At 41.9% G+C, this 70,367-nt stretch overlaps 1 protein-coding gene across 1 annotated transcript; it reads right to left on the bottom strand.

The window, feature by feature from the left end:
- Positions 1–10,064: 10,064 nt before the first annotated feature.
- Positions 10,065–56,618, bottom strand: LOC106887794 (heparan-sulfate 6-O-sulfotransferase 1-like). The gene is made up of 2 exons (XM_014941528.1): positions 55,978–56,618; positions 10,065–10,147 (listed from the first exon to the last, which is right to left on the bottom strand). The coding sequence occupies exons 1-2, from the start codon at positions 56,493–56,495 to the stop codon at positions 10,072–10,074; spliced, it is 594 nt and encodes a 197-aa protein (XP_014797014.1). The 5' UTR covers positions 56,496–56,618; the 3' UTR covers positions 10,065–10,071.
- Positions 56,619–70,367: the final 13,749 nt, after the last annotated feature.

Below are 70,367 nucleotides of genomic sequence, written 5' to 3'. Positions count from 1 at the left end.
TGATGATGATAATAATAATAATGATAATAAATCATTGCTCTGTGCTTGCTGGTGGGCAGACATAAGGAAACTCAAATACCTCTCTCCCAGCCAGCCCACCAGAGATGACTCGGTGTGAGCCCTGTGGGGCTGGCACCCCTTTCTGCTCCGGCTGCTGAGCACTCCCAGCAGGTCTGCAGGCTGCACTGGAAACGGACAATTTATACAAATAAATAGATGAAGTCCCACATGCATGCTCAACTGTTTCCACAAATTGAAACCTATTTGGGCAACTGCTCGAAGAACAACTAAGGATTAAACTAAAAACACTCCTTTAGTGCCAGGACTTTCACTCACATTCCCCCTACGACAGCTTAATTAACAGTGTAGTTACCAGGGCCAGGTCGTTATATTCTCTTCACAAGAATCACATCAGGACTGAGCTGTGTACAAGGCTGCTGGACACAGGATTTCCCAAGTAAATGGGGCTGCCAGAACTGTTTTAAAATTCTCCCCTCCTCCCCCATTAATCCTCTCTACAACTCCTTCTCCCCCTTTAAGTTTCACCATCTCAGTCATTCAGCAGCAGGCAGAAAGTGGCTCAGTAAATTATTCTCAGCTCAAAACACTGAGCTTTCAAATGTGAGCCCATTCTACACCAGTCCTCAACTCCCCTGGAGTTTATCAGAGGTCAGGGCAGCACCAACCAAAGCAGGAGAGTAAAAGGTTTAACCCCACCATTCCTGGCTAAGAATACTCTTTCCCTTCTTTCCTCCAGCCCCCAGCACTCGCCCTGAAAAAACCTCTGTATTTCAGGGGCAGAGATAATAGAATAATTAAAAGTTATAGTTAAGTCATCTCATACGCAAGCAAAGCAACAGAAAATATGTTAAGTGCATATAAGAGGAAGTTTTTACCTCTTTAGTGAGCTGCTTTTTTTCCCCCCCACTCTCAGTACGAGACAGCACAATAAATTATCTGTTGACTTTGCTTTTATTTCAGATTTTTTAAATAGCTCAACAAATCATTCACCAAACTCTGCTATGAAATGGCAAATTCATTTCTAGAGCAGAGAGTAGCAGGTGGTTGCGTTGACATGCGCACACTTCTGAGATATGCAAAGTTTACTTTTAAGATTTGAGGTTTCAGACCAAGGAAAAAAACAGGAAGCGGTTACCTACAGCTCGCTGAAGCCCGGGGGATGAGCAGCGATGAACTGCAAGGTGAAAAGTTTGAGTTTCTAAATGTAAATAGTCTCTCTTTGGAGCAAATTTGTATTTTCTGTAGTAAAGACATCACAATGAATGCGATGTGCAGCGCTTACGCTTGTGAGCATTTAGCTTTTAGAGGTCTAATTATAATTTATTTGTTGCCAACACTGTTTACAGCGTTATCTTGTCTTCACATGATTTAAGCAGACAGCAGAAGCAAGTGGAGAAACACAGATCCAAACCATGGTTTTGATTGCCACTAACTTCCTCCATAGCAGCGAACAAGCCATGCAGAGACATGAAGTGACATAATTTGGAAAGTCCATAGGGCTTGGGTCCCAGCTCACCATTTCTATAGCACCCACCAAGATCCCACCGCCACCTGTAAGTCCCCACCAGCCTAGGAAATAAACTCAAAAATTCAGCATGTAAATCGCTGCTTTACAATAAAGATCTTAAAATACTGCCACTCCTGAGCCAGCTCCATGAGTGCTGGGGAGCCCAAGGGAGGTGAGCACTGGAGGGCTCCTGGGCAACACGTTTTTCTCTCATGAAGGTTCTGCTCCCTGGCCAAGGCCACTCCAGGTGATTCCCAGTCCCTAACAGAGGTCTCCTCTTCTCCCCTTCTGTGGGTTCTATGAGATCACTCTTACTAAAGACAAACCTCATACTTAGCCTCATAAAAGTGTTTCTCAGACACATTTCCTCTCTTTTCCACGTACCAGACCTGCACCACTTTCCAAGGGTATCTCTTCCCAAAATTTTAAGTGTCCACAGACAGGCTAAGTCCAGCTCTTGCACAAAATATCCATCCATGTGGTGCCTCAGGTAAATCCTACCTGGACATCGGCCGGGTCATTTCATTCTGCATAGTTATTTATATCTGTGAGAGATAAAACTAATTTTCTCAGAAATCCACAATATAGCTTAAAAAGACCAAGGGTACCTCACTTTCTTATTTTTTTTATTCAAATGCAGTGGGGGGAATTGTAGGGGAAGCGTATCCCTCATTGTTGTGTTCCCTCTCTTAGCACGTATTAAGGGATGTGCATTAGCATTTCCCTGATAGCACCATACTGACTGCACTTCAACAAGGACAAAAATTCCCTCCAGAGACTTAGCCATTGAATTTTCATTCCAGTATCTCCATCACCGTTCTTCCAGCTAATGGCATCTACCGAACAGATCCAAACGTCAGATCACATGGTCATTTGCAAAGTTGGCTCGCGTCTCTTCAGGAAGAGAGATGAAGCTCAAAGATACTCTGTTTTGGCATGAGAATAAATAATAGACCTGAAATAATATGTCTAGGAGCAAAAGCTTATGTATCAGGGAAAAGAGAGTACAAAAGTACTTTTAACCCCATTGCTGCACCCTGTGTTCCATACTTCCTACAGGAAAATTAGACCGTTCTTCAAGGTACTGATGGTGATTTCTCTGCATTGGTGATTGGCACAACTATTCAAACCTAAGGGAAACCTATGGCAATATCCTGAATAAATAGGAAATAAAGGAAATAAATTATTTCCTAAAGATGGCAATTATATCAATTCTAGCCAGCAGGTGCTGCTCTGGCAATAGGAAGGGAAGTTAAGAGTTACAAAAGCTACACAAAAACAACTGAACCACATGAAGACAAAGAAACAGCATATGGATGCATAAAAAGCAACAATTAAAACTACAACTGCTACCTGAAGAAGAAAACCATAAATATTTCACCACTATTATTATTGATGCTGCACACCGTAGTCACATTCTCTGCTATATCGTTACATCTTCACTGGCTAATTAAACAAATAACATCCTATTAACAACAAGATGACTTCAAACCATTGTTATCCCTCCTCCTCCCACTCTCTGATATTTGACACTAAAATTGTTCCAAGGACATTAGAAATGTCAGGAACTAAATAATAAAATAGTTTCTTGCCCCACTCCAGTATAAAAAGCAGCCCAAACGTGCTGTAAGTAGAGGGGAAAGGAAGGAGAAAGACACAAAGTTTTGGGTTTTGTTTTTTTAATAAGAATTAACTGAAGAATTTTTTAGCTTTTGCCCCATCCCCTTATTCTGTAACGTCTCCTCTTTCTCAACCACTTCCAGTCCAGAGGGGAAGCATAAGGGGCTTTCTATTCATGGAATATTTATGGACCTGGAGACCTGGGGGCCTTGAAAAGAAGGAAGATTCATGCATAATACAAGGATGGGACTTGCTATATGAAAAGACGAATTTACCACGCTGGCAAACTGCACTATGAGGCAGAAAACCCATCAGAAACACAAAAAGATGGCTCACGAGTTGCAAATACTGGATAAGAAACAAATGTCAGAACAGGGAACCAGCATACACTGTAACAGAGCAATGACACTTCCTATTACAATTTATTAGCTGATAAATGATCGAGCTTATTAAATTTACCTTTTCCCACTAGCAGTTGATTGAAAAGTTCCATCCTCTCTTAATTACAAGTAGATTAGGAGAAACTAAAAAATAATCAGAAGTCATTTATACAATGGAAGAATCCTCAACTCTTCAATATTACATACTAAGCAGAAAAGATCAATCAGCAGGCACCGTTCGCTACCCCCGAGTAATGAATGATACAGGACCCAATCCACCAACAGCCAAAAAACCAAAAGAAATGTTTTCATGCCATCCTTTTTATCTTCCTGAGCTTTCAGTGGCCATTTGCTCATTCCCGTGGTCTTTCTCAAGGCATTCAAAGAGCCTCTTGCATAATTCCAGTCTTACCACGAAAAGGTATACAAGCAATGTTTTTTTTTAACCTAAGAAAATTATAAATTTCAAACAGAGCAGGGGGCATTTCAGATGACAGAAGCAGGAGTGTGTATTACAGACCAACTATAAAGCTGGGCTATAAAATAAAGAACACACATAAAGGTACGATGACTTCCTTTAGCAGTGACAGGTAGAGAAACAGGGAAGGAAAACCTACTCCTTCTCTACAAAAAACGAACAAGCTCCTTCAGATCCCCAACTCCTTTCATCCATTAATTGTCTGCGGAGGTCCAAAAGGAAGAGAGTCAAGATTTATAACCACAAAAATCCTCACGTGACCATAATATGTGCCTCTTTGCTGGATGAACGCAACCTGATGTCCTTCAATAACCATGACAGTATCACACAGCTTTTCCCAACTACATCCAGTGCCTTCACCTTGTCCATCAGCATTTTATGGGGAAAGTTTCTAGAAAACTTGTCTAAAGAAACAGCTGTGGTATTTCAGCTTTTCCAATTTGCGCAATTACCGTTTCCTAAGGAACTGCTACTGGACATACGGACTTTTTTTATTTTATTTTTTGAACTATAGGCAAACTTTTCCCCATAACACATTCAACCTCACTTTCCTGTGTCTTTCAGAGACCCCTCGGAAGCAGGCGAGGGCGTACAACAGGAGCTGACAAAGTAAAAGCTGAAACAGGACATGAAACAGCAGCCGAGGTGATAATTTTAAAAGAGATTCATGGCTGCAGATGCAACGGGGAACTGCAGGGTCCCCAGTGGTGGGCTCCTTCCTGCCTTCAGAGCCCTTGGAGAGCCCAGTTCTGTGGAAGCTCAGAGCAAAGACCGGGCCGTCCCCCTGTGGTTTGTGCCACGGGAGATGCAACAGCCTTGTGCAGAATTCCGTGTGGCTTTACTAGAGGGCAGGGAAGTACAAACAGAGTGAATCAAAACACTCTGTCACCAGGCCTGGGAAGAAGGAGCAGACACAGGGTGGGTTTTTTTCTGCTTTGTTCCTGCTTTTTCTTTTTTTTTTTTTCCCCCCAACTCCGAAGAAGCACTGAGAACATGAAGGCGACATCATCATTTCAACTTTCTCTGAGAAATAAAATTAGAGCGTGCCCTTCAATTCTCTTTGAAAAGCATCTGAGTTCAATAAACTCTTTTATCAGGATTAGAGGTGAGGCTGAAAGCAAATGGTCTCTTTTAGCTGATAAAAAAAAAAATGCATTCCATTTCTCAACCTCCCCACCCCCTGGGCCGAGAGTTTCATGCATATTTGACATGTTTTCCATCTAGACAGCAATACAGCATTTCTACCCACTTTTTTTTCTTTCAAGTGACTCAAGTGCACAATGTTTCTTCCTGAGAGCCAATTTATTTTTTAATTGTACCAGAGTACTCTGGGATTTTTATCTTGACTTCACATATTTTAATTAAAAAAAAAAAAAAGAAGGTATATATTATGGACAAAAGCTGTTTGTGGTAAACCAGAAAGTGCTTATGGGGTTTTTATTTACTATTTATGATTTTCGTTAGTATTACAGTAGAACCCAGAGGTTTTTAAGCAAGATTGGTCATTCTACCATGATAGGACATACACAGGAACAGAAAGACTGTTCCTGGCCCAAGGCACATACAATACTTATTAAAAAAAAGAAAAAACCCCACCAAACAAACAGAGGGGGAGAGAGAACATGCACTCCAGTGAGAAAACCATGGGAAGAGGGTGAAGTGGTTTACCCAGTGCCATGAGACAAGTCAGGAGAAAACAACAAGGAATAAGAAGGAACAAGAACAAAGAACATGCAACACTCTCAACTTACGCTGTGATTTCAAACAAGCCTAATCAAAGTCCTAGTGACAACTTTGGGGATGCCATAGAAATAGTTTCCCTCAACAAAGTTATAATGCAATACAGAAAACTTTTTAATACTTTTAATAAACCACAGATCAACTGTAGTAGATTTCTGCAGCATTTAATCATTTCGGTACTACTGAATTGTGTTTTTAAAAAGTCTTTAGAAAAATGCAGGCAACTTAGGCTCAAAAGAACTCCTTGACCTAAGGGAAATGAATGCTGATTTACAGAAGCTACACTACTAAGTACTCAGAAAGTATATTTATTGGTTATAAAAAACATCATATTTTTATTTTCCTTTAAAAAATTAGAATGTTTGTGCTGTGCTTGCAATGATTGCTTTTGGTGAGTAATGAAGTGCAAGGTTAAGTTACAACATGTATGTGGTAACGACAGCAAACACTGATCTAAGTGCAAAGAAAGCAACTGCAAGAAACGCTTAGAAAAGGGTAAAGAAGGCAGAAAAATGCTTGTTTAGACCATTTCCACTGTGATGTTTGTATTCAAAATGTCATCTTCTCTTCTGCTAGTCCATATTAAGTTTAAAAAAAAAGTTAAACAACTCTTTTAGTTTCAACGTAAGAATGTCATCGCTGTCTTTTGATATCTCCCCTAAATATAGCTATACTTTTCTATAATATTTTTTGCAGAAATTTAAAGAAACATAGTAAAAGTAACAACGAGAAAAATGCTTGTTTAGACCATTTCCACTGCAATGTTTGTATTCAAATTGTCATCTTCTCTTCTGCTAGACCATATTAAGTTTAAAAAAAAAAGTTAATCAACTCTTTTCGTTTCAATGTAAGAATGTCATCACTGTCTTTTGATATCTCCCCTAAATATATCTATACTTTTCTATAATATATTTTGCAGAAATTTAAAGAAACATATTAAAAGTAACAACATGTTATTTGTGACCCATTTAATCTTAACCAAGATCAGTGGTTCATGCGTGTGAATGGCTTGTAAGGTCTATGAAACCCCCAGGAACCTTCCTTTCCCCGGCAGCTGTTTGCATATCACTCAGTACTGATATGCAGTTATCAACCCCATCGCTACACTCTGGTCCTCCTCAGGTCACCATCATCCTTAGCTCAGTCTCCCCTGGACCAGAGCAATCTGAAAAATCTGAAAAGCACAAGTGCTGAAGTTCCTGTGAAAGCCAATGTCTCTCTTCCTCCTCTAAAGCAACTTTTTTTACCCTCTGTTGGGAGAGCAGCATTATAGCACTGCAAAAGTTAACGAAGAAAAAGCCGAGTGCTGCATTTTATCACAAATTCAAAGGTGGAAACTGGAATTACTAAATTTACCCTGCCCCTCCACCAGATTTCAGGAGAGAAACTCTGCCTGAAAATGGAATGCCTACTGAGAATGAAGTTTCCCCAAAGTCTCTCCAACGAAACAGTGACCTATGATCGAAGGAACTATATTTTTAAAGAGCGGAAGTTGGGAACCAGATGAGAACACTTGAGATTGTATCCCACAACCATGGCCAAATCTTGTATTTTCATACTAATACAGCCATGGAGCTCATGGGGCCACCAAATGGGACATTATGATGACACAACACAGGTGTTGATTCATTCTTTGTTTCTTTTTTACCCCCAGGTGACCGTGCAGGAGGTATATAAGCCACACATCCAGGCCAGCTGCAATAGGCTGTACCAAATTTCAAGACAGCTTCCTGCCAAAGCTTGGCTTCTGCTCACTGAGGCCCAGGAAGAAAACAGTTTGTACCCTGCAAACAGGCAAATGCAACGGAACAATTTTAGAAAGATGACAAATCGTGCACAGATATAAATGGAGCTGTTGTTCACACCAGTTCCACCTTTCTTGTTTTTCTCGCTTACATCTTTTATCCCTCTGCCCCATCTTTCTCCAAGAAGGATTTTGGATCCTGCTGTTAGTGACTTTTCAAGGGAACTGTAACAGATGCCGAGAGCAAGCAAATGGTATATTTCAACAACAGTCAGATGTGCTAATTGGTTGCTTCGGCTCTACATTTTCAAAGCATATGTAGAAGTCAATGCCATGGCTCCAGTTTACTGTTTGAATTAGTGGCCTTGTGTCTAAGAAAGCTGGTCTCCCTTTTCTACAGTTAATTTGTCTATGAGAGCCTAAGTGCTGTAGTCTGCTGTAAAATTTCTTTTTGCCTACCCATTTAGCACTGCTGCCCTTTCCCATTACACTCATCAGAAACCTGCTGTCACCAGCAAACAGCCTGACAGCCTCTCCCCCACCACAAGGTAACACAGAACCCTTTAAACGATTTGCCTTTTCACATCTTGCTGCCTTACACTGTCAAAGGTCTACCATGTCCATAACTAGGTTTGTATTAACGGATCTCAGAAATAACTACATTAAAGAAATAGTTAGCGGGAACAGGAGCAAGAATGTCACAGGAATAAAGGGATTCCTTGGGCATTGTGGGGCCTTTCACCAAATTAACAAAGGAATTCGAGCTAATATATTCCATGCTAAACTTGCCCCACAGTTTTACAAAACCTACACATTTATGTCAGTGGCATCTAATAATATTTTACACCTGTTGTACAATTATTTTAATACACATAAACTATGCATATGCCCTGTGTTCCATCACTAGCATAGCAGGAGCACTTAGTGTGTGCTTCTATTTGCAGAGGAATTCATTATGGGAAACGGAAGGCTTTTCTCTGCGAGGAAATCTGTCTTAATGGATGCAGGAGTGGGTTTCTCTCCCCTCTCCTCTTCTTTTGCTAGTACTCATTAAACGGATAATTTCCTTTTATAAACAATGGAGCCCATATAATACGCAGGCATATTTGGAGAGATGATTAATGAAATAATAGTTTCCTGGTTTCCCAGCCAGAGAGATGAAACCTAAAACCAGGGCTCCCAAGGGCCAACGCTTTCTGAGCTCCCCGGAGGAGAAGGATGGACCTACATCAGCACCCGGCCCCTCCTGCCCAACCTGCCCAGCTCCGCTCTCTGAGCCCCATCAGCAGCTTCACTGACCTTTTCTTTTAAACCCCCGTCAGCCAGAGGGATGATTTCATCAGAAGCTGCTTGTATGTGGTCTAGAGAACATAAATCTTTCCCATTTCACTGTTACAAGTATATTTGAAGACCTCCAAAGAGATCCAGAGAATATTCCCTCAGCAGTTTACCTCACTCATACTGTTTCTTATGGAAGCTTGCCATGGACAGACTTTTGTCAATGAGAATTCCTTAGAAATCCATCGTGGTTTCCAAAACATCAAGCTCCCAAAGAGCAAGCCAAGAATTTCAGCAAGCCTTGCAAGACCCAGCTTCTTGTACAGAGAAACAAGCAGGTGGGTGCTAAGACATTTGGCCAGGAAAAATGAAAGAACAACAGGCAACTTGGCCTTTTGGGAAGTAGTCATACAACATGGCTCATCACTGGGGTGACTCCCAGACTGAAAACATACACTGTCTTTGGGAATCTCTTACCAAGTTTCAATGCTCTTTCATTAGAGCTGAAAACATACACTGTCTTTGGGAATCTCTAAGTTTCAATGCTCTTTCATTAGAAAGGGCATTCAATGTTGTCAGAATCCATACCACGTTGTTCTACAAAACACATTTTGATTTAGTTTTCAAAATGAAGTAAGAATTGCACCATTCCAGCATTGAAAGATGCTCAGAAATCACCAAATCAGGTGAGACAAGTGCCCGAAGAAAACACATCACAAATAAAAGGGTACAGTATATGCAGTTTCTCTTTTACAAACTTGCTCTCTGCTGGGAAAGCTATCACAAAATACAGGACTCCTTCCAGCTTTTGTTTGTTTTTAACCAGGGATTATCCTCTCAAAACCCCCCAGCTATTACAAATTGCTAATTGTTACTGACTCAGACCACAGAGGGGCAGATTGCGCCCGACCCCCCAAAGGAGAAGGGGAGCTTTTCTCCCCGCCTTGGAGAGAGTCACGTACAGCTTGGGTGGTTTTAGCTCCATGATCTCTTTCTGCAGAGTGTTACCACTAATCCTTTTTATTCCACACATACATCCACTTTCCCACCAGGACACAGTTCAGATAATTGCAATCCAATCAGGGGTTTGATTTTTTGCTTCAAATCACTACCAAGTACAAGTGCTGGAGTTCGGCTCCTCGGAGAGGCGGAGGGAAGGGCTCAGCTCATTGTGTCCACCAAGAAGGGTGTGCTGAAGGGTCCTGGTGGCCAACTGCTCCCCTCTCAAGAGACATTACTGGCCAAAATCCTCAAGTGGAGGCTTAGATGCACACTCCAAACTCCTACCTCTACTCTGCCTTCTTCACTGCTCTTTTTTTGCATGCTGATTCCCACTTTGCTGTCCCAGGAGTAACCAAACCCATGAGGCTGGCTGGCGTCTGAAAGGGGAAGAGGAAGAAGATTCACTGAAAGGGGTGACAAAAAGTTGGTTGTCTTGAGGGTGCTCCTCAAGACAAAACTATCTTCTAGAGCCTTTGATAAGCAATGTGATGCTCCAGTGTTCCTGTCACTGGGGGCTTTTTTAACCTTTTTTCTCTTTTACTTCAAATGGAAACTGAGACATGTTTTAAAAACAGTATATCTCAGAATCAAGTAATTCCTGGCTGCGGTTGGGAATGATGAAATCTCCTGCCCTTAGCAGCAGACACCATAGTATCAAGGATCCAAATTCATTCCTGACTGAGTTCTTAGAAGGTATCTTCACTGGGCAATTCTACAGCCTGAAACGGCACTTAAGACAAGGTCTAACCTCATACTTATCCAATAAACTTTTGGGCAGAAGATTCTCAAGAAAATGACGATGGCTGATGTAAAACAGAAGATCTGTGAAAAGAAAAAGGAATTAATTGCCCTGATTTCTAGCTTTCAGAGTCTTTTGCATCACATTTTATTTGAATTTCTACCTCCACCCAAGTTTCTTTTAGTTATACATATATATATTTACACACACAAGTATATATATATTTGTCCAATAACATGTGAAATTTGGAAATATAATACTGAGCACTCAGAAGGGAGGTTGACAGTGTTTGGACAAAACAGCAAAACCTATTTTCCCAAAAGGTCTGTAACAGATTAAGCACTACTGGGGGAACGCCACGATCGAAGAAGTTGAGGACCATACCTTACACACCTATTTACACACACAAGTATATATATATTTGTCCAATAACATGTGAAATTTGGAAATATAATACTGAGCACTCAGAAGGGAGGTTGACAGTGTTTGGACAAAACAGCAAAACCTATTTTCCCAAAAGGTCTGTAACAGATTAAGCACTACTCGGGGAACACCACAATCTGAAGAAGTTGAGGACCATACCTTACACACGTAGAGTACATCTGGGCTCTCAAGGGGTTAAATCTCCTAGCAAAGTACCAAACTAACTATCAAAATTCAAGAGAAACTTAGACCCAGGAGTTCTTCCGAAAGTGTATAGCGTGAAAACTGTGATTTTAAAAACGGATAATGAGATAAAAAAGGAATTGTTAAATCAGGGTCATTCCTTCAGGGCAGTTTCTGGTTTCTGTTGTCCAGTCCTTCATCTTTCAATACAATTTAAATGTTTTGGCTGGCCGCTTAACAGACTCCGATGAACGACATTATCAGCTAAAGATCTTTCTCTCATTATGCACTTAGAGCTTAAGCCAGCAGAAACTGGGAACTTCAAGTAAGAAAAAGCATTTGTGAGCTCATTTAAGCCATCACTTACCCAGAAAACTCTTCCCTCCCCCAACAACCCCAACATCCCTAGCAGCTTTTGCTACTTATTTTCCATTTATCAATTATCTTTCTCCAGGCAAACCTACTGGGATCAGTTTATTTTCTCCCCCTTTTGAAGCAAGACACCGGCGATGGAATCGCTCTCATCTCACGCCTGACTGCACCACGTGGCTCAAACTCCGATCCCCGACCTGCACATGAGCCAATGTGCTTCATGTCTTGATGGTAAAAAGAAATAGAGATTTTAACCAAGTCAGCACCGTTTATAATTTCACTTCAATTTTAAAAGCTCACCACTCAAATCAAGGGCAGGGTTCTGTTATTGCAATGAAGGGGTTACAGAGAACACCAAAGCCTCAGTGGTCTAACGGCCCAGACCTTCAGGGCTCAAACAGCCAAAACAAGGTGGCAACAAAGGAAACTCCATTTCAAGACTCTGCTGAGTTTCTAAACCTCAGGTTTCTGGCACAAGTATCTTTCAATAAACCATTTCTGATGCTGCACGTATCACTGCATCAGAACTCCCAGGTCTTCCACTTTCTCTAAAAGTGACTTCTTCAGCTCTGGAAAAGAAGTGAAAAATTGACCAGAAAGGTAGTACTTTTCCTCTTTTAAATACACTCCTTGGGAATTATCCTTAAAAAATACACCTTGTCATTGATAGGAATAAGTAATTTGTTCACATATTACTATGAAAAAAGTAATTCCCTGGGTGAGAGGAGGTTAGGAGAGGCTGCATGTGTCCGTGTCTGTCCCATCCCAGCAGTGCACCAAAGTCAGCTAGAATTTCTGAAAATGAAAATTGCCCCCACGCTGGGGTGGGTGGGGATGTGCAGTACACAAAACAATCCACAGGCACAAATACATTTTTTTTTTCCTGTTTACTCCTATATATTTTGGAAAAAAAATTCCTTCCCCACAATAGGAATACTCTATTGGCTCATTAAGCTTACACATAAGAAAGGATGAGGTGCTGACATCTGACCCTGGTTAAACACAGTTCTCTAAGCTCTGTGTAGAAACAGAGCTGGGTGCTCATTACAGAACTCCAAGCACTTTCACTCCCTCATATGAGATCTACAGAGCCCACATGTTTGTTACAGTCAGATTTCTTTTTTGATGCAGAATTTTGGTGATATCTTTCACCTTGATTCGATTCCAAGAGCAGCCCTAGCAGAGGCAAGGAGGGAGAGTTTCCTGGATGGACCCACAGTGTGCAGCAATACGCAAGATTAACTCAAAGCCTTATTTTTAGAGTCTAATTCTTACAGAGAAACAATATCATCCACTATGTTTTTACTTTCCTTTCATGCTTCGCCGGCATTAACTCATTTGTTAATAATGTCCATCTGTGATGGTCCATTTTTAATATTCACATATTTCATGGCACATTACAGGCTTTTAGGGAGCTCTCTAAAATTCAGCTTCCTTACAGAGAAAAGTTTTAGCCGTACCCTGACATCACTTGAGCTCTGGCCACAAGGTGGGCTGCAGCAGGTGAAATTGTTGTGCCAAGGAAACTTTGTATAAGGGAATTTTTGGGTCTTGATGCTCCCAGAAGTAAAAATTCAAGAGAAACTTAGACCCAGGAGTTCTTCCGAAAGTGTATAGCGTGAAAACTGTGATTTTAAAAACGGATAATGAGATAAAAAAGGAATTGTTAAATCAGGGTCATTCCTTCAGGGCAGTTTCTGGTTTCTGTTGTCCAGTCCTTCATCTTTCAATACAATTTAAATGTTTTGGCTGGCCGCTTAACAGACTCCGATGAACGACATTATCAGCTAAAGATCTTTCCCTCATTATGCACTTAGAGCTTAAGCCAGCAGAAACTGGGAACTTCAAGTAAGAAAAAGCATTTGTGAGCTCATTTAAGCCATCACTTACCCAGAAAACTCTTCCCTCCCCCAACAACCCCAACATCCCTAGCAGCTTTTGCTACTTATTTTCCATTTATCAATTATCTTTCTCCAGGCAAACCTACTGGGATCAGTTTATTTTCTCCCCCTTTTGAAGCAAGACACCGGCGATGGAATCGCTCTCATCTCACGCCTGACTGCACCACGTGGCTCAAACCCCGATCCCCGACCTGCACATGAGCCATTGTGCTTCATGGCTTGATGGTAAAAAGAAATAGAGATTTTAACCAAGTCAGCACCGTTTATAATTTCACTTCAATTTTAAAAGCTCACCACTCAAATCAAGGGCAGGGTTCTGTTATTGCAATGAAGGGGTTACAGAGAACACCAAAGCCTCAGTGGTCTAACGGCCCAGACCTTCAGGGCTCAAACAGCCAAAACAAGGTGGCAACAAAGGAAACTCCATTTCAAGACTCTGCTGAGTTTCTAAACCTCAGGTTTCTGGCACAAGTATCTTTCAATAAACCATTTCTGATGCTGCAAGTATCACTGCATCAGAACTCCCAGGTCTTCCACTTTCTGTAAAAGTGACTTCTTCAGCTCTGGAAGTGAAAAATTGACCAGAAAGGTAGTACTTTTCCTCTTTTAAATACACTCCTTGGGAATTATCCTTAAAAAATACACCTTGTCATTGATAGGAATAAGTAATTTGTTCACATATTACTATGAAAAAAGTATTTCCCTGGGTGGGAGGAGGGTAGGAGAGGCTGCACGTGTCCATGTCTGTCCCCATCCCAGCAGTGCACTAAAGTCAGCTAAAATTTCTGAAAATGAAAATTGCCCCCACGCTGGGGTGGGTGGGGATGCTCAGTACACAAAACAATCCACAGGCACAAATACATTTTTTTTTTCCTGTTTACTCCTATATATTTTGGAAAAAAAATTCCTTCCCCACAATAGGAATACTCTATTGGCTCATTAAGCTTACACATAAGAAAGGATGAGGTGCTGACATCTGACCCTGGTTAAACACAGTTCTCTAAGCTCTGTGTAGAAACAGAGCTGGGTGCTCATTACAGAACTCCAAGCACTTTCACTCCCTCATATGAGATCTACAGAGCCCACATGTTTGTTACAGTCAGATTTCTTTTCTGATGCAGAATTTTGGTGATATCTTTCACCTTGATTCGATTCCAAGAGCAGCCCTAGCAGAGGCAAGGAGGGAGAGTTTCCTGGATGGACCCACAGTGTGCAGCAATACGCAAGATTAACTCAAAGCCTTATTTTTAGAGTCTAATTCTTACAGAGAAACAATATCATCCACTATGTTTTTACTTTCCTTTCATGCTTCGCCGGCATTAACTCATTTGTTAATAATGTCCATCTGTGATGGTCCATTTTTAATATTCACATATTTCATGGCACATTACAGGCTTTTAGGGAGCTCTCTAAAATTCAGCTTCCTTACAGAGAAAAGTTTTAGCCGTACCCTGACATCACTTGAGCTCTGGCCACAAGGTGGGCTGCAGCAGGTGAAATTGTTGTGCCAAGGAAACTTTGTATAAGGGAATTTTTGGGTCTTGATGCTCCCAGAAGTACATGCCTCAGCTCAACTACCGAAACAGATTATCTGATCAACAAGGAGGGAACAACAATAGAAAATCTATTAGCTGGTGGCTGCGGAGCATCCCAGGTCTATTAGCAATTGACTGATTAGCCTGTCGGGTGAGAGTCAGACTTTCTCAAATCTCATTTTCAATAAACTGTTAGAAGTCAATACAACACAGAATGAAAATTCAATTCACGGTAACGGGGAAAAGATAGCTAATTATTCTTTTACAGCACCATCGATCCTTCCGTGTCTCCCTTAACAAAGGATTAGGCATTATAATAGACTATTTATATATAGATTACCCAGAAAAATAATCTGGGAAATCATTAAAAAAAATAAAAATAAAAGCACCTAAAAAACAACTTTATATCCCCAAATTCAAACAACTTTAAATACTAAGCTGCAAACAAATGGCTCTCATGCTACAGAGTCTCTGTAGAAGACCAAAATTATTACAGTCAGCAGAAAAAATACCTTATTTCAAAATGGGGGGTTAACAAAATTTATCATCAACTTTGGAATATAATGATAATTATTATTTCAGTCCTTTATATATAAAATAAACCCAAGTATATAAAAACTACGCATACACAAGGAAGTAAGAATTCAGCAACTATGAGTGCCTGAGAAGAAATCTTCCAAATGAAACAGTAAGAAGGAAGTATTCACAGGGGTTTGGACCAGAAAGCAGAGCTGTAGATAAAAATCTGCCTACCCTGTGAACAAGCACCCTTCAGCACCAGTCTGAAGGTTAGAACTCCTTAAAATACACCACGGGTTCGGGCTGATGTTCATCAGCTCCTTTACATTAGCACACTGCTCGAAATAACCCCCCAGTTTTACCTGCTGTGCTAATGACAACCTTGTGTGCAGCAGCAGCAGCAGCCCCAGCTCGGGGCTCCGGGTACCTTGCAGATGAGGTGAACGACAGGATGGCCAGAGGGTGTATACATTTTAAATCACACAGGCAAATGAATAAGGCAAAAAGGGGCAGCGTTTCTAGGAATGACAGCCATCTGTCACAGCACAGGTAGAGCGAACAGGGGCTGGAAAGGTAACAAAAAATACATATTGACCAAGCCAAGAGATGCGAGGACGTGGCTGGGGCTCCCAGGCTCAGTTTAGCTAGGGGAAGGGTTGGTGTGCAGGTGAAAAAGGCAAAGAAAACTTTAAATGCTGTTGATTTTCCATGAAGATTGGTAATGGTAGCAAAGAGCACACCCAGGCAGATGCATGGTGTGTGTTCAGCTTGTGTGCGTGGTGGCACTTCTTATTCCTGCAGAGCCAAACGTTCCTGTGCATTGCACTAACTCCTGCTGTACTGGTTTTGGATGAGCAGCCGTGAGCTGTGCCAGTCGACCTGGGATATAACAACTCTACAGCAACTGAAAACACTGGGTACCAGATGAGAAAAAGCAAATCTAGATTTCGTCCATGCTTCAAGGCTATACGTTGGTCTTTCTCTCAGCTGTGTTGAGGTGGACATTTGCAGGACCTTGTGTCAAAGGGATGTGAATAAGAAAAAAATCAACTCTTTGGATATTATTTTAAGGTGTGGCCCCCAAACACTTGCATGAGCACAGCCAAGATAGTGGTGATATGGCATGGGGTAAAAACTACAAGAAGAAACTACATAAGTCAATTGGAGAGAATGCGTGTTGTGATGCTTGGTCTGCAGTTAAAGAAAACTGGAAAGTAGAGGTTATCAGTAACAGCGTAATTCTGACTGCAGAGACCTCAGCGTGAGCTGTAAAATCTATTCATGCTTGGAGATAAGATGCAGGTACCTTGTGCCAGGCAACAGGGGGTACCTACTAATAACTAAAAATAAGGTAGTACACGAAGGCAGCTCAGCTTTGGGCCCAGCAGCTGTGATCACAGTGGCTGCAGGAGAGATGTACCTGCAGCCTGTGTCATTACACCCCACCCCACTCACCTGGGGGGCTGTGGGCAGAAAGAGTAGAGAAAAGGAGGCAGAATATTGAATACCAGCACAGAACTTGCATATTTTGCAGCTTTTACCATCTCACCTTTGACACAGTAGGAACCGCTTATCATTGGCATGCTGTAAACTAACACACCCTGATATTAACTCATCAGAACTGAAAGCAATGTGAAACCATGTAATTAGACAGAAAAAGTAAGTGAATGAAGAGAAGAAACCCATATTGATTACAGGTAGTGCCACAGATTCAGTGAAATGGGCAATACATCTTTTTAAAAAATGATACCAGCATTAAACAAGAGGGGCACGGGGCCTGAAACCTCCCCAGCTTTTAAATGATGTCAGGCCTGGATGACTTTTTCCTGAAGCCACAGAATCACTGAGGGATCTTTAGAGATCTGGGGGTTTTTGAGGAAAAATCCAGTGGAAAGAAAATTAAAGTAACGTAAATACTTTTTTTCCTAAGCTGAAGGCAGACCACAGAGCTCCTTCTCCTCTCCCAACACTTTCAATCAACGGGATAAAAACAGGGCTGCGAGACAAAAGCCTTCCAAAAGAAATTCCCTGCCAAACAGAGTTTGCTTCCAGATTCCTCAAATCAGATTTTCTTCAGAAGAGGAATGGATTTCTAGAACCACAGCACAAATTTACAGGGTGAACATGAAAAAAGACCCAAAAAACCCCCATCAGTCCAAGTTTGGTACACCTTACCATGGTAACCTGTACAGGGTGAACATGAAAAAAGACCCAAAAACCCCCATCAGTCCAGGTTTGGTACACCTTACCATGGTAACCCCTATGTTTTCTTCTCAACAACTCAGTCTGAGAACTCAGTAGTCTACACGGTCAATGGTCACCCCTTGTCTAGGGGAAGGCCTGCAGATGTCCAGCCAAGGGTAGGGAAAGCACACGATGCTGTGTTACGGAGATGTAAAATGATACCAGCATTAAACAAGAAGGGCACGGGGCCTGAAACCTCCCCAGCTTTTAAATGATGTCAGGCCTGGATGACTTTTTCCTGAAGCCACAGAATCACTGAGGGATCTTTAGAGATCTGGGGGTTTTTGAGGAAAAATCCAGTGGAAAGAAAATTAAAGTAACGTAAATACTTTTTTTCCTAAGCTGAAGGCAGACCACAGAGCTCCTTCTCCTCTCCCAACACTTTCAATCAACGGGATAAAAACAGGGCTGCGAGACAAAAGCCTTCCAAAAGAAATTCCCTGCCAAACAGAGTTTGCTTCCAGATTCCTCAAATCAGATTTTCTTCAGAAGAGGAATGGATTTCTAGAACCACGGCACAGATTTACAGGGTGAACATGAAAAAAGACCCAAAAACCCCCATCAGTCCAGGTTTGGTACACCTTACCATGGTAACCCCTATGTTTTCTTCTCAACAACTCAGTCTGAGAACTCAGTAGTCTACACGGTCAATGGTCACCCCTTGTCTAGGGAAAGGCCTGCAGATGTCCAGCCAAGGGTGGGGAAAGCACACGATGCTGTGTTACAGAGATGCAGTCCTTCAACTGGGCAGGATTTCATTGCCTCATCTTCTGGCACCACTCTCTTGGTGAGGTTAGACAGGATGATACACATCCCTGTCTTACAGACTCAACTTCCTCTGTAGAGGGGGGAAATGGTCATGGAAAGAAGGAAATCTTGCAGACAGCAGCACTTCATAGTGAGACAGACACAGCTATAACCGAAACTAAATAAAAAGGTCAGTAAAGTACAGGGAGAAAGCTCTCGAGCCTGGGATCGCCCTTGCAAACACTGACAGGGAAGTTCAGTCACCAGAAGTTCCACCAATTAATCTGAAAACAGGAACACAGTATAAGAAGCAAATCTTTGTCTTTAAAACCCAAAAGGCCCAACCCAGTAGGTTGCCTGCAGCTGTACAAATCTAAACTTCCAAGACTAAGAATCTAAGCAAGAATCTGAAATTGCAGCACTAGGATTTCCTGCAGCAACCGGAGATAAGGAAGATCAGGAACAGGGTCATGGCAGTGTTTGCTGGCAATTGCCCCTCTCTCCCTTCCCCCCAAAAACCAGATTACATGGTGTTTAACCTAGCTGGATAGATTTTTAATTTTTTTTTTTTTTTTTAAGACAGCACTATTTGGATAGCAATCAAATAAGCTATCTAGTCCGAAATCAGCAACAATGACATTTCCCCTCCGTGAAATGCTACTTCTTCAGAACGTGCATACAGCGCTGGAAAAAAACCACAAGAACCACAACCAAACAAAAAAACCCCACCAAAACTAAAAAAAAAAAAAGAAAAAAGAAAAATAAACCAAGCCAATCCAACGCAACTTTTCTGCTTGTTCTGGCCAACACCTACTTAATGCTCTTTTCCACCACCTCCAGACACGCAATAAGCAGGGAGCAATTGCATTCCCACCTGCACAGGAGGAGCACGGGGAAGACAGGCTGAATTACTAAGCATCCAGCCACTTATAATGATGAGTAACACGAACCCTGGCTGCACCCAAAGGGCAAGGGAGAGCAGCTGCTGAAGCCAGGGGATAGCAATTCCTGCAGTAAAACAAGGGTGTGGAGCTGGGACTTAAAGCAATTAGTTTCCTCTCAGCTCTCCAAGAACCACCAACTCCCATTTCACAGCCCAGTATCCGTGTGTGGCAAACAGAGCTGTTTCCCTCTCTCTATTCTTCTCCAAAGAGCAGGAAGTTTTCAGATCTGAGGCAAAAGCAAGTCCCAGGGTGGCTCCATCCCACTGAAAAGGGAACTGCTCTGTGGGACCTAATGGTAAGCTCCTCCTGGGTGGAATGAGCTCTTCAACCAGCCGTGGCAGCTTGTGCCATCAGGTAGGTGCCTGTTCAAAGCCCTGCCATGACCCTTTCCCTCCTCTGGTGTCCCAATGGGGTGACAAAATGAAGCCAGAGTTGTGTTAACCCAATCCTAAGGACTGAAGGCTCGGGTTTGCACATGTAACTGCCAGACAAGAAATAAAAGTTAGCTCTGTAGGAGAATTACCACTGCTCTGCTCAAGTTTATTCTCAAGAGAAAGCAAATGCATCAAAATCTTTTGGAGTGAAGGACACATTTAAGACATTTTTCATCACTTTAAAACTGCTGTTTAAATTTAAAAGCTTTCTACTTAGAGCAAGGCATTAACAATTAAAAAAAGTCTTTTGTGTTCCTTTCTCAACACGTATTCTCATGTCTTCTATTTCAAGGGTGCTCATAATGACTTTTTGTTGGTTTTTAACAACAACAAAAAAAGACACAGACTGATTACTTTTGTTTTGGTGATTATTCACCAAACAGAAGAGACACGGACCGCATACACTTTGGCTCAGATACCGTAAAACTCGAACAGAATTAGCTCTACTTCATGCCTGCCAGCACGAGAGGCAAGCACAGATTTCAAATGCACTGGTTACTTCCCGATTCCTACCCCGCACAGGCAAGCCCCAGATAACTAATCCCATTAAAAACCAGTGAGCTTTGAGCACAAAGCAGCACAGGGAGGTTTCTCAGACTGGGACAGAACTGCACTAAGGTCCTTCTTCCCCCACCGCCCTGCAAAGCCTGGGAATGTGTGCAGACGACTTGCCTTGCCAAGCTGGGACACCCACAAAGCTTATCTAGAGAGAAATTAAACTATACCATACCAAACCCACACACCTCTCATTTTACGCTTCGGAAACGCTAATTTTCAGATGTTTGCTGTATTTGTTTTGAAGTAATTATTTTCTAAAGGGAGGCTTCTTCCCTCATGGAAGAATTTTCCAACAATCTGTTATTTTTTACCGATCACTGCATGTTTTCAGAGTCCACTGGCATTGTTTACTTCCCCTAAAATTATTACCAGGCCCACAGATATGATATCTGGGTGGTTTTGGAATATGCTTTTCCACATTTTTGTGGGTTGTTTTTCAATCCCTTGGCTCTGAATGCTCTTTTCACTGTCACAAATCAAGCTGATCACAGCATCTCCTGTTGCCAGCAAGAGGACAACCCAGTTCTCTTTGTAATCAATGGGAGCTTTGCCACCAATGGCAATGCAAGTGGGATCACGCACTCAACCTCTGTAACAAAAGTAAATAAACATTTTCATTTTCATGTCTGAATCAGTAACGCTGGAATGAGAAATAGCTTTTTTTCCTCCTTCTAATAATATGGAAAAAAAAATCCAAGTATAATTGGAATTCAGTTGCTGCCTGAAGGAAGGAAAACAAAACCCAATGAAGCTTTTTATTTCATTTGCTGTTTGCAGAAAGGATGATTCATCCATTTGCGTCTCCTTACTGCATTTAGGAATGGTGCCCAGCCCTGTTAGAACATCCATGAAATTCCTCTATTTATTGCAGACATTATTGCCCTAGACCTTACCCACGTAACACAGAAGTCTCCTCCACACTTCCCAGGCCACACACTGCCTTGTTCCAGTTTGGTATTTACTTCCCTAATACCAAATCTCACTGTTGATTTTTGATTGCTTTTTTTTCCTCCTTCTAATAATATGGAAAAAAAAATCCAAGTATAATTGGAATTCAGTTGCTGCCTGAAGGAAGGAAAACAAAACCCAATGAAGCTTTTTATTTCATTTGCTGTTTGCAGAAAGGATGATTCATCCATTTGCGTCTCCTTACTGCATTTAGGAATGGTGCCCAGCCCTGTTAGAACATCCATGAAATTCCTCTATTTATTGCAGACATTATTGCCCTAGACCTTACCCACGTAACACAGAAGTCTCCTCCACACTTCCCAGGCCACACGCTGCCTTGTTCCAGTTTGGTATTTAGTTCCCTAAATACCAAATCTCACTGTCGAGTTTTGATTGTAGAATCACAGAATCATCTATGTTGGAAGGGACCTCTAAGATCACCTAGTCCAACCATTTTATCAGTCTCAGCATCACCCTGGGTAGGGGACCTTTAAGATCACCTAGTCCAACCATTTTATCGGTCTCAGCATCACCCTAGGTACAAGAGGTGTCTTTGATAAGAAATCCAGAGCTTAATGCTGATGTTAAGGGCAAAGGAAATGGCTTAGTATGGTTAATCTGTCTTTCCCTTCATCAGCACCTCCACAGCTCTCGTTTGCAACAGACCTCTGTCCTTCTAGTTGGTGGAGGCTAAATGCACTAATTTTGTACTGAAATAGAAGCTGGGATAATTTATTCCCACTCAGGTAAGATCCTAACTCCAGGATATCAAGTGCAAACACTGCTTTGCTAACTTGTAATATTTGTTTGTGTCAAAGAAGAAATGCAGCTGCAAGCAGTACCCTCTCGCTATTTTATTTCTATTAGCACACAACAGTCAAAAGCAGTAGTTACACAGTATTTTGTTAGATAACAATAAAAACTTCTTTAAAAAAAAAAAAAAAAAAAGAGAGGAGACAGCCTTGGATCCCATGCACTGCAGTATTACTACTTCCTAGTAACATACAGAAGACTCAGTGAGCATTGCTGCTCACCCTTGGTGATCTCTGAGATGACTAAGGGATCAGCAGGGACACCTCCCACCAGACCAGGTTGCTCAAAGCCCCATCCAGCCTGGCCTTGAACCCCTCCGGGGATGGGGCAGCCACAGCTTCTCTGGGCAACCTGTGCCAGTATCTCACCACCCTCATAGTAAAGAATTTCATCTTAGTGTCTAATCTAAATCTCCCCTCTTTCAGTTTAAAACCTGACCCAACCTTTGCTACAGGAACGCTTGCTGGTGCAGTTTCCAGCTCTAAGTCTTCAGCTCAGCAGTAAGAAAGAGTACCTTTGGTTAAAGATAGGATACCTCCATCAGTTTACACAAACTGAGAAAATAGCTGGTTTTCTTTTTTTCTTTCTTATCCTTTTTCTCTTTTGAAGCATCAGCCGTTCTGCTGCAAATACAAACAGCCGGTGAAAGAGAAAGCAGAGAACCAACTGATCTGTAAAATCACCCTGTTTAAACCCAACTTGTGAAGACACTCAGCTGTTTCAGAAAGGCAGACTCCTCTCTTCACATTAATAACAGACAGGACAATCTGTGATCAAGCAAATGGATGGGGTAGGAATGAAGGGCATGAATCCTTTGTGCCTTCGATCCTATTTAGTATCTGATGAGGCTGACTATGCGTTTTCCCACTGCCACCCAATCGTCACCTCTAGCAGCACTGGACCTTTCCCTATATCCAAGAGAGGGGAAGGATTTGGGTTAGAATGCAAGATCATACAAACTTTGCTTCTTTCCAGATATTCTGTAAGCCATAAGAAGAATGAACAGCAGTAATACGGTCAATAGACTTTTATGGATCATGGTTTCAAAGATCACCACCACAGATTTTTCTCACCTTGAGACACCCTTCACCGGGTGCTTAGCGAGACACCTCACCAACAAATGCAACTGCATTATAAGACCAAAAGGATACGCTCAAAATAAACCAGCCACATCTGTTAATAATACCGTGCAGACGCTGTGTTCAAGTCACAAGTACCATTGCTCCTTCTTGCAGCCACTTGAGGTGTGTTTGAGGTCACGATTCCTTTCAGAACAGACAGTTACTGATCATAAGGGCTGGCTGTTTCATAACTGAAACATCCGCTTGTTGAACTATTTCTTATAATTTAAGTGGCAAGGAGCCAGTTGGGATTTTTCTGAACCAATGCCGGTCTCTTCTATAAACTCGAGTCTCTCTGCGAAGCACTGATAAAAAACAGGAAGCAACTTCTAGAACTTTGCCTTCAGCCTATTATTTTTCACTTCCAAGAGAAAGCCATTTCCAGTCCAGCGAGGAAGATTCATTGCAGAACTACAGCAGCAAGTGAACCACCAAAACATGTTAATTCAGTGCTCGCAGGTAGATACCCAACCAGGGGGAAAAACTGGTAACAAGAAAAAGCCAAGATGACAAAACACAGAACATTTCAATACTGCGTCCCATCACCATTCTTTTTCACGACAAAAAAATAAATAACCCCAAACAAAAAGGTCAGTGGGGTAATCAGATGCCGAAAAGTTCCTGCATAAGCAAAATAACAGACTGCTCCATCATTTGAAGTACTGCAATGAATAAAGAAATCAAAGATGGACCCCCTGTCATTTACTCCCACTTGTACAGCTTCTGTTACGTGCATTCACTCTCACAGAGACACACAGCTAAAGTACTGTATTTTTAGATGCTGTCATACCCAAGGCAAACAAAGACCTTAAGGGCTTTTATGAGTTGACATCAACTGTAATGTCATTCCCAGTGCAAGCATTTAATGCTTATTCCTAAAACAGGCATGGCAAAAATATTGTTTCTTCCCCAAAAAGCATTATTCCATCCATCCACGCCAACATATATCTACTAACACCCATCCTTCAACTAAATAACCTGTTGACTGACTGGGAACATATTGTTTCCACTGCTCTGCACCAAACACCAGGTGCACGTGGGCTCATTTATCTCACAGACATTCAAGGCTGATTACTGACCACACCAACGATTAAAGCCACTTATTTCTAAGCACCATATCCATCTAAAATAGGCACAGAAATCCATTGTTTCGTCCAGTTACAGAGAACAGTCCCTTTCTCTTTCGGAAGCTGCCTTGCTAACAGGGAACAGAAATGGAACAAGCTATATATAGCTCTCCAAGTGCACAGTATGGCGCAATTGTGCTGGACTCTAATTTCTCATCAACAAGTTTTTAATAGTCAGCTGGCACAGGAGAGCTTGATTTTCTTCATGAAGTCTTCATTTCTTCCTGTCCCTGTGAATATATAACAATCCTCCGGTGATACTGTGTTAAGAACCCACACATGGCACGTTGATTTAATAACTGTGTCTTTGGGATATGAGATGGCATGTCATATTCAATCTACCACAGAATCCACTCCAGTCAGGTGGAAACAGTCATTGATGGGAGTGTTGATATGTAAAACGATTGCACTATTTCACTGCGTCTCCTTTGACTGCTTTATTGAACTCCAGGTATCCACCAGCCAGCCTGGACTTCAATTATCTATACTGAAAAGAATGGCTACCCATCAATTAAAAAAAAACAACAAAGGGGCAAAGAAAAAGCAGGAATCCTACAGTGCATGCATAGGATTTGCATTTATTATATAGACAGGACTTCAGGTTTTATTTTTACTTCTTCCCCCCTCTTCATTTTCCTTCCTCACTGTTTCAAAGCACCACTATCATGGTTTAACCCCATCCAGCATGAACCATGCAGCTACTTGCTCACTCCCCCAGGATGCAACAGGGCAGAGAATCAGAAAACCTCCTGGGTTGAGACAAAGGCAGTTCAACAGGTAGAGCAAAAGCCACACACACAAGCAAAGAGAAATAAGGAACATTCACTGCTTCCCATCGGCTATCCCCAGGAAAGCCGGGCTCCCTCAAGCACAACAGTTTCTTGGGAAGACAAATGAACATGCCCCCCTCCTTCCTCTTGCCCCAGCTTTATACACTGCACGTGATGTCGTATGGCGTGGAATATCCCTTTGGTCAGTTGGGGTCTGCTGTCCCACCTGTGTCTCCTCCCAACTCCTTGTGCACCCCCAGCCTGCCTGCCGGTGGGGCGGTGTGAGGAGCAGAAAAAGCCTTGACCGCTCAGTAACAAACTAAACCCACCCGTGTGCTATCAACAGTGTTTCTTACCCCAAATCCAAAACGTGGCACTACACCAGCTGCTGGCAAAACACTTCACTCCATCCCAGCTGAAACCACAGCATCAGTATTTGATGGAGGCTGTTCATTGCACATACCTGTGTCCAGAAGATGAGCAGTAACAAGGGCCAGTTCAGAAAAGCTGCCGTGTCCCCTTGCAGGATAAGACCCTGCACGAGCAATTCCCCAACCTCAGCTCTGAATTCAATTCTTTTTGCAGTGTCAAGAGTTTCTTCATATTTTTCAAAGTCTCACGTTCAAGATACTACAGAAACGTTTGGAGAGCATTCGCCCTTAGAGGTGAATGGTCTCCATTACCCTCTTGCTGCCATCACCAAGATTTACAAAGAAATAAGCATTTTGAAAGTTTAGCCACAAAGAGGAAGCAAGATGGTGTCATCTCCTCGAAGGCCCTTGCCTCTCCACCACACTCCCTTTTCCTCATTTCTGTCAACTTTGTCCAGGATTTCTCTCTGCGTAACACACCTAACATTAAACTGTGACAGGTGGAGCAGAATACGCCGTGCAACATTATTATAATGCTGCTGACAAGACCAAAATTAAAACCAGACTATAAATATATCATATGCCAAATGAAGTATAGCAACTACATTGGTCCAGTATAAAACAGTACCTCCTCCAAAGGCTGAACTTCAACTGATCATTCAAGTCTTTCAGCCCAGCAAGCAACCCTAGCTAGATCAATTCCCCCTTGTTGGGAATGGGAAATTAGAGGGCTAATAATTAAATTTTTCTAACACACAGACTGGCAACTGGTCAAGAAATATATGTATGTTCAGGGTAATTTTATCAAATTAGTTTTACTTCACCATTTCCTCTTTCCCTACTCATGTAATTACAAACATCACACACTTGACATTAAAACTTTCTTCTAGAGTAAATTCAAAGCAAAACCAACTCAACCACTGAAAATTCCATACATCACTATAAAAACCTCAACCCCTCCGAAACTATTTTTACAAACACTATTTTTATCATCTGGATGGGTTTACCACCCCCAGCCCAGTTTGGCATAACTCTACTCTTACAGAGCAGAACCTACCTACATTTGCCATTTTCAAGTAAAATCTCTGTTAAACTCTGTTTCAGCAGAGTTGTCTTTCCAGCGTCAGGGTCAATACAAACTTACAGAGCTCAGCTTTAAACTCCTTCCAAGAAAAGACTGAAATCAAGCTGCATAAAAATTAAATGAAAACATTAGCCAGTAAGACCCTACATGAGTATTTAAGAGGTGTCCCTGCCTCGTACCTCCCATCTCTTTTGACTTGAACAAAGAGTTTAGCTGAGGGGATGAAACCTATGTTCTCTGCTCCTTTCTATTTCTCTTTTGTTCTCATCTCCTACGTATGCAGTGAGAGACGGAAAATCTCTCATATGGAATTGATAATGAACCTACTGGAATTCAAATATTTACCACAGGGGAATCTGTCATGCAGCACTTTTTCCTGCAAGCAATCAAATATTCCCAGCACAGATAACATTTTCACATATAAATAAGGTCACATATCACTCCCGCTTCAACTTGGAAAGTATCAAACTTCCAGCTGTAGCTGCTACGGAAAAAATACACTCAGAGTGCACCAAAACCCACCCAAACCTTCAGACTTTCATACTAAAGTTTTAACGTAGAGACACTATTCACATGCCTGTGCAGTAATATCTGCAGATTTAAAATCTCCTTCAGTACTGCTGTAAATCACGTAAGATACTGCCACCTATAAGCACCGAGGCTGCAAAGCCAATTTCTATTAGTTCTGGTTCTGACCAAGCCATTCCATGGAAATATTCCAATTGTTTGTACTGCTTAAATGATCTCAGTCAGACACCTAAATGCGTTTGTTGTTCACCCCATTTCAGCATAAGGTGTCATGCTACGCCAACACACTTGGGTCCTTACAGAGGGAAATGGCATATCACTGACTGTTTCTTTCAGCATGGAACAAGCAATAGTGGAAAGTGCAAACCAATTTAATTTAACAGAGGGGATTCACATCATGGCACGCAGTTGTCCATTAACAGAACAAACCCCTGTCCCCCCCTCCCTTTCTCCAGTTGGCAATTGCAGCAAATCTTCCATGAAAATACATTTCCTGTAATGTTCTGGTCATGGTCGGCAAGAGCTGCAACCCATTTCCATAAAGCCACCATGTGGAAAATTGCCTTGGCTGTTAAAATGGACTAATGCAAAGGAATTTTTTTTCTTTCTCTTTTTCCTTTTTTTTTTTATGTTGAAGGCATCAATCCTTTCTAAAAAACCTCAGTTTCCAGGATATTAACAGGTCACCTATCTGCAATAAGGCAGAGCTCTCAAACTAGAAAGCCAGCAAATCAAAGAGCTTTAAGGAAAATAAGGAAAAAAAACCTGCTTCATCCAAGTATCCCTTCCAGACTGTTAACCCAGCAAACCTAATGAGAAGAGAAGACTGAAGGAACTTGGAACAGCACCTCTGCTCTCACCAGAGTATTAATCCTCGTGCCACAACTGCTAATCCACCAACTCCCCCAGCATTAGTTTGCTCTCTCCAAAACCCCTCGAACTTCGGGGTGTCACAAGACTAGAAGCAGACAAATGGGAATACCTGATCTGGAGAAATTCCTAAGTAGATTTTGCAGAAAACTGTGGGATGAGACACAGGTAGAGCAGGCACCTCTTTTTGGAAAGGGGAGACTCTCAATGTGCACGACTCCAGTGGCACTGGGTGATTGCAAACCAGTTTCTAAACTGGGAAATGTAAAGTTGGAGGCAGAGCCCTGCACGGACACCTGGTTCTGTTTCACATGCGACATAACCAAATTACCTACCTGCAAAAAATGAATCTCTTGCCTACAACAGTTTTGCACGTCAAAAGCATAACAAATGAAGTGCTATCATTACAAAAAAGCTCACCAAGCGTATGCAGAAAAGCTTAAAGTACAGGACAGCAGTGTGTTCTGGTACCATCTGCACAACTGGGAAGAGAGACAGAGAATCTTTGAGGAAAATATTCAGGAAGCTCTAAATAATGGAAGTGAAAACCCGCAATCTCTGGGCATGCCTTGCTTGGGTACTTCTCAAAATCAGGCCAAAGGTCTCTCAAGTTGTACACTATATTATAGATATCTTAAAAATAACAACACTTTAAGATATAAGGCTTCTGTCAGAAGCTCAAAGCTTCGCAAAACTAAAATAGAACAGAAAATAGGTCCTAGAAATCTTTAATGCCCAGGTGCATTCACAGCAGTAGGTCAATTTTGGATTACTCTACCAGAAGGAAAGGTAAAGTTCATTGTAAGCCTTAAGAAAGGGTCACCAAAGCAAAAGGCAGAAAGATTTTTAAGGAAATTAAATATCTATGATGAAAATAACTGATACAGCACAGAAAAACAAAAGTTTGTGAGCACACAGGTTTTTTGTGATATGTTCCTTGAGTACTGAATTCTCATGGCTGTGGTTCCAGGCTCAAAGCTGTGTCTGAGGCAACAGATGGAGAAATACAACACCGAGCTTTCCAATTTTGTCCTTGCTTGCCCAAGTAAGAAATGAAGCAGTATCTCAACTGTGTCTACATGAACAACAACAAAAAAAAGCTACTTTATGATGTGCTGTCTCTTCAAATTTCATCTGTTTCTTTTCTGGAAAAAGAACTCTATCATATTATAACCCCTTTTCATTCTTGAGAGGCAACAAAGGAAGGAAACAGAGGAGGAAAGAAAGGGGAGCAAAAGAGCGTGCATGTATATGGTACGTGGGATCAGAAGGGTGTAAGTGCTTTGTCACTGTAGGTGGTTAAGAGACACATACATATTTCAGAGAATACAAAATGCAGTTAGAAGAGTGCATGAGAGAATCTACATAATGCTGATTTCCTTCTGTATAATCTTGTTTTCTCTCCATCATACTTACTATGCAAAAATTTAGCATGTGCAGGGTCAGTGAGCAGCTAAAGCATCTTTAAAGACAAGTCTAACCTTTCCTACTCATCTGTGCTTCCTGTAGCCCCCCTGTTAGCCCTCTCCCTGATTTATGATTCCCACATTGCCTCTGTGATTAAAAGCATGACGGTTTGTTTGCATTTCTACTTAGCCTGATTATTTTTTGCCCTTCCTCCAATTTCAGGCACAACCCCGCAGATGACAGGTCTAAGGGTCCAATACTCATTTCAAAAAAGATATGTACCATGAAGAGGAAGCTGCCCTGCAGTAAGAGGTCTCCTACTCATCTCACTCCCTTCGTTTCCACCGTAGTGCAGAGCTGAGAGAATAAGCACCCTGTAACTGGCTGAGGGTTTCAGCACCAACCACTGGGTTTTACCGTAACTACAAGTAAGCTAGATTCAATTTCTGCTCTGTCTAGACTTGGAAATCTAAAGTCTCCAGGAATAACAGTTAAACTAAAATCAGAAGAGATGTTTAGATTCAGGTTCCTATAAACTGCAACCTGAAAGAAGTGATGGGTTTTGCCTGCCTGACAAAGCTGTTAGGCAATTCTAAAAAGAGGGCCTCCCAGTCGTGTGGGGCAGAGAAGTCACTCGCTGCTCAGGCAGTTACCTAATACCACAGTGGTAGAAGAGAAGAAACTACAGTTTCATGGATATGAAGTCATATAGTATTTCCAAAGGAGAGGAGCCACAGTAACAGTAAAGGTGCAGTTACCTAATACCACAGTGGTAGAAGAGGAGAAACTACAGTTTAATGGATATGAGGTCATATGGTATTTGCAAAGGAGAGGAGCCACAGTAACAACAGGCAGGTTCAGCCTGAAAAACAATATTCATATTATTTAAGAGACATCTTGCTAAGAGATTCACGTGCATCCCTACAAGCAACACAATGCATTTACTGCTGTGAAGAAACAAAGCAGGAGCGAGATGTCATGACCAAGAGCAGCACCTCAGTTCACTATGGCATGTGTTTCTTCCCTCATTTCTATTTTGGCCTAAGGAGGAACCTGACTCTTCCTCTGGAAAAATCAGCCCACTGCTCAGTCAGCATCTGTTCTCTCCTGGGGTTAGGTGGGTCCAGCAGAGCCGTCGAGATTTTTGGTTGAAAGGGATGCTTCAGCTGTGGAACTTACAACTTTTAATGTTCTGTAAAGAAAGCCTCAGCTCTGAAGGCATCAATAGACTCTGGCCTGGCATTTCAAGCATTTCTACAGATGGTTTGTGCTACATCCTGCAAATCTGTGACTACAAGATTCTTGTCTCTCACTTACCTTCCAGTGCTCATAAATAAGCAAAAAACAGTCATGGAAGCAGGTTAAAGCTGTATTAGGTTACAGCAGTTGAAGAATTTAAGTCAAAAGCCACTTGCCTCCATGGTTACATGCATACACTGTCTACAAGTTTTTACTGGCAAACCTGCTGAACTTTTCTTCAAAACCAAAGCATTTTGCAAGAAAGTCTCTGAAATAATACATTACATTGTTAATGAAATTGGCTTTTTAAAAATAAGCTATAAAATTTGGCACACCATATTCAGTTTCACTGCAACATACTCATGCAACCCAAAACCTAGCCAGGACTTGAGACATGCACAGGAAGAGAGCAGAAGAGCAGGTTGGACAGCAGAGATTACAGTTTCTTCCACAGATGCTCGAAGTTCCTATTACATTTAGGAAAATACTTCTTGTGCAGAAAATGTTAAGCCAAATGGCTGCTTAAACTCCTGTCTTTTCTGCCCACCCCTCCCCAAAATAATAAGATGAACCCCACTTCCTTTTAGCCAGGCTAAAAGAACATGGTAAACTTGCTACTGGCTGGTTGCTATTTTGTTATGATCTTCTTTGTAGCTCTGTGAGTGCACCACCAGAGAACATCAGTGCCTCCACGCAAGATGCTGATAGATGCAGGTCACCCCAAAGCAAAGGGCATCCCCCAGACAGGTAGCTGGTGGATCCAGAATGAGTATATGCAGTGTATGGTCACGTATACTCATGTATGTCCAGTGCCAACATTTGTTATAAGTATTTCCAATGCTATACAGACACTTCTGTATACAAAGTGCAGCCATTTTTGGACAGTCAAAAAGCAATTACCCTGACTGAAAAATGAATATAAACCAGACTGAGTCTCGGCAAACTTTTGTGATGTTGAATAACACAGTAAAAATGCATAACTTCTTGTTCAGACATGCCTACCAGCTCGTGTCTACAAACTGGCTTAATAGCATCTGCTGAAGGTAACAAGAAAAACAACACGTCGATGGGGTTTTGTTAATAGTTTGGCAAAACCAACAAAGTTACATTCTCTGTCATAATCTCTGGAATCACAGAAGTCTTCCTTTCTTTAGAAAAGTGGCTTTCTGTATTAATAATTTTGCAAAGAGGTGTCTACTTACTAAGAAGTCTCAGCTATTTTTTATGGTGCTTTCTCAACCCATCACCCCACTCATTTTCACTTTTCGTTCGTTCCTTCCCCCTCCCCAACCAAGACGATGAAGACACTACAAAGAATTTTCTTTCACATGTTGTTTGTTCAAAACCCAAATTAAGAACAATCCTTTGCTATCAGCATGGCCTGCCAAAACAACGAGACATCTCCTCCCATACCCACTGTTTTGCTCTCTTACTGGATTATTACTGGGTGGCACATCAAATGGTAGAAAAACACCACAGTTAGTGTCTGCCAAGTTCCATGCTATTATTCCCCTTGCATTAAAATAATATGATGAACTTTAGCTTGTACTGCACTAGTAATTTTTTTTCAGTCACAGAATTCCCACGTATTTACAGTTCATGGCATTTCATGAACCTGTGAAATCTTCTGTGTTCCTTTCTGAAGGGAAATACAGTAATTTCAGCAGAAATAGGAATTTCATTATGTTTGACTGACAAGCTCAGGCCACGCAGCTGACTTAACATGCACAAGGCATGCTTCCTTTTCTTTTGATTTATGAGTCTCCACTATAGTTATTTTTTCTGTAGAAACAGAAGCAGAGTGTATTTCTATAGTTATATTTCTATTTTTCCCCACTGGTTTTAATCTGAAAGCTTCATATAGACCATCTGTTCTTGCGAAAGTAACTGGAAGTTACTGTGGATGTGCTGCAGGAACAGACCTCACGGCAGTCTAATACCACTACCCAAAAACCAGCCCTTCACTGGCAGGATTTTTGACAAACACCAACACCTTTGAAAAGGTACAATTGCAATAACGCTATTTTCTAGATTGACCTGCCACTAAATCGTGCCATCTCTTACCTTTCATTTAAGAATAACTGCCAGAAAGAGAAAGTTATGATGTCTTTTTCAATGGTCAGTAAGTTATTTCAACTACGTTTTTTTTTTTTTGTTACATGATTTAATTTTAGACCTCCTATCTCATTACAGAATCCACACCTAATACAGAGCAAAACAAGGCTCTATCCCTCACTTATTTATAACCCCAAACATCTGGTCATTTCCTTCTGTTCACTGACCTTACATGCAATGATTTAGAAGTCCATTAAAAAAGAAAAACCTTTTAAAATATAGCAAATTTAACTATATGAAACACACAACAGTGGAGCAGTAACGTCTGAGAGTGTGGCCCTTGGACACACAATTGCTAATGGAACCCAAATAAAACTCAGACATGGTATTTTCAACATATTACTGAAAACATACTTGCAAGAATTGTTAAATGCGTCCGATTTTTCATATACCAACCTGAAAATCCTCAAAGCAGTAACTGCTCGTGTTTCATGGATGTAAAAAACACGTTTTTGTCAGGGTGAGGAAACATAATGGCAGTTGTAAAGGGTTTACTATACAATATTGAACTAGCTTATTAAGATAATAAGTAGTTTTTCCTATTACTGTTCAATTAAAACAAACAAAATGAATCACTGAGGCTTTCCTTCCTAACGCAGCTGTATGGATACTCACATTTTGCAGGTTTTTTTTAGGTAGTGAATCAGTGGGAAATAAAGAACACCTACCTTCAATGCTTCCTTTTCCTTTCTCCACTGTTCCTCCCTAAGTCGCTTAGAAATACCCATGGATAAGAGTGCTATGACTATACATACACACATTTACTTTATCCATTTCTTTAAAATGCTTTGCTTTGGGCAACTTCTCTTCAGTACAATGAGTCCACCAGTGACCACTGGTCCAGAGGGGAAGTCAGAGAGAAGCAGCTGCCATGACAGACGAAGATAAGCCTAATTCTGGTTAAGAGCTGCAAGGTGTCCACTTCCAATTGTTCCATTTTCTCTGCCAGTCTTTTTCTCTTGACCTCCTCCCATTTCTTACTCCAACATATTCCACATTTAGTTCTTGAAACTCTTCTTTCAAAAGGACAGCATTCGTAGTTCACAGTCTCCACTCAACTGCCTTACACTGACCATTGCTGAATTGTATCAACCCATAAAATAGATCATTAAAGGATAATTCAGCAGTACCAAGGGCAAAGATTTCCCTTGGACATACAGGGCCAAGATCACAGAATTGTGCAGAAGTGAAGTTTCATTTGAAAGAACCTTAACTTTTCTCCCTCCTGGCAGCTAATGCATCTGTTGGGCCAGCAAACTTAAGCAAAATAACAACAACAAAAAAGTTGCCTTTACAAATCTGCCAGTGACTCAGCTACAGCTCTACACTTTGTACATAGATAGTGAAATCAGTGCCCTAATTAAAAATAGAAAATAATGCCTACCTCTTCTCCCCATCTTCCCCACAGCAGTCTGGGAACTCAAACGAAAAAGCTAGAAAGCACCTTTCTCCTTGATCTTTCAGCTGCAGAAAATTCAAATGTCTTATGAACAAAGGCCTGTAGGGAAGATGTGACAGGCAAATAAGAATCACCTGAGAGTTATTAATCCTCTCCTTTCACAGAAGAGCTCCCAATCTTTCCTATTAGTGTTACTCAATACTTAGAGAGCACCTGTCAAAAAGCTCAAGGGTTAAACCAGGGCTTTATTGGAACAAGGGAGACACTGGTTGTGTTCCTTTCTGAGTATTCTACATAGAAATAAGTGGTATTTTACACTTTCATGTGTAAAATTTATTGACCAAACACAGGCCAGACAATAAGAAGTGGCAACTTCAGATAGCAAAAAGGAAAAGGAAATTAAAGCAAGGAAAAGGAAAACAAAAAAGTGACCTGTGTATCCAGGATTTTCAATTATTAAGGGCTTGGCCCTGGTGAGATATTCAGGAGTCTTCCAAGGCAGGAAAAAACATGAGCTTACTGTGATTTGGGTGGCATAAATCCAAGCCTATTCTCAGTAGTAATTCTACCTAAAAACATATCACCAAGTTAAACTGCATATTTATGAAATTGTATGAATAATAAGGAAAATATAGTAAAAATACAAATGAAATTATTCCTTGCAACTCACTACTAATTTATCTGTTTCTGAACTGCAAATACTCCACAGAAAAGTAAGTATGGGAGAAGTTTAGGAGAATTTTAACCCACTGTTTCAAATTACTAACTTGAAAAAAGTGTCCACTAAGCAATAGTCTGTCCTATGCCTCTTTTCAAGAAATTGCCATTGCAAAATGGTACTTCTTAGCTTACCAATTAATTTTTCTACATTAGATTTGTGTACTTTTTAAGAAACCAAGATGAAATACATTAATTTTTAATACTGTATCCACGCACAGCTTAAAAAAGATAACGTAGGCCCACTTTATCTCTTTAAAGATCTGTCTGAGCCTCTGTCACTACTATTCTCTGCAATATCCTATTTGTTGTATCACACAACAGAAAGATTATTTTGACCTCATTTAACAATCTATAAACGGTCATCAATTCTTGGAGACATCAGTTCCACTTCTGATAGACAGGAACAAAATGCCATTGCTCGCAACACCCCAAGTGAATACTCAAAGCCTCCAGGAGCCTTCCCTCACCACTTCTGAAAGCAGACAAAGGGAGCTCTGCAGCACACAGCTCCAGACGGGGACCCAGCATGCAGTCTCAGTACACTTTGAGAGCAACAGTTCTTGACTCAGACTTTCAAAATGAGGTAGGAAATACACAATTACTTTCAGTTTGCTCACCATCACCTTGCTTTGACAGATGGAGAAAGGAAGCACAGAATTTTTAATACACTGAGGCAAAGGTGGTGTTTAAAAGGGAGCCGCTGACTATTCAAAAGGTTGTCACTGACATAGGCTTGGAAAATACCAGCCCCTAGACAAACAGACAGCAGCTTCTGCCTACAAGTAGTATGAAAAACTCCCCACTAGACCATAGAGAAGGTGACAACATCCATAGGAGAAGATTTAATTCCATCTTAAGGATGGAGCTTACCACTCTCAGCTGAATGCCACCAAAGCACTCACAGTTTGGATCAGCTCTTACACACTCTGTTCAGGACTTGGAATTAGGCTTCCTGCTTCTGTTCTCTCCAGGAGGGGACCTGTAGATGTTTTAGCTCATTTATAGTCTGCATATATTCACTCATTTGGTTATCGAAGTATTAGCCAAGGGTGATATGATAATTTTGTTCCACTGACAACAAATGACTAGATTACATTTAAAACAAGCCATGGCTGCAGGCACCAAATGCTGCTGCTTCTGTTGGGAAAGCTTTTCCTTCTGCCCCCTCCTTGCTTGTTTCAGGACCTTTGGTCTTTTGCAAGTGAAGAGAGAACAACCATAACACACTAGGAAAGATGAAGAAAGCTGCTCATTTCCCATTTAAACACCACTTTATATATGTTTTATATATATATGCATAGCATATAATGTGCCTATTTTGCTTTTTATGACTTAGAAATAAAAATAAATGCAGTGGATTTTTACTGTGTACTTGCACTGATCATTGGATGTCATAGAATATTTTGTTAGGCACAGCTTTGGAAAAAAATCAATAACTAGGCAGGTGCCAGCTGTGCAGCTCCGTGGTGCCAGCCAGTCACGCTCCTTCTTGCCTCCTAAACCAGAGGGGCAGAAAAGGATGGCTCCAGAATTGAACTCCATGAAACTTGCACTGGGACAACTGGAATTTAGCGTGATCAAGTCTTAGAAAAATTAACTCCTTTTATATCAACCCCTATTGTTTCCTTATTTACAGCAAGATTACATACATCACTGGCTTCAGCTAAAACATACCCAGTTTGGGCCAGTTAAAGCTGAAATTGAATCAAACCCACTCTAGAAACACTAGTGTCTCAAGGAAGTCCAAGCAGACGAACCCCTGCCAATGGTTTGCAATCCTCATAAACACGCTGCACTAAATCACATTACAACACTTACTAAAGCAGCAGCTCTTCAGCTACCAATGCACCAATGGACAGGCCTGCATGAAATCAAAGTTATTTCCAAAACAAATACCAAAATACAGGTATTAAAATAGTGAGAAAAAGGCAGGAGTAACATTACCCTTCCTGGTGATGGAGTTCCCATTCTGGGATGACAATGTGATATTTGTTTGTGCCTCCTGAAAGGCAAAGGATGGGGCAGAAAGGGGCATTCTATTGCCTTGCATATGGTACGGGGTTACTTGGTGCTTGTGAGGTGTCTCAGGGGTCTGATCTCCACTGAGGACACCGTGTACTCACCATACAGATGCTGCCCACAGAGCGGAACATCATGTGTTCCTGTTCTTCCTTGAAATGGGAAACCAACCAACCCAAGGAAACCACAGGCCGGTTCATTATTCATGAGCGTTGCAAACAACTTTCTAGTTCCTCTTTCCTTGTTGCAAAAATCAAAGCCTTTTCAGCAAAGGAAGAAGCCTGCATGCCTACTAGAGAGTTGAGACAGAAGAAGTGGTCATCAAGCACCTCTGTCATCATCCCAGGTTCCTGTGCACTATTATCATTTTACTTGGAGACCGTATCACTGGGCTGTTTCCCAAAAAGATCCAGACTGCTATCACTGGGCTGTTTCCCAAAAAGATCCAGATCCAAACACAGTTTGTTTGTGATTTGGACACGGAGAGTCTGCCCCTCCTTTACCTGGATAAGGAGGAGTCATTCAAAGTCAGGGAAAATAAATTCATTCCCAAACCTCAGAAATGGTGCTGGGCTGCAGAAGCTAACACTAACTTTGCCCCTTTGTGCAGCGTTTACTTCCTCTACAATCAACCCCCAAAACCCACTCTCAAGAGTTTTCTAGAATTGCTACAATCGTGTAGTTTTCCTTCTAAGGAGAGCCAAAAACAGAGAGGCAATACCAACCCCCTTCCACTTCAGTTATTTGTCTCCAGTTTCCAACAGATGGTTGCTTCCTTCATTGACCAGCTTCTCTGTGGATTCCCAGTTAGCTATAGACAACCAGGTGTTCAGTGAGGGATACAGAGAAGATAATAGGGCACTTCCCTTCTAAATCCCTTAAATATGCACCGCAGATGATGGACACTATAAAGCAGAGAGGAGGAGGAGGGGAAGAATCCCCCACACTTAAGATTATGCCACCTGAAGAACATTCCTCTATTGAGTTGTTAATTGCTGGTCCTTGGTGTGGTTCTGGTCCAGGCCAGTCAATGATGTCCCAAACAAATTTTGGGCATAGCTCAGGGATTGGCAAGGGCCTGTGACACTGTAAACGGGCAGTTTGCACACAGCCACTCTATTCAGAAGGGTGGCAAGAGTTGAATGTTACAGACTTGGGCTGTTTCATGTCAATTTACTATAGAGCAAAAAGAAAGATCCCAAAACTTCTCACATTCCCTGTTAGATATTTATCCTTAATAGTCTCACCAAGTCTCTGTCTTTTGACTGATCTACAGTTTAGGTCAGCTCTGAAGACCTTAACTCATACCTAATGGGGAAAGCAGCACAGGGATCACGTCTGCTCTCCAGTGATGTCCTGCAGGAGTCTTGTAGAATGACCCCTTTTTGAGGGTGAAGTTACAACGAGTAGCAAGAGAAAGGTTAGAAAGTAGAAGAGTAGCACTGAAAAAATGAAACCGTGTAATAGAGATAAGGAGAGAAACAACCTTCAAGAGAAGACAGGGAGCAACAACTCTTGTTTCTCAACTGGCAGGTTACCTGTAGAAAAGCTATCAAGGCATCTAGATACCTGGGAAGGAATTACATGTCTGATTTCTGTTGAGCCAGGTAGGTTTATTTGTAGTGTTTATATGTAAGGTTCAAATGGCACTTACTCAAACTAAATCCCAGGTCTGCATTTCTTGTTAACAGCCCAGCAATAACACAGGTAAATGTTTATAACTGAGGAGCAGTCAGTCTTAGGCTCAAATTTATGAGATTCCTGCCAATTTAATTTGAGGTACCTTTGAAGCAGTTTGTGCCCTTGGGTTCTGAAAGGAGAACTGACACTGGGAGAGAGTTAGGCAGAAGAAGGTGAATGTTACCCCAGGACTGGTGACGCCTCCTGTTATGGACTTTGAACTGTTTGTAGACGAGAGCACACAGAAAAGCTTCGGATCATTACGTGCATATCTATACAGATAAATGGACTCATACAGCAGACACTACAATTAATATTGCAAATGCTTAATTTCAGCCCAGTCCAGTCCACTCCCCAGAGCACACAAATCCCTGTGGAAAAGGCAGTGTGCCACATGCCAAAGTAGACTGTGCTGGAGTCGAAAGTGTTGCTTTGTGTCCACCTCCGTGCTCCCATTCAGCAAATACTGACTGTTCTCTTGAAATGTCAGGGTGTGGGGCAAGAGGCACCAGTCAGCAAAACATATAGATACGCTGTCACCGCTTGACGGAAGCTCGAGCACCTTTCCAGAGTCCCTTGCCAACATAATTAAATTGTGCCATTATAGATTCTTTGGACGAGGTTTCTAATAAAGCATTTCCTGCCTCATTTCCTGCCAAAATTTAGAAATGCAAGTCAACATTCTGCAGTAATACCTACGTGCTTTGGGGCATTCTTTTTCTATTTTTTTGCAGTAATGCTGCTGCTCAAGTCAAGGCAAGTGTTTAGTGCTGGGATGACATAAACATAACTCCAACATCTGTTCTCTGAAGGAAAATGAAACAAAAGAATAAACCACACTCTTTTACTCCACCCCTTGAAATTCCTCAATTAAAGAAAAAAACAAAACAGGAATCTTTCTTGCTACACAGAGCATTACTACCTCCTCCTTTACTAAAAAAAACCAAAACAACCCGATGAACAGAAAATCAAACTCCTAAAGCCTGAAGGACACCTTTGTTGTTTCTTGCTGAGGATTGATTGCACAGGTAAATAAGGATCAGAGCTGCTGAAGCCAATCATGCTAAACTTTATGCTTATCTACCATAAAATGACAGGGCTAAAAAGCTTAGAAATTTGCCAGCGGTCTGCTCACGTACAGCAATTCTCATAAGGATCAACCAGCGACAAGAAGGTTTTTCCTGAAAGTCACTGCTCCAAATCTGCTTTTTCAGAACCTCAGGTGTGTGCATGGTGCCTGTCAAAGCTTCCCACAATCTAAACCTCCCACATCTCTCTGCTCATGGAGGCAGAAAGGTGGATGTGGACTAGTCAAACCCAGGAAATAACCTGTCTGAGACTGCACCCTACAAATTAACTGAATAACAGTGCACCCTCACTGAAGCCCTGCAAAATTAAGCCAGAAAAAGCCTGAAGGCAAATGGAGATTCTTGGCCAGTGAACTAAGGTACCTCCTTCCAGCGTCCTCTTGCTGCCTGCCTTTTCTACCAGGATGCAATCGGATGCAGCACATAAACCCAAGTAGTGTTGCCACACAAGGCCAGACAAAGACTAATTGCACCAGCTCCTCTGTCTTGCTGCCAGTGAAACCAACTGCTCCGAGCTACAAGTTTGCACGAAGAGCCTGACCCTTTTTTCTGTCAGAGACATGAGTCCTTTTTTGTCCACTCCAGATTAGATCGATATTACAACAGCGCTCTTCAGCGGGACACCTGATCTCCCGACAGCTGGATGGGCCACCACCACGGGAGCTCTGAGGAGAGAGCTGGAAACCAAGTCCTTTAGTGAACCTCTCCTGAGACCGTGAACCACAACTGTGATCCGTGCTTGAATTTCATTACTAAATTGTTGAAAGTAAACCCAGACTTTTCTCATAAGTGGCTAAGAATCCTGTGACAGGTTCACTTAGTTCTGTGGCTTCCAGCCAAATAAACCAATTCCTTCTCTCTCAGGTTGAGAGTTAGCTCAGTGCCTGCAGTTACAATTCTTTTTTTCCTGATATAGAGGAAAAGAGATGAAGAGGGAAAGGGGGGGTGGCACCAAATGGTTACAAGAAAAAAAAAATCTTAAAAAAAAAATTGCAAAAGGATGTTTTCTCTAGTGTGTGAGAAAGAGTTAATGCACAGAGGCTCTGTGCAACATTTGTACCCGACCTCCTGACACTGCGATGGCACGGTTCCTACCGCTGGTACAGGCTGCTGCAGCGAGCAAAAGATACAGCAAATACTTTTGACTCAAGACTATGGCAGAAATGTTCATTAAACTTCTCCTCCGAGACAGGCAACCACTCACACCGCTCAGCTCCCCCATTTAATTCAATCTTACATGCTCAACTAAGACTATAGAAGAAACAGGGGTCTATTTAGTGCCTCACAGATAGTTGTGTTTGTACAGAGGAACATCTGTCAGTTAAAAGCAGCATTGAAAGTACCTACCAGATGGATATGAGCTTTTAGCACATTAAGCATGTTCTGCATTGATCTAGTGACCTGGGGGCAAAAGCCACCAGATATCTCCTTACGACCTCAAGGCACTGGTCCCACCTCTATCTCTAACCAAGCAAAGCACTTACAAGAACCATTCTCTTGCTTATACTCCTCCTCCTCCTCCTGTGGCACCATCAGCCGTGTGCTGAACAGAATGAAGAATGAGTTTCTCAGAACTTGCCTGTAGCTTTCCCATACAGGCTTGGAGGTGTGATTTAAAAGCACAGCTTAGAAGCATGTGAACTTTTATAGAGTTTAAAGGGAGCTTAAACAACTAGGCCTTTGTTTCAACTTGCATCATCAAGCAGCACAGAAAAAAAAAGTTTATTTGACATGTAGTGTAGTTCTAGCTTTAGCCATTAGTCATGATTAAACTAGTTATAAATAGGAAGGGGGAAAAAAAGGCCAATAACCAGAATGAATTGGTATAACCAGCTCCTACTCTGAGTTCCCTCACCACTATAAACACTTGCTTAATTATTTTCTGGAGCATGAGGCCTGTATTCTTAATTGCAGAAATCAGAGTTCCTACTCACACCCAGTAACTGGATTTGTTTGAAGGGAGAACTGTTCGTGCTTTATCCTGTGGGAAGTTGTTAACGCCCAGTCATTTCCCCCTCGTATTCTCTCCTCACTGACCCCAGAGAGACCATTTCACATAAAAGAGAGTTTTTCTTTTTGAGACAGGGATATTACAACAGTATGCATTATACAGTAAAACTTGAAGTATCCAAGAACTTAATAGCTGACACCTTTGGAATTCACTAGCTCTGGTTCCAATCTATATTAGGGTGGATTTTTTTTCACACAGATTTCAAAATTATTTTCAGAATAATTCAAGATGTCATGGTTCATACAGATATAGCATCCTGCTTGAGTTTAATGCATCTATTTTAACTTGGCTTGGTTTAAACATTCACAAACATCCCAACACAAACACATTCCCATGAAAAGGAGGAGTAAAGAGCCATATAAATTCCTTGGTATGTAAGTAATTCTATTGACTTCCATAAGAGAAAGCTGTTCTCCGAGCCTTTCTGCACTAGGCAAGAGTCTCTAAATCTCGCTTACCCACAATAGTATAGTTGACAAATATAACTGCCTTTTCTGCTCTCATGAGCAGTTATTTCCAGATTTGGGATTGGCCAGGCTTCAATCCAGAAAACAGGCTTTTCATGACAATCCCCAAATAACTTCAGAAGTCAGGAAATGTCCTAGTTAGGAAAGGGGTGGATTCATCCTGCCTGAAGTATTTGGCAGACCAAGCATCCCACATCTCTCAAATGTTCAGAGAATCCATCCTTCAATTTCCACAAGATTTCCAGCTGGGTGTTACACTGGCAACCAGTGCTTTATCATGGCCAACCTCTATCCACACAGCACGCAGGAGAAACTATTGATCATCCAGCAAGTTTTACAAATTGCCGTTGCACCCTTCCTATTATGATTTATATTGTCATCATAGTCCGACTACACCTCAAGTGTCAAGTCCTCCCCCTCCAACACTAGCTAGAGCCTAAGGAAGAAAATACCCACATCAAGAAGGCCTTTCGTGAGAAGGTCTCAGGGGGAAGTTATTTCCAAATGGAAGCAGTCATCCTGGGGAAAGTCTGCAAGAAGATTTACTTCTGCATTTGTTTCAGGATATTTAGAAAACTGATTTAGAAGATCTTTGCTTATAGTGTCTGATTGAATGGCAGAATATCTTCTCACAATCACCTCGTTACACAGCCCAATCCAGGCTCACTCCTTCAGCAGACCCTGAGACAGGGAAGACGGTAACTGCGCGACCCTCCTTGTGCTGGGGCACAACCTACCCGTGTGAGCAGCACATACTGTAATCCTAGATTTGGCATCCCATATCCCATGGCAAGCAGTTTAACCTTTGCCTCTGTTTCTGCATTTGTAAAAAGAACACATAATATCCCAGCTCAGCGTGGCACAGGGATTAACAGTTATACTGCAGAGGAATTTGAAGAAACGGTGTGTACACACACATACACATCCCCTGTACATGCCCTTCAAGAACAACAGCCCTCACAAACCTTTGCCAGGTAATGGCTTTGTCATCTGTGGTTTCAAGGCTGGGAAACTAACAGGATAAAACATTTCTCCATTTTTGTGCAGGCAACCTATTTCAAAAGAGCTCCAAGGTGATAAATGCAACAGTAAATACAATAAAAAACAACTATTCTTAAAATACTTCAGGTCAGATGGCAAGTAGCCCTTTCTCTGGATATGAAAATTAGGCAAAGTTCTCTGCTGCCTTTTAGAGATGATGTCTGGGCTATTCACAAATACAAACTGACAGCCAGCTACAGCAATAATCTTCCTTTTTTATGCACCAAAAGAGTTTGCTGCTGGTGCTGCTTCCTTCACTTGCTGCTGCCCTGGGCGAGCCACAAAGGAGAACCTTTCTAAATGGCTTTGGTGACAGGGGGTGGGGAACAACGCACGGTTCCCCCAGGTGTCATGAGAGAAGCAACCCCTGCACTTGAGAGCTGAAATGTTTGGGAGGGATATAAAACCTGTGCTGAACAGGTACAAAACCCAGCCCCCCCCCGCAGGCATGTATTACCTTACTGTTCAGTGGCATGAAAGCTGGCTGTGCAAACAGTGTGCACAACCCAGTCCCAGCTTTGGCAAACAGACACAAAAACTTGTCCGAGCAAGCTCAGGACAGACAGCCGGGGTAAGAACAGTTTCTACCAGCTTCCCTGAAGTACCTAACGACGTGGGCAACAACCCAGCTTCTGTAATACACAGCTTCCACACCCCTGGCCGGGCCATTTGCTGGGATGGAAATGGGATGGACAATTTCCTACCGCTTTCCAGTTGATGAAACCCTATTAGAGTAAACAAAACTGTTTTCATCAACCAATTTCCAAAGATTCAGACAAAACAAGTGTATTTCTCCTGCTGACAACTGCCATTATAAGCACCGTGGAAACATTTTAGCTAACTACAAAAATATTTCTTCCCAGGACCTGCTGTCACGGGCAGGCTAACACCCAGATAAGAACCACTGGCATAAGCAAAATCCTGATTTTTGAGGCCTCCCTTGGGCTTTGATTAGGCTTTCAGGGAAAGACACCTTTCCTTAATGCATCGCTCCATCACAGAAGGTGCTGGGAGCAGTGTGTCACAGCATGGAGAACCTTCAGACCTGCTGAAGGCAAATCCACGACCTTCTCAGTTGTCTCAAGGCAGCTAACGCACTGAGGAAAAAGTTAACAAGTTACACAGAACTTGCCAAATTATTCTTCCAAGGAGCTGCCTAAATCATATTATAAAAATATATTCTTAACAGTTGCCAGTTAAAGATCTAAATGTTTTAGAATGCCTTTAAAATTTATTAAGCTAGTTGTCTCATACTATATTTATTCACACTCGACTTTTCAAGTTATTTTTCTTGCATGTCATAGTCCAATATTATCCCTTTAAACAGTTACACACAGCTTCAGAGTCAAATCCTACAGAAGTGGAAAGAAGGGCAAGAAACTCCAACCGTGTCTTCACTAAGATCAAAGACTTTATGGTTATTAAACAAAAAGCTTATCTGGTAACTAACAAACCATCTAACACCTAAAAATCCCAGTCAACACAAGGTATGGGGGGTTTCTTCTTTTGTCTTCATCCTCAGCTAGTGACTGATTATCTCATTTTTTTTCTATCCCCAACCTCAGATGCTCCATTTACAACCAGAACTTAAGTACAACTGCTCCTGCCATTGAACAACCCCCTGCTACTCCCTTTTTGGTGACAGTCACATCAGTCCTCATGATGCATGACCAAACCCGAGTTCATACTAATAGAACTGTGGCAGCTGTGCTTCAGTTCCTTCTTGACATACCCAAGTCACAACTAAGAGGCCACCTATAGTTGGCCCTCTCCTATTAGAAACAGTCAACAACAGGGTTATTTTTTAAAATGATGTATCTTTTGGTGATTTTTAATAAGTTGAATATTTGGAGCTGGCATTTTCTTTAAAAAAAAGGAAAAAAACTCATCTGCTTGGAGCCTGACTGACTTCTGAACACTCGGGGCTGAAAATTGGTAACCGGCTATTAAAGTGTAACTGCTGAAAATAGTAATTGGCTAATTTTGAGTTTCTGTAATACATGTGTTTGCTACGTATGACTGGTTGCATAAATAGGTGTTGGCTTCATCCAATTTAGTAAAAGTCACAAAAACAACCCTTTTTGAGTACTGTTAAGAGGCTCATCCTAAGACGGTAATACCTCACTCAAAAGATTTGAGTGTATTGACTGTATTAAATTTGACTGTTGAGACGAACGGTTGTTTCTGATGTTGGCAGAGTCATGTCTTGCACGCCTAAAGCTTTCTGACCTATTAAAAAAAGGGGCTCTGCAAGGATCAGAACAAAAAGAAAACCTAAATAAAAATCTCAAGACACAACCAGCATCTCAAAATAGTTGAATGGGCTGGGTTTTCTTCCCAATTCTGGAATACGCGGGGTTCACAGTGCTGGAGTACCACCATCTTCTTCATCAGAAGAAGTCTCTTGAATTAAACATGGAAAACATGGGACGTGCAGGTCTATGAGCTCTCAGTTATGAACAACCACCAAGGAACTTCACATTTCAACACAGGAAGCTTCTCCCTATCTAAGGAAATTGGGCATATTAGAGAGTGTGACAGAATTTGCCTGATGGAAGTGGGGACCACTGGCTGATTCAGAGCTCAAGTCCTACTTCTCGTAACTTAGGAGAGTGAGAAGAGTTAGGCAGGAACAGATCTCTAAATTGACAGAGGAAAATTTATCCAGTTTAGGAAGATAGTATTGAAGTAACCAAGGCACAAGAAGATGCCAGCCTGGAGGAAAGCGTTAGTTCAGAGGACAGAAAATAAATGCTGTTCAGATCTTGTGAAGAAATAACACACTGCTTAGACAAAGCCTGCCTGCAAACTATAAAAGAGTGAGCAGGATTAAATGCTGTGCTCAAATAACGGCTTGAATGAAGAAGGGTAATATTCAGTCATTAGCCTTTAGCATAATATTACATTTCAAAATCAAAGCTACCAGTAGCAATAGTAGGAATTCTGATACATGTAACACAATATGGCTGTTAAAAATGCAGGATCTCACTACAATAGTGTTGAAATTAATGGTGAAGTCTTTGGCCTGGTCTAAGGCTCTACTGGAGTCAGGTGATGTACACACTGGAAAGATGCCGTCATTTTTAAACATACGGAAATGTGGTCAAATAAATCAAAAGAATACTTCAGGACAAAGAAAGGCTCAAGCTGATTTATTTTGGATGTGTTGCCAATAATACCACCAACCGCAACAGTATAATCAGTGATGGAAACTCCACTCAGATCCTTGGAACGAGAAATTCCAGTTTTGTTCCCCTAGAAAAGATGCTGAGGCATTTCCTTATCTGAAAGGGCTCCTGTGCATATGTACCGGCTTTTCTGTACAGTATACAATGGATGAAGTATTTCCCTTAACGAGGTTTTTCATCTAAATGACTCCTACTGTACTTGCTTCAGCAGACAGGATAAATCTGTTCAATCTTCCTCCTTGCAGAACTACCCAAGCCACATCTGTCTTTTCTCTTTCAAAGACCTAAAAAAAGGTACGGGTGGCAAGAAAGAGACGAGAAAGAGGCAAAGAACAGAAGAAGGTAATCCAGTCTTTTATGATTTAAGGCATGGTTGAAGGGATGGTTGACTGATTATGATTATACTCTGAGATTCTTGTGCTCCTTGTACTTTCCCCCATCTCCTCTAGGAAAGCAAAACCTGTCAGGAAAGTGGTGAGTCAGCACGCTGCTGCTGTTTGTCTTAGCTACCAGGCATTGATTTCTTTCCCAAGGCTTTGATATAGGGTCACAGGTACCCCAGCTAAAATCTTTACTGAGAGCAAGGGGGCCACAGCAGCAAGAGCTGTTAGTTTAAACAAAAAAAGTCAATTCTATTTTTACAGCATTTGTTTGGACACTTACATTTTCTGAGAGACCTGAAAGGAAAAAAGACGAAAAAAGACTTTTTTTCTTTAAGCTGTTAAAGATAAGAAAAGGAAAGAACAATGCACACTCTTCACAAAGTCTTCTTTCAAAAGCCACTGAATATTTCCCTGTAATCAGGTATCTTATATATGTGTATGTCTAATTAACACAAGAACTAAAATGTAGAGCAATTCCAATATGTGGAAGGAGTTTTTGGAAGGCAGCACTTTCACCTCTTTAGCACTTGTCCAGAAACCAGGCCCCTTTTGACTTATCCACAATTAGACAATGAAAAGTCACCAGGCGTTTTGAAACTACGCAATGCTATTTGGCCAGAACATCTTAAATCCCCTTAGTTAGTACTTCAAAATCAGCATTACCCCAGAAGGAAATTTGGTGTATTTTTAAAAACAAAAATGCAAAGGTGGCTCAGGAAGCTCCGAGGTCTCAGCCCTCGCATAGAAGAGGTCCATAAAAGGAATGATAATATTTCAATCTGCAGTGAGGTGTAATCAAAGAATTTCTGCTTAATAGGCTGGAGATTAGTTATGAAGCAAAACACAAGAGTCAGACCATAAAAAGCTAATTGCAAATCACTGTTTTCTTGTTTAAATTGGCAGGAAATTGTGAAATATTTCCTCTATAAAAACATAGGTGAGCTATTATGTAGAATTTACCACTAATAGGGTGGAAGGAAGGGAAGTACAGAGCAAAGTAATAACATGCTAAGAAACTAGTTGCTTCTGAAAGAGACAAAGTCACTGGGCAGGAAGGATCTGTACATGAACATGTAAGTCTGCGATTTATGGTCAAAGACAGCTTTAAGACAGACCACTTAAGAGCTGGTTTAGGCTGTGAATGAATAACACCAGGTACTATTTACTATATACTTTGTAAGAGGCTTTGAAATACGCAGGTGAGAGAGCCATATAACTAGGACTGCTAAGAAATTCAGGTTACAGTTAGCGTTGGACAACAGGAGCCTCTTAATCCTTTCTGGATGCATCACTGGAACAAAGATGCCCCAGAATATTTCATGTCCTTAGCTCTACTCAGCAGTTTGTAGGGATGAAGCAGCACTCAGTACATCATACTCCTGAGGCTAAGCACAGAAAGGACAACGGCTGTACGCCATTTAATACCAGTAGGAACAACTAAACCCTATTAAGTGTATGATGTGCTTTTCATTTGTCGACCTCTCTCTGCATGGACCTTTCTGTGATTCCTGAAAACATTTTTTCCAGTCACGAGATAGCTAAGGTTCCAGTAGCCATGCATTGGTAAATAGCTCCTCCTTTGGTAGTAACACACGAGAGTATCTGAAGCATCCTCTTCAGATCTGAAACTCGACACACTACAGACTACAGAGGTGTTTAAGGCTCTTTGTGTCTCTGTGACAATAATCTCCAAAGGACTCTTCAGAGAGATTCTCAGACTGGATTTTCAGCAGAGTACTCTGTTACGGAAATAGAAGGGCGAACAAAAATACATCAAATAGTGATTACAGAAACTGCGTGGCCTTGAATCTATGCTAGTTGTTATTTTTTCCTCATCAATTCTTACTTTAATTCCTTTAGAAAAAGTCGAGATTTTTTTGTTTATTTGTTTTTAAGGTCAACCACCATTTCAGAAACAAGAGGATTTGTAATGGACTACTTCAGCTCTGTGTTCCTCCTGTGTTCATACACTCTTTCAACACAGCAGCACTAACATCTTTGTTTAGGAAGACATTTGCTTCTGAGTTTTAAGTACCATTCCCTTCCATGCACACCAAGCAAGACTCCTTCAAAAAATCCTGACTCAGCAGACTATCACACTTGTGATTATTAGGAATTAAAGACCATGCTTCCTCTTTGCTTGACAAAGTGCAATTTCAGTCAATAATGGAAAATTTCTCTCTGCTCTAATATTTCCTGGCAATACAAGCATAAACAAAGATAAGCTTTGTGGCATTAGACTATGCCACTTTGGCTTTCTAAAGCAAGCAGAAGCTCAAGTGTTTACTGACAAAATATCACCTATTTAAAGCATTTCTACAACAGATTTGGTAAAGGTACTGCCAAGTAAGTGGAAGTCTAAAATAAAGAGACTCAAAGCAGTGATCTTGGTTCTACGACCGACTGAAGGCAATTGTCCATCCTCTTTTCCCACTTTTTGAAAAGACAGCAGGATTTACAGCAGGGAGACTCAGAACATGTGTGATACATTCAAGAAATCAGATATTCCTAACTGAGTTTAGTATCAGGTGTGTTCTATCTGTACAGTCACTCTGTTCCCAGGTCAAAGTACCTAGAATACCACAGCCCCAACCACAGCCCCTTTGACTACTCTCTATCATGATTCTTCTGTGGCTCTGCTTGTCACTGTTGTGACTAACATTTGGGTGAGGAACACTTTGGCAAAGAGTCATCTAGGACTCTTGACGAGAGAGGAAGTGTGGGCATTGCATACAAATATGACTCAGATAAGGCACAACATCAATTTCACTTATGAAATGAACTCAATGAAGTTTTCTTAAATAACTCCAGGCCCGCACATCCTGAATTGCTTTCTAGCAAACAGGTCCTGGGTTACACTCCTCCAATTTCTGTGACAGGCAGCCAAAAGCTTCTGCTGACAGCTGACCAAACCCATTAAGTCTAACCCTGCAAATCAATGAAGGAAGAGGCCACAAGAGGAGGCTAATCTCTTCCTTCTTCCTAGAAGAAACAGATGGCCCAGAGGGAAGGCAGCATTGTAATAATCTCCAAGTTATAACATAATCCCCTCTAGCAGTGCTTTCTTAAGACGTAATATGACCTCTTCCAGTTCACATCCTAATATCCAACGAAAGACCTTCACCGGTCCTTTGCGGGAAAGAGGCCTCAAGACGCATCCCCAGGCACGTCCCACCCTTTCACACCAGGTAAGGCTGCATCACTTAAGTTCTATCACACCACATCAAACTCCCAGACTTGCAGATCACAGGGTCCTTTTCACCTAAAGCCCCTACACTGCTCATGAACTCCCATTTTCTTAAACACGGATTTCTCCCAAGATGCGACATAAAGGTCACAAGGTGGCATTGCTCAAGATCCCGTTATTTTGGAAGAGATACATGCACACTAAAATTGCTCAATGAGTGACAGAGAACAAGCCCTCTACTCGCCATTTCAAACCGACAAAACAGGACCCTTCACAAAGTGTTACAAACTGTAATTTCTAAGTAATTAACCTCCAAAGCTTTGCAGACACTCGGGTGGTGGAACACATCAGCTGGGCATTCACAGTGGACCATTCCTTAAAGACTGTCCTTGGACTGGGAGCATATATGAAAGCACCCAGTTCAGTCATTAATAACATTGAGTCAGCTCTTTAAAAGTAATTATTTCTGAACTGTTGGGTTAAAAAACAAAAAGGCGATTATCAAAGATTTTACTCAGAATAGCACTACATTTTTATTTGTAGAGTGGGAAAGGATAAGGGCAAAAAGGCAAACTCTGAGGTCTGGGTAAAGAGTGTTTGCAAACTTCTAAGCAGAGAAACAAAATTACTATGTCATGACACAACTTTTGTTTAAAGATTAATGAAAAACAGCCAAACGCATAGTTTTGCAAAATCAGGTTAGTCTAAGTATACACTCAAGCAAGGACATATCTAAGGACACATCCTTTTGCTTTGCCAGCAAAATAAAAAAAAAATAGTAAGAGTAATTAAACCTGGTGTACTAGCCAAAAGCCGTAAACGCAGATAAATATAGTACCTCAACCTGAAGGCAGCTGTTTGAAGAGTTCCAACTTTCACCTACTTTTAGTTACTATGTCAAATTTAAAGATTTTCACTGCAAAACTATCCAGCCTCTCAGAATTGCCCGGCTCTGAAAAACCAACCTGGCTTTGTGGGCAAGCACCAGTGAATGCAAGAAGTTTCATATCAGACCAGCAGGCTTTATAATACTCCACATGCTATGGATCCAAGAGAATAATCAGGCTACTGAAAAAAGGTTTATATTAATACTTCCCCACCACTCCTTAACAGAAACTAGTCTGAGCTGAACTGGTGAGTGGAAAAACTGCCCCTTACTCCCCACAGACAGGTATTTCACAACCCCCAGCACACACAGATCCACCAAGAATGATAAACCTAAGCTTCTTAAAAGTGCTAATATTATAAAAACGATTTGGTAAAGCCTTTCATTCTCAAACAGTTGGTCTCTTGACAACGTGTCTCTGCAGCTCCTAAGCACACATATAATAAAAACCTCATCAAGAACAGATCCCTGCAAAGGGACAGATATGTGGTTGGAAGCTGTGAAAGTTCACACTTCAGAAAAATCAAACCAACAAACTGCTGAGCCCTGTTAATTGTGTTTTGTTAAAAAAGAAACAACAAAAAACCCCAACAAACCACCAACCCAAAACATAAGCTCTAAATAGCTTATCAGAGAGATTCTAAAACCTGGACTATCTGTTTAACTGCAGGCTTTATCAACCCGCCATAGATTTCTTACATTAAAAAAAAGTATACGGATTACAATTTTGATTTCTAAAGCATATAAAATCTAGAGAAAGAATACTGAAACTGGCAGGGTGCACATGCTTTTAAAATCACAAAGAAATACTTCTGTCAAGTTTTTTGTCCATAGATGAACTCGGAAACCATACTTCTATGACAGACTAGCACAGAAACACACACACAAACGCAAGACTAAGCTTAGTGTCTTCAGGTGGCTCATTAAAAATAAAATACCCCACCATATACCTGGTGCTTGAAAGAGAATAACAGAAAGCAGAGCATGCGTGTGAGCTGGGGGAGCAGAGAGCCAGCAATGCCCTTCCAACACTCTTCCAAGCACACGAGTTCTCCACAGCAACAGGCAGCTGGCACGGAATGTATTTTTAAAGGAGCTGTATGCCTTAAAGTCCTCTCCACGTGAATAACGTCTCTTCAGGAGAACGCCAGCTTAGATGCTCTTGTTTTCATGAGACAGAAGAAACTGGCAGGATGGCTACAAAGCCCAGGCTGTTTGGGGTAGGTTTGTTTTTTTGGTTTTATTTTTTTGAGAAGTGCTAGAGGAAGCATGTAGAACTCCTTCAGTGTAATCTGTTTAATGTTCCTGCAGCACCTTCCATTAGAGTCGAGCTCACGCATGAAGTGTCCTACAAGGACAACTTCAGAACACCCAGCTCTGCTCTTGTGTTGGGAGCACAGAAGGAGGATGCAGCAAGAAAGGCACTGAAATTACATTTCCTCCAGGGGCTTTCATCCAGTCCTTTAACACAGGAGACGGACAAGTTACTAGTGGATCACTTCATAGATTTTTCTAATTCTGGAAGCCAAATTAAATAACTGGGCTGACAGAGAGGTTTGGCTTTTTTTCAGAACCAACAGAAGAGATTAGATCTCTTGCAGTTTTAGGTGAGATAAATCTAAGGGAGCAGTTCACAGACACTGCTTAGCCTCTGCTTTCTGAAATATCATCATGATGACTCAAAGCACACAGCCTAGTATTATCTGTTTGATTTAAAAAAAAAAACAAAACAAAACCAAGTCTCTTCCAGCAGTTATTTATGCCTAACAGTACAAGGAATAAATAGGCCTCCATTCCCAAAATCTTGGAATTTGCCCTCTACTAAAGCCACGAAGAGAACTGTAGCTGAGTGACTTCACTGATAAACAGAGCCAGCTTCAGAGTTCCTTGGAGTCCCAAGTTTTACAGCCCCCAAACAAATCAATCTCTTGCTTTTACTGGCTGTGTATAAAACATAACATTTGCTTCAAGAAGTGCTTGTCCAGAAGTCTTTTGAATACAAAACAGGGGAAGTCACTAACGCGGGGGGGGGATGGGGGGGAGAAGAAGGGGATGAGAACCAGTAGTTTGTTGGGTTGTTGTTTTTTTGAAGGAGTGCTGACCTACCAGAGCTAAAACACCCATCTCTAACTTCTTACTATATCAGTGCAAAAGAGAGAAAGAAAGAAGAAGAAAGAAAAAAATAAAATTGCAGTCTTTGGCAATCTAGGGCTCCTAATCATTAAGACTAACACAGAACAGAAGAACAATAAAAAGAGCAATTGCATTGTAAATTTATGTACCATGCGCAGGTTATGGAATGCGGTGCAATAGGGCACTGTGCAGTGATAAAACTGCATTCCTTACAAAGTTAACAGCTTTAAACTCATGATTTGTACATGTGGGCAATGCTGAATGACCTTCATGCTTTCCAACATTCACTGGAAGGCAGATTTATTTGTAATCACAAGTCAGCTGTTTTGTTTTGGGGCATAAACATATAGTTAGAAGAACAAAAGTTTAAACTTTGAATTAAGTAGCAGAGGCAGAGGCCAGTACATTAGCTTTAAAATCTGAATTTGAAGACTGTACTCCAAAATCCAGAGTGGATAACATTTAAATCTGAGGGAACCCTGATTGAATGGCTGTTTGCTGCTCCTTTTTCTTTTTTTTTTCTTTTGAAAGAGAAAGAGATTTTCATAGTTCAGTTCTATTATAAAACAGTAGCCTCTCCAACACATGCCTTATGTAAAAACACGTCCTGTTTCAACGCAGGAGATGCAACACTCACTACAGAGAAATGAAGTTATATTGCTCTTAGTGTGAGACACATAATACAAGACTATCCCTTACCTAACAAAGACAATCCATCAATTCTTATTTTACAAAAGCATTGCCTGTCTCTTATTCCCAATTTTCTTAGACATGAAATAAATAATAGTTTGGAGAAAGTGCCTACTAAACTGGACTGCAGTAGAACAGAGCAGTATCCTAGGACAGTATTATTAACATACCCAGCAGCTGCTCATTGCACCAAAACCATCCTCAGGATACAATGAATAAGAAATACTGCTTTTTGACTAAAAGACCAAGGCGATAAACCTTGGATTATCTAAAACTTCCACATCATAGCTCTTATGAAATCTGCTGAAAATGAAGTTCTAATTTAGATTTAAGGGAAGTAAAGAGACTACAAGTAAAGAAAACTATTTTTGGATATGCAGACATGAGGGAATGGGGCAGGATTAATTATTTTTCCTGCACATCCAAAATCAAGACAGTTAAGAAGTATATAGAAGCATATAGTTCCTGATGTTCCAAAACAAATGGCAAAGAAAATCTTATTTACAAGCATTTGACATAAGGCAATAGGCTTCTGGTTCTCAACTTCCTATGACTTACAGTAAAGAATTTAATTACTACTTCCCAATGTGAAGTGCCCTGTTCTCATGTAACTAATAAAAAGACCCCAACAAACAACTGCTAAATAGGATGAGATAGCTAATATTGAACACATCACAGATTTTAGTACAAAATTGCCAACAGAAGCAGACAAGACAATTCATAAAACTACACAGGTCTTTATATAAGGTTAATGGTTTGCTAGGGAAGTACCAAGGTTCACAAAATGGATAATTTTTTGTTTCTTTTTTAAATCCGATTTGAACTTCGTGCATTCTTACTGACAAGACTTCACTGAAATCTCAACAGCGACCAATGGGCTGAGGATATTTTACTTATAGGTGTTTTCAAGCACCTAATTAATAAAATAAGAGACCGCAGGAAAGCCTAAATACTCAGCCCTTTAGATACATACTTCAGTTTGCTATCATGCTGCCTGACCCAGGAGCAGCAATCTGAGCACAGTACTTGGATGACTAACACCAAAACGGGTTGAAAACAGCAGCAATCATGACAGAGACAATAAAGAACCCTGGCAATCACACTCAGCTCCCGTGAAAGAAAAATGATTAAAAATCCCTTTTAAAAAACGCAGAGAAAAAACACTTATGATGCTAAAACATACTTTCTTAAAGGCCACTTTTCACTAAAGGGATTATATATGGTATTAACAATATGCATATAAATAAAGCGTATGGCATAAGCAAATGTTAGCATAAGATCTTGGACGCCCTTAAGAATGAAACTTTAAGGCAAACAGATTACAAAGTGCCGTAATAAAAACACTGATATATCAAGGGAGGTGTGTGTGGTGTTAAAAAATAGCGATCAATTAAAAAACCTGTCTCCTGAAATGAAAGACACAGAGATATATTAAGCTAAAAGAACATAATCTTCGGAGATCTTAATATAAGCCACTGTGTCTTTATCAGAGTACTTCAAACGGAAAATTCCTCTGAAGCTTATCATTTAGAGAGAGACCAACATAGAGAAATGATGGGATAAGAGGGCAGAAACAGACTGGGTATTCAACAGGGATGCACTGAGGGGTGCTTTAGGATGGCTCTCCCTCTCTCCTGATGCACAGATGAGGGAGACACAAGGAACACGTACAAGGCAGCTCCTTTTCCTAAAAGATATCACCTCAGGTCTCCCTCCAGATAAACAGGGTGTTTAAGGCATGTTTTCTGCAACGTGCAAAAAAACTATCAGGCAGACTAGTGGGGGGTAAACCAAGGGGGTGAGCATGAGGACTGGCGGTGTGGCGTGGTGAGCCTCCCCTCAGTTGCACTGGAGAACAATTCCAGCTGGAGGCAAAGGGGTGCACAGGTTAGGGCACGGCTGATTACAAAGACAAGCTTAAAACTAGGGTAAGGTGTAACGGGTACGAAAAGGTGGCAAGCAAGGTCTGAGATGAAGACAATGTTTAGAAAAGAGAGTAAGCAGCACAAACACATAGGGGGTCCAGAGAGGCTGCTAGAGCAGAAGAGCACGGGCTGAGGGTGCAGCGCACCGGGTACGTGGGAGGGAAAGAGCAGCGTTATTTGCCTGGGAATGCAGAGGGAAAGCGCAGGGCACAGCCTGGAGGGCGGGAGGGGAGGACAGGTGAACCGGCTGAGGAAAGGTTGGGGGCAGGTTGGGGCAGGGCTGGTTAGCAGCAGGCTGCAAGGCACCGGGGTGTGTGTGTGTGTATGTGTGTGTGCTCAGCAGCGGCAGGGCTCGGGGCGGCGGGGCAGGGGGGAGAAGGCGGCGGGTCGGTGGGTACCTGGGCGTCTTGGCGGCGGCGCTCTCCCGGCGGTCCAGCACTCCGGGCACGCAGTTGGTGAGCTCGGTCCAGTCGGCGTGTAGCCCGCAGCTCCAGCCCGTGGAGAAGCGGGAGAAGAGCCAGGTCTCCCGGCGGTTGGGGCGGTAGCAGGTGCACTTCTTCTGCCCGGGCCGGCAATCGCAGGGCACCTCCAGCCGCACGTTTTGCACCAGGTGGCGGCCGAAGGTGGTGCCGCCGGTCTTCTGGATGTGCAGGAAGACGATCACGTCCTCGCCCTTCATGTCGAAGGCGAGCTCCCGCTCCAGCTCCCGCACGGGGAAGTAGTACTTCTTCACGTAGTGCGGGTCCGGCGTGGGGAAGAGGTCCAGCTCCTCCGAATAGGAGCGGCCGCTGGGGGAACCCAGGCTCAGCCCCGGCCCCACGTACTGGTACAGGATAAGCATGAAGCACACCGAGACGGCCACGATCAGCAAGAACTTGCTGGTCCTCTCAACCATGGTCCTTCCCGCACGCTTCATGTGTCACCATCTCCCGGGGCTGCCAGCGCTTGGGCAGACGGCGGCGGTGCCGGGGGGCGGGCGGGCGGCGGAACCGGGCGCCTGTGCCAGCCGCCTCCCCCCCCCGCGCTGCTCCCCGGAGCAAGAGCCGAGCGCTTCCTGCCCGCGCCGCCCCGCGCCCGGCATGCACAGCGCCGCCGCCCGCGCCGCCCCGAGCCCGCCCGGCTGCGGGCACACACACACACATACACACACACACACACACACGCACCGAGCGGGCCCGCACTGCGCCCGCAACCCTCGGCTCCCCCCCGGCACCGCTCCGCCGGCCCCCCGGCTGCGGGCCCCACCCTCTGTCACCCCGCACAGGGAGCCTCGGCGCTCCCGGGGGGCTGCGTTTCCGCTCCCCTTTTTGAGACCGCAGTTATTAGGAAGAGGAAAATTTGCATGGAAATAGGACTAGGGCTTCCCACGTGTGTCTGCGGCCGCCGCGTGGGACACCACAAGCCTTCGGTTGCGACTGGATGCAACAGGGAAAAATGCTCTGGTCACACAGAGGAGGAGCATGTCTGAGCAGCAGGCACACCATCGGCCACATCATTTGGAAATAATAATAATAGGTGAAGTTGAGGCAAAACCCCAACAGAGGTGTTATTTACAGAAAACTTTCCCAGCAAAATGCTTTCTGCTGAGCTGTCGGGCACAATTCCACCCCTGCAGAATCCCTGTGCTGTACCGTGATCTCCCAAATGAAGGAGAGCACTGGAGGAGCCGGGAGCCACCACCAGGTGTGGATCTGGCTGCCGGCAGCATCCTCTGCAGGGCAGCAGTTAGCAGGGTGAGATGCTGCTGCCAGGAGCAGCACGTGGGGACAGTGTGCTTACAACCACCTTACCCCACCTGGGTCCTCTCCAGAAGATGCAGGAAGGGTCTGGTGGTTGGTCTGTCAGCCAGGTGCCGAAAGGCAGACATAGGTCGCTGCCACCAAGTGTCCAGGAGACCCCCGAAAATCATCCTCTGGTGGCTCTCCCCACTGCCTGTAAAGAGAGGGTGAAACATGGCCCCGTGTCAAAGAGCTGAAGGAGGGTCAGCGCAATGGCAGTTGTCCTGGCACTTCATCTAGACATCAGTTATTGCTTATTCAGAATTAATAATATAAACAATTGTTAATTTCTAGCAACAAATCTCTAAGTGAAATACCACCTCTCCTGTAATTACTGCTATCAGTGACGTTTTTCTTAAGTTCCTGGTGCTCTTTAAAATAGAAGTCACAAGTAGATGTTAGCACTCCGGCACTAAAATATTCCCATCAGATCACACTTTTCAGTCCAAGTTGTGTTTTATGTAAGTGTAAGGAAGCACATGCAGATGAGCCATTGTTAAACACTGGGTCAAATTTATAAGGGCTTAGGAGGAAATGAGATCCCAGATTTTCATTTGAAGACCGTGACCGATAAATCTGCTAGGTTTTGAGATGGCTGCATTACTCACAAGTTGTGGAGCCCCAGTGAGTTATGCAGTTCTTCCCAAACAAGTAACAATAAAATGTTTACAGCACCCAAAAGCATCATATATTGTGTTCAAACCATTTATTTTGTTTGATATTTTCCTCTTAAAAAGTCTGCTTCTCATTTTCCTCTTTTCATGTAGGCTGGTAACTCCAGAAACAATGATGTCATTCTTACACACAAAGTTCAGCTACATCCAGAAGCACAGTATAAACCCCAATTTAAAGGTTTGAAATTTATATCATGATTTGGGAAATAGAGGCATATACGTGAGTTTTACACACATGGACTGTACACAGCACCATAAAAAACGCAGAGCAGATTTTAGGATTCCAATGTGTTTGCCTGCGGTTATAAAGGTATAAATATTTAGAAATGACAGAACTATGAAGAAATCAGCCACTAAGTTAATTCCAGTTACAGGAGATATTTATTGTTAATGAATTGTTTTAACTCTAAGATATAAAAATTTTGTTACCCTTTTTCTTTTAGTTATACAGATGGAGATATTCCAGTGGATTTCGGTACTGATTTATATTTGTGGTAAGTACAGTGCCTGTTAGTTTATGAAAGTACATACTAAAATACAATCCCATGAAAGATAAACAGACCACAAAAGAAAATAGAGAGTTATGGCAGAAAATGTGCTGTTTTCTTTACTTCAGCACATTCCATCTAGAAGCAGGGGGTGAAGAACATGCTGGAAGTGGAGGGAAGGCCTGTGCCCTTCTCCTGTGCACCCACCCACCCACCCGGGCACCCGACAGCCCCCCTGGGAGACACTGCACCACCAAAGCTCTGGGATCAACGCTTTGATTTTTACTGAAATGCTGTGGAATCCTTCCCTGCTAATTTCTATTTGCTGCCCTGAAATGCTGGTGTTTCAAAGGTGCTTACAGGTGTGACTCACCTAAGGTGATCACTTAAGCAAATACTTAAAATCAATCCCTATTTATGCTCAAGGTAAGTTTCCACTGAATCCAATGATAGACTCGTTCTTTGCTACACAGGGAGTTAAACATCAAGTACTGCATCAGTGCTAGTTTAGACCAGCACGTTTCTTAGACCAGAGAAGATCTGAGTGGAGTTAAAATAACAAGATCTCCACTTTCCCCGGCCTTTCCACTGGAAACAACAGTGGAAAGAGATGAGAAATCCAAAAAATACAAGTTGTCAGTATTACCTCCGTGTGTTTAGCTGTTATCCACCTTCCAAAGCTGAATCTGCCACTCTCAGGCCAGACCTCCCTCGGCTTTCCTACGTCTTGTCTGGGATTCATCACAGGAGGGCTGACTACCTCCAGGAGCAGAGCTGTTTCCTGTGGGGCAGTGAGAGTGACAATCTGCAATCACCGAGCTGCCTAAAAACTAAATGTTTACATAGAACGAAAGCGTTTTAGAGGGAAAAAAAAAACAACCCACCATTTGTATTTTTCTCTCTAACCTGTGGACTGGGGGAGATGCGTTTCAGACTTTCTCTCTCTGCATTCTTCTAGGCAAATGCAAACAGAAGACCTCCCCTTAGCCCACTGACAAAGTTCTTTGACACATTAGTGTCTACCTCATCCGTTGCATCCTGGTTTGGAAAAAATCCCTTCCTGGCATAAATCCTACCCTCAAGTCATCCAATGGCTTAACTTGCAGTCACTTGCAAGTGTATGCTGGGATCCCCTGTCTCTCCCTGTTTGCAGAGCCCCCAGTAAGTCCCACGGAAACTCTCATACCACACTTGGCCAAACGTCCCTTGTTCCCCCACCAAGCATCAGACCTCTGAATTCATAACATTTTACATCACCTTCATGCCCAGTGCAAAGGAGGTTACATCAGCCATGCAGTTAACCATCACAAGCAGTTTGGGTATCCATGTAAAAATTGTGCCAAAAGCTGCAGGAACTCAAAATCAAGTGACTGAAGGTCACGTATTTAAATCTGCGTTGATGCAAGCTCAGACTTTAAAAAGCAGTGGGAAAAATAAACCACCTCTTAGGTGCTGGGAGATTCAACCTCACCATGGACTCCATGTGTTTTATTTTTTCAGTATCATTTCCTTCATTCTGTGCTTGACACTAGACAGAAGACCAGTTTCAGCAACAGCTCAAATTCTGCTCATTTATACTAACATAAAATATCTAGTGACTTTCCACTCCAGATCTACGTCAGGCTGAGCAGAACCTCTCCTAATACAAGCAAAGGGGAAGATTATGTTTTGCATTTTCAGAGGCATCCAGTTGGTCTAAGAATGTAAGTCCATTGGTTTTCAGTGATTTTCATGTGACTAAGTCCCTTCACAGAATCACAAATCATATGGGGTTGGAAGTGACCTCTGGAGATCATCTCCAGGTACATTTGAAAGGTCTATTGTTTTTGTACATTTCCCCACATTAACCTGTATTTGTGAAGGCATTAACTTTGAATTCTCACTACAAAATAAATCAGACTGAGGTCAGGTTTTGCCAGCTAAGTTACCTAAGCTTGATCTCCACACAGCCACTTTGCTAGAGACCCAAGTCAGCACTCATGATTTATTCATGGCAAGACGTTGCTAGGAGTGAGATACAAAGATTAGAGAACCTTTTACAGATAACAAGAAATAAACACAAATTTTGCAAATGGACTTGAAAAATATTTTATCATTGCTTGCTGCTGGCCATTGGATGCCTAAATATTTACCTTAAGATCTAATAAAATTTTGCTTTATATCCCACAGGGGCTATGCCTTCCCTGCAGAGAAGCTAAGAGTTGTGGCCTTGGTTTGACTCGGAGTAAGTGCTTTGGTTCCAAAGCTCTACTGGCTTACAGCAAAGTGCAATGCTTCGAGTTCACCTGGGACTTCTGAGGGCCTCACTTTGTTCCCAGCAGAGCAGCCTGTCCCTTTTCCAGCCTTTCCAAGTCATTACAGAACACAGGCACTAAGGGACTAAGCCTTCCGCCAGTTTAGCTGGCATCCACATGGTTACCAACAGTGAGAGCAACCAGCACTTTGGGTTAGCTCCTAGTCCAGTGTGGTGGGATGGGTCCATTACCTTGGGTGGAAATTGCTGACACACACCTGAGCTCACGGTTTATGTATTTGCAGTTAGAAATCAGCAATATCCGAGCTAAAACCGAAGTGAGGACAAACTCAGATACAGCAAGAGGGCAGCTTGTTACAGAAAGCCTCCCATGAGGAAACAGCAATAGAAAACATGTAAACCACATACCACCTCTGCCACCAAAACCTCAATGAAATACTTATCTCAAAGGCTAATAGGTAAATAGTAGCTTTATCAGGCAGGGGAAGTCTAAATGCTTCTCAGCACAGAAGTCACGCTAGTTTGCTGTGGACTAGTATAACTTACTTAACCAAAGCAGTATAAAAATCCTCCTTAAACACTTGCAATCCCTAAAAAATACCTCAATAAAGGCACCTTAAACAAAGTTCTATTAGTCACCCTTATGAAAAAAAGAGTGTATTTACTTTGTGTCCCAAGGATAAGCTCCCTACTCCCTCAAATAGGTTGAAACAAACCACTTACCTTCTTTATTCCAATCTAGGGTGGGGTTTTTTTTCTGCTTCTTTAGGAAGAGTGGGCACCCGATACTCTTATTTGCTTTGGTGATATGAGTGTGTGTGTACCCTACACTGAGTGACTGGTGAGGAGTCACAAATCATAGGATTTAGCAGTTGTCCTGTAATATCAATGCTCAGACCTACAGCAAAGCATAGAACAGGGGGTTCTAATCTTATTTTGCTCACCCACTGCTGCTGGGGCATCACACAAATCATAGGATTTAGCAGTTGTCCTGTAATATCAATGCTCAGACCTACAGCAAAGCGTAGAACAGGGGGTTCTAATCTTATTTTGCTCACCCACTGCTGCTGCGGCGGCATCGGTGGCAGCTCCCGGCCACACACATTTGGAGAGGGGCAGCACTAACATGCCTTTTCCCTGTGATGCTTGTACTCCTAGTCTGAAACCCGTAGCAGTTTGGAAGCACTGGTGTAAGGTCTCTGTGGCTTGAGTACTCACGCTGTAGGTTAAGCCACACCACCACAGGGCTCCCCCAGTACCACACGGTTTCATTCCAGTCAGGGAAGTGAGTACTGAAGGTGCCAAGATCCATCAGACCTGGCAAGCCTGGTTCTGATTTCAGGCTCTTGCACCACTTTTTTAGGGCCACTAGGAAGGTCTGCTGTTTGAAAGGTACCAATGAGAGTCTCAGAAACCTTGGCAGGAGTCAAAAGAGGGAAGCCACTAACAGCTGTCCTGAACAAAGGAAAACCTACCTTCAGCAGCTACAGAGATCAAATCTGAGTTTCAGAACTACCTTCATAGACCATGTGGTTATGATATCACCCCACTCCCTCCTCTCATGTGAATACTGTGGATCTAAACATCCATGTGTGAACAGAAGGTCAGCATTTGACCAGTAAGACAGAGCTAGTTACCTAATGATCATCTTTTCTCTCTGGCAAAGGGAAGGCGGTTGAAGTAGATCCACCCCGCGAGCCTCTGTTTGCAGCTCACTGCTCTGGGACCTCCTGTGGGCAGACAGAAGCAAAAGTTGAATTTATAAAAGCCACACATACACACTGCCATTTAATAACTGCAGATGGCAGACCCAAATGTCTTTCAGGACCTTGAAACATTGGAAAGACCTTAGCTGATCTCTCAAAATATACAAATGCCTGCCACTTTAAGCAGGGAGTTGGGACTGCAGCTGAAGCATATATAGTTTCTAAGGTATTAATCTATCTAAGGGAGGAGTTTGTGGGTCCACAGAGAAGGCACAAAGTGCCAGCTGCTCCTTATTCAAGCTTTTTTTTTCCCCCCCCTACTTGCACTGCAACAGCTGCAAGAAGATGCTGTCTGGGCTTGATGGAAAGGACAGGCCTATTTGTTGGTGGCATATTATTAGCATTATTACCCATTCGTACATGGGGATTAAATAAACGTAAGGGAGCTTGGGTTCTACAAGATTTCACTTCCCCCGACTCTCTCTCCTGCAGCAGCTGTCCCCTGTGACATGCCTCTTAGCAGGGAACAAGTGTAACCCTTTCAGCCTTGCTCTCTAAACCCCCTCAGAGCACAAACACTTGGCTTCTGGTAGGTACATCAGTGTGAGACGTATCTAGAAACACTAAGTTGGTGGTCTCATCGTGGCAGGATGTCAGGGCAGCCAGCAAAGTTTCTGCCTGTTGACTTTTTCCACACCTGTAACCAGAGTGGAGACAGTCAGAAAGCCGTGCTGGAATAACGTCTGTATGAATGACTTTCTGCAGTGACCTGAAGCTTAAGACTGGCTTATAGCCCAGCTTGCTGCCATGGATTTCTTATGTCATACATATTAATCTAAATAGTATTGAAAATATACTTTTGCTTTATTGTTATGCTCTTCAGTAAATGCTACAACACACCAGGAAGATCCTTGTCTCTTTGCCATCGGGACTTATATAAACATATATAAATGTCCTGTCAGCACATGCACTGTTCCTTAATGTTTTATACCATTGTTTCCTTGATCTTGATCAAAAATCTGACAACTCAGTCTGGAAATTGCATTCTGAATCAAATGTGCTTACAGAACTTTGACTTGAGATCTCTGTGTGATCCTCCAGGGAAAGAACTAATTAGAACAGGCATTCATTCCTCCTTGCTGATGTTGTAACATAAATGGTGAACAGAAAATCAGGGATGCTAAAGTCCATGAGAATTGAGATACACACACAAAAGTAACTAATCACTTTCCCCTCTAAGCCCCAAATTAAGAAGCTATGTAATGAAGTGAATAAGCTGAAAGCTATAAAATAAACTCACTATACAGCAATCATATGCTTAGAGATGTACAGCTAAACTGTAAATGTGCACAATTCGGCTCTTTGAAGGCTTTTAGACACAAGTCAACCACCTGAAAAGTGCGAGGAATTTGAAGTGTACTGCTTAATGGATTTTTTAAAAAAAGAAATTGACTGGCAAAGCCAAGCTGTGGATAATCACAGCCTCTGTCTTGTGTCCACAGGATCAGCTCTTTCAATTACGCTGCTTCTACAAGCAACGTAGCAGAAGAGCTTTAGACTTGGCCAACAAAAGTCTGAATACTTTCTGAACAAATAAAAGCCACTGGTTTAAAAATCCCCTAATGTGAAAAAAGGCGCAGAAATAAAAACACTCCCCCATTTCACAATATTTGGAACACCATAGAAATAGCTCAGTGGTAAATGAAATGGGAAGATGTTGACATTCCAGCTGCCTCTGCATAGTAGGAGCTGTGTGTTGGAGAACCAAGAGCTCAGGGGCTTCCTCACGCTGCCACTGGCCCACCCGTGCAGTGCAGTGGCCCAGCACCGACCAGTGCACTCGGCCGGGGCTCCCAGCACCCCCAGACCTGTTGATGCTGCAAATCACAGGGATTTTCCACAGTTGGTTTTATCACAGCGATTGTGATTGTCGACATCTTATCAAAACAGTCCTTATAAAAGACATCAAGTCAACACTGTGGAGCACGAGGAAAAGGAACTTCATGAAGATTGCAAGATCAAAATTAAGTCCACAACATTTATAATTAAAGAAAAGCTACCATAAAAAGAGCTCTTGAGCGTTAAACATTTTAGGTCACAGCAACAAGAAAATTGGGAGGAAAGGCTGAAATGCCACCAGGTTGAAATGGAAACGGTGTGGGCAGTGCAGAGCAGTAGGGCTGTAGTGTGAGGCTGCTTGACTTCTCTGGGCTGTTCAGTCCTAGGTGGCACTTTAATCCCTTTTTAAACCTTGCCACAGGGTAACTTACCAGGGAGATAAGAGCAGTGATCTACCCAAACTGTACCTGAGAGCGGTGACTTAAAATTGCGACAGATAAAGGAGTGACCAGCTCCAGAGTGGATCATCAGTTAAGCCTGATCCAGGCACTCAGGGGAAATAACTACAGACCCAGCACAGTCTCTGGGATGAGGGTGTATGTAATTCAAGCCTGATCTACTTAAGGCATTATTCATAGGATATCAATCTCTTAATTCTTTTTTTTTATTTATTTGTACACTGAGCATCAGTGATACCTGGTGGCACAGAGTTTTCTGCCTCTTTTTATACAAATAAAAAGTCCTAGAAAATAAGCCTAATACATACAAATGCAGCACACTGGTTGGGATGAAGGACTCATAAAAATAATAACAGGAAAACCAAAATAAATTTGGCCTACTAGTCTATATGTAGCCGAAATAGAGGCTCAGACTTTGGAACACCATAAAAATGTATTATTTGATTTTAGTGGAAACATAGAAGTCTCAACTGCACTGAGTCTCACAAGGCAGGCAAGCATAAAACTTGGGATGGTTAAAAAAAGCAACAGAGCTACACTGAACTTGTGCTGAATTTTTCCCTGCATTTCAATCCTAGACACTGACAATTTCAGTTAACTGATTCCTTCCTCTCTCACTACAATTCATCCAGCTCTGTACTTCCATTTAAAATGTTTGCTGTAATAAAAAAAAAATCCCGCCTCATTCTCCTTTGTCAGGAGGAAGAAAGGTTATGGTCAACAAATGTTGCAGCCAGAATTACTGGAGAGAATTCCACATCATTCCCTAGGAGGATGCAGTGCTACCTTCTTTATTTCTACTTTCTAACCACTGGATGATGCTGGATGGAAACAGGAGAAATTTCGAGACCTATTCATCACTGACAGTAAAATGGGACCCAGGCAAGACCAGCCAGTCCTGCCAATTTGTGCGTATTTTAAAGAAAAACACAGAGCACATGTACTCTGCTGTAGGAAGCCCAACAACCTATTTCCTGTACAATATGTATCACAGAAAAGGAAAAATACTGAATGTATAGATAGCAACTTTCTGTTAATTTCACATTTTTTAATCTCTTCCTCTGATAGATTTATCGTACAGTTGCTAAAACAATTGGAGTTTTAATATGACTGGGGCCTTTTAATTAAGCTTTTATTGTCCCTTCTTGTTTTCTCCAAGTTGGTAAAGCTTTGTTTTTCACCGATTAACTTCCTTCCTTACATTAGCCAGTCCTGCCAATTTGTGCGTATTTTAAAGAAAAACACAGAGCACATGTACTCTGCTGTAGGAAGCCCAACAACCTATTTCCTGTACAATATGTATCACAGAAAAGGAAAAATACTGAATGTATAGATAGCAACTTTCTGTTAATTTCACATTTTTTAATCTCTTCCTCTGATAGATTTATCGTACAGTTGCTAAAACAATTGGAGTTTTAATATGACTGGGGCCTTTTCTTTTAATTAACCTTTTAAAATTGGAGTTTTAATATGACTGGGGCCTTTTAATTAAGCTTTTATTGTCCCTTCTTGTTTTCTCCAAGTTGGTAAAGTTTTGTTTTTCACCAATTAACTTCATTCCTTACACTGCAGAGAGGATTAAGATATTTGTGACAGAGGGTACCTTACTGGAGCTTTGTCACAGACAGTGGCATGGGTCAGTCTCCGATGGAGAAAATGGCAGGAACAAATATCTGGCACGACAGCAGAACCCGATGTCCATATACTGTGCTCTGTGATGCAAACCTAACTCTAAAGTTGCTATCCTTAATTAAGAAAATAGGACTTTGTAGTAAAAGGAAATACTTTCTTGCTTGAAAAGTGTTACAGGAATATCCTTAGTTAAGGCTGAAATTAAGGAAAATTAAGGAAATGGCTGAAATTATGAAAATATCAAATATTAGTTCCAAGAACAATGACAATTTCAAATTTAGTTTCCTAGCTTTGATGAGAATTTTCATGAAAAGGCCACTGAAGCCAGAGGCGAGTGACCATTTTCTCCAACACTGGTTGAAACAGATACAAGAATCTGTTGTGTTTCCCATAGGAACTGGAGGAGGTTAAGCACTTCCCAACAGTACATGAGATTCTGTTGTGGACCAAAGAAACTTAAGGGAAAGGTACACTGTCTAAGAAATGGAAAAAGAAAAATTTCTTTTTCCAGCCAGAGTATTAAAGCTTTCCATATATCTGTCATTTTGGTAACCTCTTGGAAAACAGCTTTTGAGAACACTGAGATAAGAATCTCTGAACAGAAACAGGCTGTCTAATACTATTCTTACAATGGAAATAGCCTGAAATAAAATGAGTTCCCACAGGCTGGATATTGTTTAAAATAGAAGTATTATTCTTTCTACTTTGTGCTTTGCGGTACAGTGAAATGTATTATAATAGTTCCCAGTGTGGACACTCTTCTAAAATAAAAAAAAAAATACTCATTTTGGAATAATCAGTTTGCTTCAAACGCAGAGTAGTTTGTTTCAATAGAACCCCCCCTCCCCAAGCTATTTTTCTAGAGCAGTGTCCATACAGAGAACTATTCTGGATTTCTTACTGTGGTCATTTACTACCTAATACAGACATGCTGTTAGCTTATTTAGAAATTGGAAGAGATGACAGAAGTGCTCCATTTTGAGGGAGAACCACTTTTTGAGTGACACATGCCTTCTGTTTTAAGGACTATAGCCTAGAGTTTGGGGCTTTGTACCAATGGGAAACTATTGCATCAGTTCAGAAAAGAGGCTGACAGTTGGTGAGATATTTGCATTGTTAAAATTTGAAATGCAAAACCACAGGCAAAATTAAGGCTGTTGAAACACAAAAGCCAAGATGGGTAATTGCAATGCATTGGAGCATTTTAATTCAGAGCTTCCTCTGGTCCCGCTGCTGGCTTGCCAGGTTAAAAGTAGACATTTTTTTTGAAGGAAAAGGGTATAGGAAGGAAGGGGTTTAAACTTCATTCATGATAGAGAAATGAAAATTGTAAAAATGTATGTTGTATTGAAGCAAGAGCTAAAACAAGGCAGTACAAGTGTGCGTGTCTACAGCCTCCCTTGGAGGAATACATGAACCTGACTGATAACTACTGCTGCCACCTATGAAAAGAATGTGAATGTCCTCAGTGAAACAGAAACCAAAAGAGGTTGTGAGCACTTCATTATTGTTCTTCAGTTAATCCAGCAAAACATACTAGAAAAAATTCCACATCATTCCTGCAGATAGACCCTGGAGAAGGTTTTGTGTTGGTTTTGCAGAAACTTGCGTAAATTGTGGTTAGCGCTTTACTCTTCATAGCTTCAAGGAGCAGAGAATTGCCTGCTGATAAGGTCACGCCTCCCTATAACATTTGTTGCCGCTGAACTGGCAAGAATTCCTTTAGATAACTGTGTGCAATGTATTTCAAGAGAGTCAACAATTCCATCTGTGAAATTCCAGAGACCGTACGAGAAATGGTTACGCATCAAGCTGGTCAGCAGAGCGTTGTGCTTTGGGCAGACAACAAATTCTGATCAGCGGAGAATGAGAAGTGTGTGGTGTTTGTTTGCCACAGCTTTTTATGCAGCCGTGCAAAAAAAAATAGGTGAAGTGAGTTGGTAGAGTCCAGCCTTCCATTGTGTGCAGGAAGCACAGAAGGTCACCACAGTTACCGGTGAAGTGCCAAAGTGGATGCACTCCAGCAGCACAGCCGTGTCAGCAGCTGTAAGCCCTGGACTGACACTGCCTCATGTCTTTTGCCAATACAACCTCTGACAAAGATGCTCCAACTCTAGAATACGCAGCTAAAAGTGCACACATTCCAGCAACAGCAACTGGAAACCAACAAAAAGGATGCTGTCTCTTTGCTGACAATATTGGTTATGCCACAAAAATTCCCCCTTTGCTGGCATTTCTGTAGGCACAGTGGGAGCCTGAGTATCTGAGTGTCTCTGGCTCGACAGCAATGCTCAGAGCAGATTTTATGCAATTGTACTGGAAACAGCTGTGGAAGGCTAGTTCTCATACACAGATTGGCCCAGCAGCAGTCGGGGGCAGCATATGTGCATATTGACCAGCAATGTTCTCTGGCAGCAGCCACAGGAGGAGGATGTACTATTTTCTGGTACCCTTGCACTGCTGAACTGTAAGATGCTGCAGAGAGGAAGGTCAAAACGGGAAAAGCAAAATACTCTCTCATTATCTCCCCTCGTAGGTCTCTCAAGACTATTTTCTAGAAATTACTGTCATTCTGGGAAAGGGTCTGGTGCAATAAACACACATAACTGACCGGTAGAAATAGCTCTTTGGTTTCCGTGCACAGCTGCCTGTCTCACTGTTCCCTTAGATTTTTAAAAGGTACAAGCTGAATGGTAATAGCTTATAGAATGGTAAACTAGCATTGATTTTAGCTTTCCCTGTTATGTCAGCTATAATTTGCAATGGTTTGTGAGCTCTCCAAATAACTGAGCCGTCCTGCACTGGGGTGGAGCAGGAACCTCTGTGGAAAAGATAATGTTGGCAAGCTGAGAGCAGAAGTTATCAGACCTCTCCCTAGGTAGGCCACCCCCTAAGAATTACAGCCCCAAAAGACAAGCCTGCAAAGTACAGCAATTTGTCTCCAGGGAAAAAGAATTCAGACAAGTTTTATGGCATGCTGGAGAAGAGAGGTGGGAAGGAAAATGAGCATCTTCCTCCTACTTCAGATAATCTGTGGAGAGAAGGAAACAGGAGCTTGGTCCTGGACTTGTAGCCTCCATGAGAAGAACAACTCGTGCCTGTTCTGTGCCACTCTGTCCCCAGATCAAGATGAGGATATTGATGCTCTGCAACACATTTCCCTTCTCACAGTATTTCTGAGGCAGATAGCTACACATTAAATCATAAAAAGATCTTGCTGTAGATCCACATACTAACAATTCTCAGCAGTAAACTTCATCACATGCTTTTTAAAAAATACAGCTTAAGTAATGTGCTTATAGGAATATTGTAAATGTGTTGATAAGAGAGTCATCAAAAGGCCAGTTTTCTGAAATGGGTCCTGAGAACTGAAATGTATTATCAGTGGCTTATGGCCTTGGCTAAAGAATGATAATCGCAAAGAACAGACAAGGAAGTTTTGAGAAAGTATCATATTCAGAAAAATATTTGAACTAAAGCCATATCAGCGTGTACACCCGTATCCTGTATGACTCCCTTTTTTGTGCTGTGGTATGTCTGATAATCACTGGACCTTGTGCTCTTAAGTTTACCAACTCAGGGCAAATTTTATGAACTTCAGGCCACGAGGCAAGATCCTCACCTACAATGCTCAGTCTGAACAACTGCCTGAGTCCTAGAATTTGTGCCATCTTGCCCTAGTCCTACACAAAGCACAAGCCTTTGCTCCCTGCACTATAGCAGCTCTGTGGATGGAAAATGCTGACACATCTACACAGACATGGCTTAGCTTTAGACACCTGAATATCCAGTTTTGACCATATTTTACTCAAATTTACTTTTGTCTTCTTACAGAGACTATAAATGGGAGAGAACAAAGGGACGGTATACTCCTCTTTACCTCTTAGTTACCGTTAAACAGACAAAACTGTTACTGTAGTCAAAAAATATAAGATAATCCAGTCCTCTCCAATTTGAGC

The sequence above is a fragment of the Calidris pugnax genome, unplaced genomic scaffold (assembly GCF_001431845.1).
Source record: "Calidris pugnax isolate Ruff unplaced genomic scaffold, ASM143184v1 scaffold117, whole genome shotgun sequence".
NCBI classification, from domain to species: domain Eukaryota; kingdom Metazoa; phylum Chordata; class Aves; order Charadriiformes; family Scolopacidae; genus Calidris; species Calidris pugnax.
This window is presented reverse-complemented; position numbering and strand designations above follow the sequence as displayed.

What these genes read in the sequence shown, in the direction of transcription:
- LOC106887794 (XM_014941528.1), bottom strand. Translation starts at nt 56,495, where the DNA reads ATGAAGCGTGCGGGAAGGACCATGGTTGAGAGGACCAGCAAGTTCTTG. An exon ending in GCCGCCGCCAAGACGCCCAG is followed by an intron (nt 10,148 to 55,977) that starts GTACCCACCGAC and finishes TTCCCCTTTCAG; the next exon opens with ACGCCAGCCAGCCTCATGGG.